This window comes from Berghia stephanieae, chromosome 5, assembly GCF_034508935.2.
Source record: "Berghia stephanieae isolate SIO BIC M18660-M18661 chromosome 5, UCSD_Bste_1.3, whole genome shotgun sequence".
Lineage (NCBI taxonomy): Eukaryota > Metazoa > Mollusca > Gastropoda > Nudibranchia > Aeolidiidae > Berghia > Berghia stephanieae.
In genome coordinates this window covers 61962222-62034187 of record NC_088364.1, presented here as the reverse complement: position 1 = coordinate 62034187, position 71966 = coordinate 61962222, and the positions used below count along the sequence as shown (strand labels likewise).

Genomic DNA, 71966 nt, shown 5'->3' with positions numbered 1-71966 from the left:
CAGAGAGATGTTTTACAAGAATAAAATATCATCTCCCAAAACTATAACTATACATTCGACTATATCCCTCCCAACCAAGGAACTCTGGCAAGGATCAGGACAAAACTAAGTAATCTCATTCCAAGACAATGACAGGAAACAATTGGAAAACGGGTAAGGGGGGATAGAAAACACAGCATGTTCCTCCCTGCCCACTATGGAAGGCCAGGATCCCCACCCAGCTTAATTTTGTAATTTGATATTTTCAACAAAAAAAAAAATAATAAATAAATAAATAAAATGGAGCAACACAAATATCATCGGCCTCGTCCTCTCGTGTTCAATGTACGTGTTGTTTGATGAAAGCGAGGGTTGAGGGCGTAAAACGCGTACCGTTGTAAAGTATATAGATAGAATGCGCTTGGCCAAGGAGTTCACAACATTGCCATCGGGAATTATAACGGACCAACACACAAACTCTGTGTAACCATGAACTTATATAGTCTGGTTAATACAGTTTAGTGAGAACAACTCACAAACGCGGATGGCAAAAACAATAACAAAGGCCTGAGTGACGTCATCTGCATACTATCTATAGGTATTAAAATTGTCCCAACTATCGGTAGCCTCTCTGGTGTAATGGTAGCATGTCTGACTGGTAATCAGAAGGTCTGAGGTTCTATTCCGAGTCGAGTTCGACTGATTTTGGGATGTTTTTTTTTCTTGTATTTTTCTTTCTTGCTTTGTCTGGCACCTTTCATACACACTTGTTCGGATCTTTATCAAACTAAGTACAACGATATTCTGCTCTTGGAATCGATATCTACATATACATCCCTATTTGAACCAATTTCCTTTGTCTTACTGTTCGCGTGTGTCTTCAATAATTTATCTAGAATTATTTCACTGTCCCATCTTCTTGTATGTGGGTCGGGGGGAGGGAGGGGGGAGGGTCAGGGTGGCTCAGCGATACGGACTTGGCTTCGTACCCGGAAGGCGCCGAGTTCGATCACCCGCCGCTGTGCTATGTGGCCTTGAGCAAGTCACCTCGTCCTAGCTCAATTTGCGGCGGTGCACTGCGGCTGACGCCTGGGTTATTCCAGTCTTCCCTTGGAATAGACCCTAGAGACAAATATGGGATGAATGAAGGGAATTTAATTTTTGTTTTATTTTAATTCTTTCTTACCGTCTCTGAAATGACATCAATGAGTCGCAAGCGTCTTGAAACCATTAAAAACATTTTTTAAAAGAAAAACAACCAAAATAAATCAGAACAAAGTGCATTGTCTGTAAATAGTTGATGTCAGACGTTGTAAACACGATTTCAATTCCGTCGATACCTTTAATTATCTTTAAATACAAAATAGGAAGGAAGTCAAATAAAGATAACAGTAACGTTATAATTTATTTACAGAAAAGTCAGTGGAGCAGGCACTGATGGTGATAATAACAGAAAATGAAAAGTTCCAGAAGTTGATAGAGAATAACAATCTCGCAGCGATGGGGGCTCGAATCCATGACCTTACTGGTACGACAACTCCGCCTGGCCGGGGAGAGGGACGCTATGCAGTCGACACTCACCATGGGTGGTTTGCTTATTGTTGTTGTGTTGTTTTTGTAAATTTAATTTTGTTTTTGAGTTTCTATTTTTAGTTTTGTTTTGTTTGTTTTTGATTTGCTTTGTTTTGTTTCGTGCTTTCTTCTTGGATATTTTATAACCTTTTTTGTTGTGCTACAGCCTTTGTTCTTTCGCTAGACAATCAATTAATTACTGTGTAAAAAGTTGATAAGTTCCCCGTGCGTGTGTATTACTGACTGTTTATGTAATTGAACTGTCAATCTTAACGTCGAACATACACGCCAACAAGACGATTAAATAACACGACTAGACCAGACGTGTTTATAAAGAAAATAAGATTACCCCCCCCCCCCCCAAAAAAAAAAAAATAATAATAAATAACTTGAGCTTATAAGGGCAGCGTGGCTCAGCGGTACGGTCTTTGCTTCGTACTCAAAAGGTACAGAGTTCGAAAACCCCCGCTGCACTGTGTGGCCTTGAGCAAGTCACCTCGCCCTAGCTCAATTGCGGGCGCTGCACTGCGGCTCACGCCTGGGCTATTCCAGTCTTCCTTTGGAATAGACCCTAGAAAAAAATTTCCCGTATTCGCTTAATAAAGGGATTTTTTGTTCAATTTGTATAGCGCAATAATATACACTAAACGTGTTCAAAGAGTCCCTGGCCAACAGCAACAGGTAGCATTTAGGACAAGACAGGACACTTGCTAGGTGACATTTCAATATTATTTTTATTCCGACAGAAACAACGCTGTTAACGGCCAGATACTCATTTTACACCTGAGTATGGTGAGAGAAAGCGAGTAAAGAGCCTTTTCCAAGTATTCAACTATGCGCCGCTCGGTACTCGAACCCACGACCTTCCGATCCTAAATCGAGTGTCATAGCACAACACCACATAGCCGCACAACAATTCGGACAGAAAGAATGATGAATGAAAATGCTTGTTACACCTCGTGTGTCATTTTCAAATACCATTTCATATAACGTGTTTAAGACAAAACTTTAGCCTTAAAATTATCTATATAGAGAGCAATATCCAATATACGTTCCCAAAACGCTTTACAAGAGGTCCAAAGCCAACAACAACACTTAACACGTTGAACAAGACATGATGGTTGAACGGATGGTTGGATGTACGCATGCAGTATTATTTCTCTATTTATGCGGCTATGTGGTCTAGTGGTATGACACTCCCTTTCGGATCGGAAGGTCCTCGGTTCAAGCCTCGCTCGGCGCATAATTAAGTCCTTTGAAAAGGCACTTTACTCATATTCTCCCACCATACTCAAGTGTAAAATGACCACCAGGCCGTTAAGAGCGCTTTTTATGTAGTATCCGTTATACACCTATTGTAACTTGTTGTGCACTCAGAGACCTTTGCCCATTGAGCGATTTATGTGCGTATAAAAGTTTATTTATTTAAATAGCAACGCATCACTGTTTCAAAATCCGATTAGAGTTATCGCCCGTTTCTCTTGTCGTGGCTGAAATCGCACCTGGTGTTAATTGCAAGAATGATACATGTCAAAAAAAGTGTTTCATTCCTCACTTTGTGGTAAATAACATTGTGAAATTGAATGTAAGCTTCAATTTGATAAACAAATATATAATGTGGACGTTTCGGTTTCCCCTTTATCAACAAAACAGGATGAATGAAAGAAACACGACAGAGAATGAGATAATAATAATATGTGATAATGGCGTAGTTGAGGTGAATAAAAAAAAATCTTCCCATCAATGTTTTTGTTTATTCGCCTTAACAACACCTCATCTCATTTCCGGTCAACATGGCCGACACCTGTTTGCACTGGGCTTCGGCTGTCTTAAGCTTCCCTTTTTTCGAGTACATATGTGACCCTTGGTCTCCAAACGGTATTAAGGAGATGTTGAAAATTGAATTCATAGACAGAAATATCAAACTTGTGTTGAGTTTGTATGTTTTATTGTGGAGAATTGATACCATACCGCCTGGCCGGTGAGAGCGTGACTCTACCGTATGAGCTATCCACCTCATCTCATTTCCGGTCAAAATGGCTGACACCTGTTGGCACTGAGCTTCGGCTGTCTTAAGCTTCCCTTTTTTCGAGTACATATCTTAAGGAGAGACAGATATTATAATAATATTCTAGCTAATAAGGCAATGGCGTGCATAGCTCATACGGTAGAGTCAGGTGGAGTTGTCGTACCAGTAAGGTCGCGGGTTCAAACCCCCATCAACGCCTAAAAAAAAAAATATTCTCTATTGTCTTCTGGCACTTTGCTACTCACTTCATCTCTTGTCGTCCCAGTTCGAAGATTAGGAGGCGATCGGCAATAAGTCAAGTAAGTCATTATCTCATTCGTCTGTCGCGTTACTATTATCCATCCTGTTTTGTTGATAAAGGGGAACCCCGAAACGTTCACATTATCTGTTTTCGATTATTAAATTGAGGCTTACAGTCAATTTCACATTGTTAATTACTTCTTTGAGTTTCGACCAGCAACATTTACATTTTTCTCTTTGTGCTACTTCATTGGTTTACTATATTTGTTCTATTAAAGGCTTTTTTATTATTTAAAAATCGAGCTTTTATATAGCGCAATATCCACTAACCGTGCTCAACGCGCTTTACAAAGAGTCCCTGACCAACAGCAACACGTAACATGTAGAACAAGACGTGGAAGATTATAATTATTTTTTTCCGACAGAGACAACGCTGTCAACGGCCAGGTACTCATTTTACACCTGAGTACGGTGAGAGAATGTGAGTAAATAACCTGTTCCAAGGACTCAACTATACGCCGGGCGAGGCTCGAACCCATGGCCTTCCGATCCGAAAGCAAGTGTCATACCACAAGACCTCATAGCCGCATGTATACCTTATATCTATTATGTTTGGGATTTTTTTCTCCTATGTAACAAGCTTTTAGCTTTACTTCCATTAGTCTTTACTATTTCTTGATTGACTGTGGACTGCAAGCAAAGGGAGATAATCAATCAGTTTCGCTAATGGATGATCTCCCCTGAAATCTTAACACAGTCTCTGACACTGTCATTTACCTCATTGACTTTGAAACAGATTTATAGCAACACAATTCGCGTCAAAGCTTAATAGAGATATATAATGTATTGTTCATTAGTTGAGGCTATCGTGATATATACGACGACGATGACGACGATGACGACGACGACGACGGAGGAGGAGGAGAAGAAGAAGAAGAAGAAGAAGAAGAAGAAGAAGAAGAAGAAGAAGAAGAAGAAGAAGAAGAAGAAAAAGAAGAAGAAAAAGAAGAAGAAGAAGAAGAAGAAGAAGAAGAGGAGGAAGAGAAGGAGGAGGAAGAAGAGAAGAAGAAGAAGAAGAAGAAGAAGAAGAAGAAGAGGAGGAGGAGGAGGAGGAGGAGGGGGAGGAAGAGGAGGAGGAGGAGGAGGAGGAGAGGAGAAGATGATGATGATGAGGAGGAGGAGGAGGAAGAGGAGGAGGAGGTGGAGGAGGAGGAGGAGAAGAAGAAGATGATGATGATGATGATGAGGAGGAGGAGGAGGAGGAGGAGGTGGAGGAGGAGGAGGAGGAGGAGGAGAAGGAGGAGGAGGAGAGGAGGAGGAGGTGGAAGAAGAAGAAGAAGAAGAAGAAGAAGAAGAAGAAGAAGAAGAAGAAGAAGAAGAAGAAGAAGAAGACTATTACTACTTCTTCTACCACTACCAACATCAACCACAACAACCGCAACAACAACAACAACCACAACAACAATAGCATCAGGCACATACAATTCTGAATATAAAGTAGACGACTGTGTTACGATGGATGGCCATCAAACAGACCCCCTGCCTATTTGGACGACCAAAAAAAATGAATTTTAATTTTTGAATAAGGAAATAAAACAGCTTGAATGAGGAAAGCATTCAACAACAACAATAATAACAACATTGACACAACCCTGTAGATAACCTATACTGTGCTTCATTATTACTATTACTTTCTCCACCTGACCTCTGGAATTAAATATTTTCAAAATTTATTTTGGCCAGAAAACTAGGCCTTCAAATATCGATCGATTTAAAGTATGACAAAAACTCTCAAACCTGGGACTTCGCGACGTCTTTAAGGATTTCCAAGATTAAGAGTTTTTGACGAGACGTGTGTCATTTTATTCGATCGATACTTGAAGGATGAATTTACTGGCCAAAATTATAAATACATGTTTTTATTTTTAGAATAAAACAACATTTAATATATGGCTTTATTATGCGTCTAATATTCACCTATACATATTCATCGCTACAGACTGATAAAACAGCCTTTTTTTTAATTTTGGCAAAAAAACATTTGTCTTAACATTGTCTTGATATAATAATCAATTCTACTGACTCTTTAAATTGGCATAAATTACTTAAACTCAATAACTACTAATAAGAAATCTAAAAATTCTACTTTAAAGACATCTCGACTTATGAATTGTTTGTTACATTCTAATAGTGAAATAAAAGAGATTTGTGGCCAAAAATTAAAAAGGAAATTTGTCAGTATGTACGTAATTGGCATAAGACCCCCGACAGGAACATCATTAAAAATTTATGTTTTCTGCCATACTGAGATCATCTGAAAAATCACGTATTTAAAATTTTGGCATGAAAACTCGTCCTTCAAATATTGATCTATTAAAATGACCCTCGTCTTGGCAAAAACTCGCAAACCTGGGACTTTGGAAAGTCTACCTTAAAGTCCCAGGTTTTAGAGTGTTTGCCAAGATGAGGGTCATTTTAATAGATCGAATCTTGAAGGACGAATTTTCTGACAAAATATTTAAATACGAGTTTTCTTTTCAGAGCCTGTCAGCAAAAACGAGCTTTTTTATAGCGCAAAATCCGTTAAACGTACTCAAAGCGCTTTACAAAGGGTCCCTGGTCAACAGCAACACTTAACATGTAGGACGAGACATGACGCCTTTTAGGAGATATTACATTTTTTTCCAGACAGGAACAATACTGTTAACGGCCAGGTACTCATTTTACACCTGAGTACGGTGAGAGAATGTGAGTAAAGAGCCTTTTCCAAGGACTCAACTATGCACCGAGCGAGGCTCGAACCCAGGACCATTCGATCTGAAAGCGAGTGTCATACCACTAGAACACTTAATCGCATATAGAGGTATTTAGACCGATTAAATCTTTATTTGGCTTACACTTCATCAATTGGATTCAATAGTCTGATGTCACGTCGCCCAGCAACGGCGGCCATCGCGGTTCTAAATAAAGAAAATAGGTACTTTTTATTCTTCATGCTGTCTCGAACTTTTCAAATGACTTGTGATCAGAATGTATAAAAGTCAAAACAAGATCATAATATTTATAATGTTTTTCTCCTCTGGATACACTTTTATGCTCGTCCGAGAAATATTTCATAAGGGCGTCCGCGATCGTTCCGATAGTTTAGAGCCAGTTACTAAGTTACCATGCGTCATTACGAGGGAAGTGAGGTTACAACTGTTGAAGCGTATTACTATTATACAGGGGGGGGGGGGAGTGCAAAAGTTGGTACATATGGTATGCGTTTGGCTTAGAAGCTCACAACATTGCCATCCGGAAGTACAACTCACCAACCCACAAAACTCTGTGTAACCTTGAACATTTATAGTCTGGGTAATACAGTTAAATGAGAATTTTTCATAAATATTGATGGCAAAAAACAATAAAAAAGACCCGAGTGACGTCATCTTCGTTCTATCTATAGATAGTTCGAAATTGACATCACTCGGGCCTTTGTTATTGGTTTTTGCCATCCACGTTTATGAGTAATTCTCAGTTAACAGTATAATCCATATTATAAACGTTCATGGTTACACAAAATTTTGTGTGTTGGTCCGTCATACTTCCGGACCCCCCCCCCCCTTCTGTAGATTAAACGAAGATGACATCACTCAGATCTTCGTTATTGTTTTTTTTGTTTGTTTGTTTGCTTGTGGTTAGTAATGCTCAAGGAAACAAATTAATGATCCCGTTGATTGAACTATTGAATACAACTCACGATTTGTTTTCATTTTTGTGGTTTGGCCTTGTATTCTGACGCCTCGGTTATGGGAGCGATCTCTATTCACGTTTTCGTCCAACCGAGTCATCGATCACATGATTTGTTGCTGTTCGACGATTGGACATTTTTCAATAAATGTAAACACGCTACTTTGTTTATAAAACGTGTATACTATAGATAGTTCGAAGATGACGTCACTCAGGCCTTTGTTATTGTTTTTGCCATCCGCGTTTGTGAGTTGTTCTCACTAAACTGTATTAACCAGACTATAAAAGTTCATGGTTACACAGAGTTTGTGTGTTGGTCCGTTATACTTCCGGATGGCAATGTTGTGAACTCCTTGGCCAAGCGCATTCTATCTATAAAAGTTCCTGGTTACACAGAGTTTGTGTGTTGGTCCGTTATACTTCCGGATGGCAATGTTGTGAACTCCTTGGCCAAGCGCATTCTATCTATATTCATGTTTACGTCCAACCGAGTCATCGATCACATGATATGTTGCTGTTCAACAATTGGACATTTTTCAATAAATGTAAACACGCTACTTTATTTATAAAACGTGTATACTATAGATGGTTCGAAGATGACGTCACTCAGGCCTTTGTTATTGTTTTTGCCATCCGCGTTTATGAGTTGTTCTCACTAAACTGTATTAACCAGACTATAAAAGTTCATGGTTACACAGAGTTTGTGTGTTGGTCCGTTATAATTTACACAACAAGATAAAAAGATTATGGAAATACGATGTATATATAGTCAAGAGCGGCTCCACAACCAGAGCCGCGCTTTATATGAATAATTTCACCACTGTAAAATAGTTAAAACTGTCACTATAATCCGATAATTGAAAAGATTGCAAAACATATTAATTAATAAATTAATATTTACATTATTTGGAAGTAAAAATCGAAATATGAGTAATTCTCACTTAACTGTAATAACCAGACTATAAACATTCAATGTTACACATAATATTGTGTCTTGGTCAGCTATACTCCTCCGGTTCCAAATTCTTGGAAGTGTGTCCTTTGGAGAACTAATGTCGAATCGTTTACATATTGACTCATAAGACGGCATAACTATTTTAGTAGCAGGGTGTGTAGGGTAGATTTTTAAGATTACGGATTACGTAAACAGCATTTAGTATTTAGGCTAGAAAATAAAATGTCATCTCTCTGAATTCGGACAATCAGTTGGACATTGTATTCATCCATTCTTCCGGAGAACTAGTTTCACACTTCCTTGGAGACTGGAACCAGTAGTTTGACGTCACACGACTAGTGTTCCCTATTTCTCACGCTTGTCTCTGGTATTTGTGTTTTTGTTTTGTTTTGTTGTTTTTGTTTCGTTTGATTTTTGTTATTTATTTTGTTGTCATTTTTTTTTTTTGGGGGGGGGGGGGGCTGGGAGGGGGGTTGCTGTTTTGTTTTTTCGGGTTTGTTTGTTTTTCTTCCACAAAACAAGCTTCTAGTGATATTGAACCAAGGAGCCGGAATTTATCCCGGTTTCTTTAGCGTAAAACGGCCATAGCAATTGCTTGCTACCCTTTGGATAGGGGTCCCGATAGCTCAGTTGGTAGAGCAATCGCTTCACAAACAAAGGAAACGAGATGGATCCCGGGTGCTGTTGAAAATTTTTCTGACCCCTCCATCCCCTTCCTGCCCACTCAGCAGTGATTGGATAGCTGGGTATGTTAGATCTGGCGGAAAGTATTTAGCTATGACGAAAACTGAATTTATAACCAGAAATTTGACACTCCTGTCGTCAACTCCATCTTTTTTTGTTTCACTGAGAAGAAAGGATATAAAAAAATTCTTAACAAATAAAAAATACAAATGTTGTATCTTTGATTATTTTTAGATTGAGCTTTTATATAGCGCAATATCCAATAAACGCGCTCAAAGCCCTTTACAAAGGGTTTTCCCACCAACAGCAAGACTTAACACGTAGGACGAGACAATACGCCCTTTTAGGCGATAATACAATTTTTTTCGGACAGAGACACCGCTGTTAACGGCCAGGTACTCATTTTACACCTGACTACGGTGAGAGAATACGAGTAAAAAGCATTTTCCAAGGACACAACTATGCGCCCAGCCCAGAGAGGCTCGAACCCAGGACCCCCCCCCCCCCACCCCGCCGATCCGAAAGTGAGTGTTCGGTAATTTAGACGTTCTAATATGGGCACGTCGGTTAAAAAGCAAACCAGTAAAATTGAAATACTCACTGTGTGTCTGCCTACAAAATCGTGACAACTTCCTACTAGGTCTGGCTTGTCTGTCTGTTGTAACGGCCACAGATTTTGTAACACCCAATATTCACATTTTTGCCATGTGGTTTAGACCGACATAATAACCTGGTTGAGACGATGGGTTACATTTTGAAACACAAAAAAAACTTAACAACTTCCTGTTCTTATTTACTTACTTAACCGAACCAGCGACCACGTGAGCTCTAGCCCTTCGGTCTTGTGCCATGGCGTAGAAGTTAGCCGTCTTTTGTAGTTGTTCCAGGTGACTATACAGTGTAACTTCCTGTTCTAAGTGTGTCTTGTTGTGATGGCTATAGATAGTATGCGCTTGGATAAGACACTCACAACACTGCCATCCGGAAGTATAACGGACCAACACACAAAACTATGTGTAACCATGAACTTTTATAGTCTGGTTCTTGTTCAGAAAGTTTAGTGAGAAGTATTCATAAACGTGGATGGCAAAAAAGTAGAAACAAAGACCTGCGTGACGTCAACTTCATTTTATCTATAATATACAATAGGCTTGGACCATAGCCATTTTTATCTTATAGATTGAATGCGCTTGGCTAAGGAGCTCACAACATTGCCATCCGGAAGTATAATGGACCAACACACAAAGCTGTGTGTATCCATGAACATCTATAGTCAGGTTAATACAGTTCAGTGAGCATTCCTCATAAACGCGGATGGCAAAAAACAATAACAAAGACCTGAGTAACGTCATCCTCGAACTATCTATAGCCTGACACTGAAACCCAGACTGGAAGGACACGTCATCATTATTGAATACAAGGAGAGACAATACTACCAACTACATCTACTCTGAAATGTAAAAAAAAAAAGAAAAAAAAAAAAACTTTTTAAAATTTTGGCCACAAAACTCGTCCTTCAAAAATCCATCTATTCAAATAATTATCATCGTGGCAAAAGAAAAAATATCACACCTGGGACTTCAAGAAAGGCTTTAATAAGCCTCAAGTTTGTGAGTTTTTTGTTGTTTTTTTTTTTTTTTACGAAGAGTTATTTTAATCAATTGACATTGAAATAGAAGGACGAGATATTTTTTTGGCCAAAATGTTAAAATCGTGTTTTTTCCTAGTACGACCCATTTACACACAACGTGATTGGGTGACAAGACCTGAGACAGAAAATAGAAAATCCTACACTTCCTATTACATTTATTTTACATTCATTCATAATGAAGGCAAGTCACGTGATTTATACTTTAAAATGACAAAACAGCTTTTTCTTAAATGTTGCTTTTAAAAAAAAGCACTTTCTTCTTAATACTATTATTTCAATCGATTTGATTGTCTCATACCTTGAATACGAGCCGTCCATTTTAGATTTGTTGACAACTTATAATTCTAATCGATAGATATTTGAAATTAACGTTGTTTTGTTTGTTTTTTTTTTATTTTTTATTTGGGGGGGGTGGGGTGGGGGGGGGGGGGGGGTTAAAATGTTTTTAGAAATGAAAGTTTTTCTGGCAACGATATATAAAAACAGTTTTATCAGTGTCTAGCAGTTACTTAGGTACTTTCTTGGTTTTCACATTATCATCCGGCATTACTCAAATAACGTCACTCTTCCAAAATCGTGTAACTGGGAAACAGAACAGACTTCTTGTTCTTCCCTGATTCCCGAAATGTGTGTTTTATTGACTCTTCTCACAATGACGCTTTTGAGTTTGCCGTGCTCTATAAAGACACGTATTTAGACAAATTGGCCAGAAAACTCTACCTTCACTTATCGATCGATTTAAATGACTCGTATCTGGGAAAGAATAACCTCTCAAACCTGGGACTTAAAGAAAGACCTTGCGAGGTCTCAGGTTTGAGAGTTTCTACCAAGATGAGGGTCATCGATATTTGGAGGTCGAGTTTTCTGGTCAGTTTTTTGTTAAAATATGTGTCTTTCGAGAGTACGGCAGTTAGCTGGTTATAGGTTCTATTACGTGGAGAAGTGATTGTCAAAACCAGCTAAATGACATTCGTATAGAAACTTGAGCTTTTATATAGCGCAATAACCACTAAACGTGATCAAAGCGCTTTACAAAGGGTCCCTGACCAACAGCAACACGTAAAATATAGTACGAGACATGACGCCCGTTAGGCAATATTACAGGGTTGTTTTTTTCCGACACTGTTAACGGCCAAGTACTCATCTTACACCTGAGTACGGTGAGAGAATGTGAGTAAAGAGCTTTTTCTAGGGACTCAAATATGCGCCGAGCGAGGTTCAAACTCGTGACCTTCCTATCCGAAAGCGAGTGTCATACCACAAGACCGCACTAGAAGGTTATGTTGTGATTCAAGTTATTAGTCATATTGTAATTACTAGAGAATAATGTTGTGTAATAATGGAATAATCAACTTGTACACCACCCAGAATTGCTCGGATGTGCTACACATACAAGGACAATAAATAAATAGGTCACACAAAACGCAAATGCGCATTGTCTCTGTTGGAAATATTGTAATACCGCCTAACAGGCGTCAGGTCTTGTTCTTCATATTTCGTGTTGCTGGTGGAAGGGACCCTTTGTAAAGCGCTTTGAGTACGTTTGGTGGATATTGCCCTAAATAAAAGCTTAAAAAATCTCAAATCCAATTACTACTCAAAAGTCTGCCTAAATAGGAATGGTTGAATGTCTGAAAATATAGATCCCGGAGGCGTCTTTGAATTCTTTATTTAATCTATTCCATTCCTTTTTGGGAGTATTTTGAGATTAGCTTGGCCTCAAAAACGGCCACAGTATTGTTCTCTAAGGCATATAGGACAACTATTTTCCTTTTAAACTCATTGAATAATAGGGTGCGAGAAGAATTAACCGGAAAAATTTACGGCGCTATTCCAGCACGAAGTAAAAACAAACAAAAAATTGAAAATTTGCAAGCAACAAGAACAAAACCTGAAGTCAATTCTTGCCAAGATTAATTTTTGTTAAATGCATTATTGGTGTAATATTTGTCTAATAATCAAGTCAAAAGTCAATAAGATAAGATAAAATAACACCAAAATGCCTCATGTGTTCGTTCGTCTTCACTTCTTTTTTTATCAAAAATCAAAAGCCAAAAGTCAACAACATTGCAGTCCAAACAGTTCAGAATAAAGGCAAATTATAATTTCGTAAACAAAGGGAAGTAATACAATAAATTCTTCATTCATCTATATTTTCAGCCGATTATACCAAACTCGTATAAAAATGACGATATCGAAAGTTTCCAAACTTACGTCTTGTTTTTATTAACACTGCTGTGTTACTATTGTAAGTAGTTGTCGCGTCTGCTTGAAAAACAAATGACCGATCGGGACAAAGACTGGAATACGTTTTTTTTTAAATTCTAACAATATTTACATAATTTTCAGTACGAGCAGAAATCATATTCGATTTATTTCCAAAGATGAATTGTCTTCAATAAACCCTGACTTGAATTTGAATCCTGTGGACAACAACATTTGGTCATTGAGCTTTATTTAGCATTTTTTTTTTATACGGCGCAATATCAACTGAACGTGCTCAAAGCGCTTTACAAGGGGTCACTGGTCAACAGCAACACTTAACATGTAGGACGAGACATGACGCCTGTTAGGCGATATTATTAATTTTTTTTCGGACAGAGACAACGCTGTTAACGGCCAGGTACTCATTGATGGTTTATAAGCCTGGTACAACGTTTTACAGGAGTCAATTCAAAATGCATAGGATCGACGACTCACTATCAAGACCTTTAAAAATCAAATGGATCATGGAAAAAAAAGTATACTGATCAATCATAAAGTAAAATGAGGGATCGACAGATCACATCAAAATTTGAGAATTACGTCCAAAATCTTCGATATAAAACAGTGGCGGAATGAAAAAAAAAATTCAGTATCATTTTTTTAAAAAATTGTAGACCTATACACAAATTTAAATAATTGGCTTTCATTTCTGGTAAAATTTCAGACTTTTTTCAGACATGTATAGTCTGGCGGCTGCATGCTTCTAAACGTTTCCGGAATTTTTTCTCGCACCCGATATATGAATGAAACAAACTATTATATTATTCAAAGTAATACAATGTCACGATATTATTCGAGATTGCCACTAAGTACATGATACATTTCGTGTATTTCAACCTTTTATAAAATTAACCAGTTTCCCTATTTCGAGTTTTCTACTCTAAAATATTATGAAATCTTACTAGAAATAACTCAAATGGGAAGATGGAAATGGATTGAGAATCGGCAGATGACAGGACAAGCACGCTATCCTCTCAGTCCACCCCCCCCCCCCCCCCCCCCCCGCAGCCCACCCTCTCCCTTCCATTCCATTCAATCCTCCCACTTACCTTTAACTTAATGTCTTTCCCCCTCCACTGCCTCACCTGTATCTTAATACCCCCCCCCCCTCCCCTCCTCATCTCTCCATCCCCTCCCTGCCCACCACCCCCCCCCCCCCCCCCCCCCCCGAATCCTTTCATGCCACAGTGACAGATGACTGCGATGACCATCGTGTTTCTAAAAATAGCCAACGTACAGGTGACTAAGAACTGGCGTCACTAGTATCTATAGTTACTTACTTTCAAGTTCCGAGCGGCGTCGGTATATTAATAGGAGGGGAAATGTGTCTTCCTGTAGGATACTAAAAAACGTTGACAGCGTCACATTAGACTGAATAAAATGCCTTTTGAGCTTGTAATGAGTTGAACTTTCGAACAGTAGAAAGATACTAGGTCTATAAGTGTGGGATATAATATTATAGTCTAAGGCGACAAAAAATACAACAATTACAGTAGAAAATTCAGTATTTGGTACCCGTTTTAAATTGGAAGATTTAAGTACTTATTTTTATTTTAGTCATAGAAACGAGAGGAGTATTGACAGCTTAAGACGTGATATAGGCTGTTTTGTATTTTATATATTATTTTAAAGTAATATTGAATGTTGGAACAATGAGGATATTACTAAAACAACAAAGATACAAGTTTTTCGCTGTGCTGGGAATCTTTCTACTCACAACTGGTATGTATAGAATCCAATATATTATCTCGAGCAAGATTTGTAGTCTATTATACGATTCTTTTATCTCTTTGTATTCATTAAACGAGTTATTTTTTTATCGTGCCCAATAACACAACGAGCTTGCGAGTATGTGTTAGTGCACGATAAAAAAACGCGTTTGATAAATACAAAGAAATGAAAGAATACTTTTATTAACCCCTTCAAGTAAGATTATTAGATATTTTGTAACCAAATAGTATGGTATTAGTATTTCTATTCACCATAATTTGTATCTTTTTTCAATCTGCTTGAATGACAATTTGACCCAAAATAAAAACGCTGGATTTGTATTCATGCGCTCTCTTTTACATTTAATTTCACACCAATAAAATGTGCGAAAATATTCTACAATCGTTGAATAATGTTTTTATTCAACGCGTTCAAAACATTATTCAACGATTACGTATTTACTAAGACATGATAACATTCCCTTTATTCATTCCCTCTGGGAAATTTGCCGTTTTATCTATTTCAAGGGAAATTGGAATAATATTAAACCCTCCGCCGCAGTGCAGCGCCACAAATTGAGTGATTTGCTCCATGCAGGCCACATGAGCGGCGGGAGTCAACCAAGCTGCTGGGTTGCTGGGGCGGACGTGACATCAGACCATTGAATCCTATTATTGTGTGACGTCAAATCATTGTTTTGACCCACAATAGAGATATTCCAGTGTATTGTGTGTGGTTGTGGTTTTCCGTTTGGCTTCATCTTCTTCACATTTTATTGGCTAATACTAAAGGCGTTGAAAAGACCACAAACATGTTTTATTTTTACGTCTCTCTCTCTCTCTCTCTCTCTCTCTCTCTCTCTCTATCTATCTATCTATCTATCTATCTATCTATCTATCTCTCTCTCTCTCTTCTCTTCTCTCTCTCACTCTCTCTCTCTTCTCTCTCTCTCTCTTCTCTCTTTTCTGTCTTCTCTCTCTCTTTTTTCTTTCCCAGCTCTCTCTTTTCTCTCTCTTCTCTCTCTCTCTCTCTCTCTCTCTCTCTCTCTCTCCTCTCTTTTCTCTCTCTTTTCTTTCTTCTCCTCTCTCTTTTTTCTTTCCACTCCCTCTCTTTCTCTCTCTTCTCTCTCTCTCTCACTCTCTCTCTCTCTCTCTCTCTCTCTCTCTCTCTCTCTCTCTTCTCTCACACGCCGTCCTCGATGTTTTACTGCAACTCGTCTATTACGTGATTGGTTATGATGACCAGTCGTTTGATGACCATAATATTGCGCCTGCTAAGTAAATCATCTTCTGGCTTGCTTTGAGCCCAAGGAAGGTCCACCCACGAGCCCTAATCCCGGTTTAAGCACCCCTGTGCCGTGGGAAAATGTTTGTGACAAGCATTCTCCCCCCGTCTTGAAGGAGTCGCACACTAAATTCGGATTTCCATTTCGTGTGAATTTGAGCTTTTATATAGCGCAATGAGAGAAGATAGATTGAAATGTTTCGGACATGTAAAGAGACGATCGAGGGAGGACGTGGGAAGGACAGTATAATATGACTTACAACTAGCGGGAAAGAGGAAAAGGGGACGCCCAATATAGTGGTATAAGGTAAAGGATGATATGAAAGAACTGGGCCTGGAGGAAGATGATGCGCTGAAACGAGATGTGGCATTCATTATGGCAACCCTGCAAATTGAGGGATAAGCTGAAAGAAGAAGAAGATATAGAGCAATGTCCACTAAACGTGTGTTCCAGCGATGCATAGTTGAGTTGTTGATGATGATGATGTTGTTGATGACGATGATGCTGTCGATGACTACGATAGTACTATTAGTGTGCATATGTGTGAGTGTGTATATATGTCAATATATTATATTATGTATGTTCTTTTGTATTGTTATAAATGTGTAACCAATTGACAAATTGCCACTATCTTGAGGACAATAAAGACATATTATTTTTAAAGCGCTTTACTAACGGCCTTTACAAGAGAGCCAAAAAAAACAAAAACAGCAACACGTAACATATAAGACGAGACATGACTGACGCGTGATTCAATTTATTTCGGACAGAGACAATGTTATTAACGCCCAGGAATTTTTTTACACCTGAGTACCTTGAGAGAATATGAGTAAAGAGTTTTTCCATGGACTCAAATATGCGCCGCTCGTAATTCGAACCCAGGACTTCACAATTAACTTTAATCATAATAAAATACACACACACACACATATATATATATATATATATATATATATATATATATATATATATATACATATATATATATATATATATATACATATATACATATATATATATATATATATATATATATATATATATATATATATATATATATATATATATATTGCGGCTATGTGGTGTAGAAATATGATACTCGCCTTCGGATATGAAAAATTGGATTCGAGTCCCGCTCTAAACGGCGCATATTTGTGTCCTTCGAAAAGGCTCTTTACTCACATTCTCTCAACCTACTCTGGTGTAAAATGAGTACCTAGTCGTTAACAGTATTGTCTCTGTCCGAAAAATATTGTAATATTGCCCAATAGAGGTCATGTCTCGTCCTACATGTTAATTAAATGTTGCTATTGGGCACGTTTAGTAGATATTAGATAGTAGCTCAATATAAATACTCAAGCTTATATATATATATATATATATATATATATATATATATATATATATATATATATATATATATATATCGAAAGTCGTTTGTAAGATTGGATTCCATGCAAAGTAAACAAAACTATCATTATAGTATTACTGTTTGATCCTTCCAAAACCGATCCCACTACACTTGTCATTGATGGCCATTCATACGGGAATCGAATCGACAATACACGTTGTCGTCAAAACACATGACAGACTAAATCATTTCCTTATTCTGTATCCTTCAAGACATTTTGCCATTGACTGGTGTCCTGACCAAAAGGTAGCATGCAATGATGGTCCTTGAGACTCCTCTTTAAATGAAAATTGAAAATTGAGCTTTTATATAGTTCAATATCGACTAAAAGTGCTCAATGCGTTTTACAAGGGGTCCCTGGCCAACAGCAGCACTTAATATGTAGGACAAAGCGCGTTGAGCACGTTTAGTGGATATTGCGCTATATAAAAGCTCAACCTCAATACCACTAAACCACAAAGAAACACGACCTCGACCGATTCATAATAATTTGGCTTGGCATAATAGCTATTTATTTCTCTATTAAAGCCATTCCCTGTAATGCGTGGGTTGTTTACCAGTTGACTGCCGCACTTTGGACAAAAGTCGGATTTTAAAATTTGGCCAGAAAACTCATTTTTCAAATATCAATCCATTTAAATGACCCCCATCTTGGCAAAAACTCTCAAACCTGGGACTTAATGAAGACTTCCCAAAGTCCCAGGTTTGAGAGTTTTTGCCAAGATGAGGGTCATTTAAATTAATCGATATAATTTGAAGGACGAGTTTTCTGGCCAAATTTTTAAATACGTGTTTTTTCCAGAGTACGGGAGTTACAGCTTACTGGTTAATGCGTTTCCTTTGTTGCCAAGATGTAAACATGTTTTACTTACAGACTTACTTCCCTTTGCTTCTTTCGTGGCCATTCAAACTGTTGAATAATGACTGACAAGACACGTTTTAAATATTTTGGCCAGAAAACTCGTCCTTCAAATCAAATATCGATGGATTAAAAATAATCCTCATCTTGTCAAATCTCTCAAACCTAAGACTTCCTTGAAGACGTTTTCAAGCTTGGGTTTGAGTCGTTTGGGTTTTGTTGTTGTTGTTGTTTTTTGTTTGTTTTTGATTTTGTTTTGTTTTGTTTTGTTTTTTGCTGTTTTTTTTTTTTTGTTGTTTTTTTTTATTATTTTTATTTTTTTTTTTTTTTTTTGTTTTTTTTTGTTGTTGACAAGATAAGGGTCATCTTAATCAGTTATTTAAAGGACGTGTTTTCTAACCAAAATTTTTAATGTGCGTTAAAAATTGAGCCTTTGTATAGCGCAATATCAACTAAACATGCTCAAAGCGCTTTACAAGCGGTCCCTGGCCAACAGCAACACTTAACATGTAAGACTTGACATGACGCCTGTTAGAAGATAATATTAAAATAATGTTCTGACAGAGACAACGCCGTAAACGGCCAGGTACTCGTTTTTACACCTGAGTACGGTGAGAGAAAGTGAATAAAGAGCCTTTTCCAAGGACTCAATAACTATGCGCCGAGCGAGCGAGACTCGAACCCAGGACCTTCCGATCTCAAAGCGAGTGTCATACCACATGACAACATAGCCGTATGTGGGAAGGGGAGGGAGGGGGGAGGTTTAGAGTAAGACAGGATTGCCAGTTACGTACTTACATACAGCTGATGTCCCTAAACCGGTCTTGGGATCGTGATGTGCCAATTATAAATCCTTGTAATAATTTATTTCATTGGGTTTTTCTTCCGTGACCATCATTTAATGTGTCTTGTCGGTTTAAGCATAAATTACATATATATATATTATCAATCTGTAGACATCATGCTTTTTTCAACTATCGTGTATTCTGTGGTACTCTAGAACAACACATATTTAAAAATTTGGCCAGAAAACTCGTCCTTCAAATATCGATCGATTTAAATGACTCTCATCTTAGCAAAAACTCTCAAACCCGGGGCTTCCGAAGCCCCGGGTTTGAGAGTTTTTGCTAAGATGAGAGTCATTTAAATCGATCGATATTTGAAGAACGAGTTTTCTGGCCAAATTTTTAAATAGGTGTTTTACCAGAGTACGGCTGTATTGTATTTACAAGCATGATTAATTATTTCGTATGTCGTAAAATACGATGTTTTGTGAATTTCAATTTTAATTTCGTACACATATATACTTTTCATCATCTATAATAAATATAGACTATAGTCATAAACAGAATTATTTTTATTTCGTATGTCGTAAAATACAATGTAGGAGTTATGAGTTTTAATTTTAATTCTGTACGCATTAAACGCGTAGGTGTGCTTGGCGTTATAGTTAGTGCAATAATGTTCTAACTTGTATAAGAGAATACTCTCTCTCTCTCTCTCTCTCTCTCTCTCTCTCTCTCTCTCTCTCTCTATCTATCTATCTATCTATCTATCTATCTCTATCTCTATATATCTATCTATCTCTCTCATCTCTCTTCTCTCTTTCTCTCTCTCTCTCTCTCTCTCTCTCTCTCTCTCTCTCTCTCTCTCTCTCTTGCTGTGTGTGTGTGTGTTTGTGTCCTCTCCCAGACACACACACACACACACGATTTCGCACTTTCTACCCCCCCCCCTGTATGTTTCTCTCTGTCGTTCTCTCTCTCTCTCTCTCTCTCTCGCTCTCTCTCTCTCTCTCTCTCTCTCTCTCTATATATATATATATATATATATATATATATATACATATATATATATATATGTGTGTGTGTGTGTGTGTTATATATATATATATATATATATATATATATATATATATGTATGTGTTTGCTCGCGTGTATGGTATACATAGTATAGCAATATTTAATACTAACATGTCTGGCTATCAAAACTACCAACACGGGCGAGCATAAAAGTGTATCCAGAGGATAAGTCTGATTATGTTTTGACTTTTATACATTGTGATCACATGACATGTGAAAAATTTCTAGCCGGCATGAAGAATAAAAAGTGCCGATTTTCTTTGTTTAGAACCTAGCTGCTGGTTGCTGGGCGGACGTGACATCAGACTATTGAATCCTATTACAATATTATGCTTCAAACCACCACAATATCCATAATTAGTGTCTTTACGACACAAAGAAAACTCCTATTGTAGAAGAAGCCCCCATCCCATTGTTATCTGTAACAACAATGCCAAAACTGTTGATCCCTACTCTGGCCAAACACGTTTATTTTAATTTGGCCAGAAAAGTGTTTAAGACGTCAAATATATGTAAATTGATCCAAAAGAAAACCTCAACTAGCCCCCCCCCCCCCCACCCCCCCCCCAAAAAAAAAACAGGAAAAAAAACAAACAAACAAACAAAAATAAATAAATAAAACAACTGCACTGAAACAAGAATATCTTTTTAAAGCTACATGTTATTAGGTTTGAGCAACGTGCACACATTCTAAGGTCTGAAAGCCGAACGCAGTTATGGGCGTGATCAAACATTGTTGTAATGGACAATAGCGTTGGTTTAAGTTACAACATTACAATAACGAGCCTATAACAATTAAAGTTATCAGACCTTCAATTCAGAATTTCAAGATGTGAATCATTTCAAGGGATTTTAATTTGAAGTAGATAAAATTTTTCTACCCAATTTTTAAATATTGTAATTTTTTTTGGTCATAAAATGGCAATGCTGTATTCTATATAGATAGTGTGCGCTTTGCTAAGAAACTCACAACATTGCCATCCGGAATTATAACGGACCAACACACAAAGCTATGTATAACCTTGAACGTTTATAGTCTGGTTAATACAGTTTAGTGAGAATTACTCAAAATCGCGGATGGCAAAAATCAATAACAAAGACCTGAGTGTGACGTCAACCTCATACTATCTATACACTTCCGTCTAGTCAGCGTTGGTTACGCGAATCTCTATACATTTTTACGTAAATCCTACAAGTAACCAGGTGTTGTGTGTTGCATGGCTGCTCTAGAAGATCAAAGCGCCCGCTATGTTTTGAGGAGACAGCGATAGATAACGTCCAGTCGGTACAATCAGAGATCTGTCCACTTCCTGTTTCATCCGTTGACAATGACCTTGGGTTTCCGGCCCTAGACACAAATTGATTCATTACCTCAAGATTACATCTCTGTCATAAATCAATAGACAGCCTATCTTCTATTGATGCTGTGCGTTTAGGTAAAATGCAACATCTTCCAGCCGGATAGAACGTACCTACACACAAAACTATGTGTAACGTTGAGCGTTTATAGATAGTATGCAGATGACGTCACTCAGGCCTTTGTTATTGTTTTTGCCATCCGTGTTTGTGAGTTGTTCTCACTAAACTGTATTAACCAGACTATAAAAGTTCATGGTTACACACAGTTTGTGTGTTGGTCCGTTATACGTCCGGATGGCAATGTTGTGAACTCCTTGGCCAAGCGCATTCTATCTATAGTTTGAAGGTCGAAGTTAGTGAGAAGTAATCATAAAAATGGGCTACGTGCGACTATGTGGTCTTTCGGATCGGAAGGTCCTGGGTTCGAGCTCATAGTTGAGTCCTTGGAAAAGGAACTTTACTCACATTCTCTCATAGTACTCAGGTGTAAAATGAGTACCTGGCCGTTAACGGCGTTGTCTCTGTCCGAAAAAAAAATGTAATATCGCCTAACAGACGTCATTTCTCGTTCTACTCGTTACGTGTAGCTGTTGATCAGGGACCCTTTGTAAAGCGCTTGGAGCATTTTTAGTGGGTATTGCTCTATATAAAAACTCAAGTTTAAGTTTCAAAATGGTAAATATTCAAGTAAACATGGTCGAAAGCCTTGTGTCCTCTGTTTGTGTCCACAAAAATTGTAATATCGCTTAACAGGCGTCGTGTCTCGTTCAACACGTCGTGTTACTGTTGGCCAGGGACGCTTTGTAAAGCGCTTTGAGCACGTTTAGTGGCTATACACCATCATCATCATCAACATTGCACTTTTTGCCCTGGTTCAGAGTATAGGCCACAAACAGTTGCTTTCCCTCCCCCCTCTCTCTCTCTCTCTCTCTCTCTCTCTCTCTCTCTCTCTCTCTCTCTCTCTCTCTCTTGAGCTAACTTTTTTTTTATCTCGCTCCATGTCTTATCACTTCTCTTCGGTCGCCCAAGCGAAAAGAAAGCGATTTGATTTGTCCGTCTGTGTTTCTGTAGCGCTATTTAAATACTCCAGTTTTTTTGGGTTTTTTTTTGTCTCTGACAAAAACACTAGAAAAGAAACTCAGAGCATTTGAGATGTGGACCTATAGAAGAATTGCAAGCGTATCCTGGAAGGAAAAGAAAACAAATCATCAAGTACTCCAAACTTTAGGAATAACATCAACAACGATCATTTCAACTATTAGAAAGAGGATAACCCGATATTTCGGCCACATCAGAAGGCATGACTCACTGCAGAAGACCATTGCAGAGGGAAAGATAGAAGGCAAGCGTGGTCGAGGACGAAGAAGGACAAGCTGGCTTGGAAATATCGCAGCGTACGTAGGAAGCCCCATAAATCAATGTGCGAAACTCGCAGATGAGAGAGAGAGCTGGCGAACCATGATCTCCAACGTCGTGTCCGACATGGAACATCGATGTGATGTGATGTGATGTTTTAAGCAACTGTAACAACATTAAAAAAAAAAAAAATACCATCATTTCTGCAGCGATTAATTTGAGTCCATCCTTGAACACAATTTCATAATTATGAGACAGGTGAGGCCCCGTTGATGTGGAAAATAGTGTACAAGTTTTTATCGCTGATGAACTCTGCACGAATGAATGGAATAATTTTGCCACTGTGAGATCGATCATCTTCACCAATCAACCCCCAATCTATTCGTCAACGTCAAAACCTGCATGCTTTGGATTTCATGTTTACTATCAACACCTATCCTGCCTAACTTTGAAAGAAAGAAAGAAAGAAAGAAAGAAAGAAAGAAAGAAAGAAAAATAAAACGTTTATTTAAATTTTTGGCCAAAAAACTCGTCCTTCAAATATCGATCGATTGAAATGACCGGAAAAATATATTCAAATTTGGGACTTCGCAAAGTCTTCCTTTAATCCCAGGCTTGAGAGATTTTGCCAAAGTTGATATTTCAAGGACGAATTTCTTGGGCAAAATTTTAAATACGCGATTTTTCAGAGCACAGCAATATAAACGCCAACTACGTTTATTGATGGTATTCAATTATGTAAAATACTCACCATTTATGCCCGTCAAATCAATCCTGTCGTTAATCGTAGACGTAAAAGAAAATATCTATAAATAGAGATACCCCTTAAAAAGTCCATCATGACATCGAGGGTCTTGCAATTTTTGATTTGGTCATACTTTATACACGTTACCCACGAATTGCTCTTCGACGCAGTTATGAATGAATGTTTGGTTATAGGCATTGTCAGATATTGTAAGAACGTTATTGAAAAAGGACAGGGAAGTGGCTATTTTACATCTAGCTCTATTTCTTCTTCTTCTTTTGAGGAATATGCAATGAGCAAAACTTGGCAATTTATCTTGTGCATATCTGACCACAGACATCGTCTTTGCCGTCACTTTGGACTGAAGAGTACATATATTATTACCCATGTACTCTTTGTTTACATCTTGATATTATTTCTGCGTGCGCGCTCGAGCGCGTGCGCGCTAGAGCGCGCGCGCGCGTGTGTGTGTGTGTGTGTGTGTGTGTGTTTGTTGTTTTTTTTAAAATGTTTTTCATTCATAGCATACTACTCGGTGTCATTGCACTTTCCTCTTATGACACTAAACCACAAACTGTTACGCGTACCTAGAAGCTGTGGACTGTAAAAAGTAATGAACAAAAATGAATATAACAGCTCGGAAAAAAAAAACCTAACACTGGACGTTTTGGACTCAAATCCCCTCTTCAGCTAATAACAAATACAATTAAACTTTAATAGATCATTTAAGATCAAGCAAGAAATCTTATTTTATTAAAAATGGTTTTGCCGTGACCAAAGAAGGGTTTTTAGCCCGAAACGTTCCGTGATTGGTGTTTTGTTCTTTCTCTAAGCTATTTTTTTTAATTGTTCACTGGGTACTTTATACTGTTACAGTTTTAAAAAATTACGTGTAGGTAACTCTATCAAAACAGTTTATTGTGGTTTAATGTAATTAAAAACGATCAACAATATATAACGATTATTCACGAAATGATCTCAAAGCGCTTTACAAGGGGGTTAAAGACAGCAGCAACACACTATGTAGAACGAGATATTTACATAGACAATTTATATTTTGGTTGAGAACATGCTGTTGTTACTGGCAAGGTTCTCATTTTACACCTGAGTAAAGTGAGAGAACGTGAATAAAAAGCCTATTTTAAGAAATCAACTTTGTCCCTTTTACAGTCAGACTCGGTCCAGGAACCTAGAAGAACAACTTGAGCAGTTTTATATATAGCTAGTGCAATATCTAACAAACGTGCTCAAAACATTTTACAAGGGCTCCCTGGCCAACAGCAACACCTCAGACGAGACGTGACGAATGTGAGGCGATATTGTCACATATCTCTCGACAAAGACAACGGTTAGGAATTTTACACACGAGTAGGTGAAGAATGTGAATAAAGAGCCTGTTCCAAAGACTCAACTATGCGGCGCTCAGATTGGGACTCGAACCCAGGACCTTCCGGTCTGAAGGCGAGTGTCATACTGCAAAGCCGTATTATAGCAGCACAGACCACATTGCCAGAAGAAAAGTGCCATAATAATAATAGTAGTAATATTAATAGTAGTAGTAATATTAATAATAATAATAATAATAATAATAATAATAGTAGTAGTAGTAGTAGTAGTAGTAGTAGTAGTAGTAGTAGTAGTAGTAGTAGTAGTAGTAGTAGTAATAGTAGTAGTAGTAGTAGTAGTAGTAGTAGTAGTACTAGTAGTAGTAGTAGTAGTAGTAGTAAGGCTAACAGTCTGAATGACGCTTGCTGAGGATAGTGTGATTCAGCTACACAGTTTTTAAACTTCGAGGAGTATAAATGCTCTCTCCATTCATGTTGCTAATTTTTTTCCGTTGGGGTCACGGTCCTGAGCCGAAATTTTTAGGCTGTCAAGATCTTGTTGTGACTTAAGAACGGAGGGTACTGCAGTATTTCTGAGTTCTTCGGTGACTAATTCGGACTCATCTGGATTCAGAAATTCCTGATATGTAGAGAGATTCTGGTTCAGTGTCATAAGTCAAGATTCAAAAGCTGTATATTATGACATTTTGCCAACAATTTTGTTTCATTTCAGGTACCAAGTGCCAACTTCAGAACCAACCTCAGAACTCTGGCTTCCCCGCCCAGCCCTTCAACAATGACATATCATTGCCGGGGTTCCACAAAACAATGGACGACGCCTTTGAAACGGCCAGTGCAATTTTGGACGATCCCTTGAACAGAGATGAGATAGGATTGCAGCTGCCTTTCCCCAATGACGGAAACTTCCAAGGCAACGTTGGAGGAAATGCTGGTGGTGTCTTTAATACAGGAGGAACTGTAGGTGCTGGTGGGGCCTTCAATACTGGAGGAACTGTCGGTGCTGGTGGGGCCTTCAATACTGGAGGAACTCTCGGAACAGGAGGGATGAATGCTGGGAACGGTGAACAAAAGAAGACGGCTGGTTACAATGCGTTGTTCACTCAACAATTGATGGTAAGGAACTAGTTAATGATTTGGTTTCCTGTACACACTATTGTAGCTCCTTCTTCATCATTGTCATAAATTTTAACTAAACATTGTTGAAGTTGGTATAGATGCTGCCATCGTCATAATCATCGTCATCATCAGCAGCATATCATCAACATCATCATCATCATTATCGTCATCATCATCATCATCATCATCATCATCATCCTTATCATCATCATCATCATCAGCATCATCATCATCACCGTCATCATCATCACCATCTTCATCCTCAGCACTCAATTGTCGATTCATACACTTTCTGCACAGTGGAATATCTTACTTGATACAGACATAAATCATATACAACTACTGTAATAATTCCAAACATTGTTCTCTTTTAATAGGACGTTACTCGGCGCTTACAAGCCAAGCCCCGTGTTCAGCACATGAACGTTGCCAAATCGATGGAGCAGATGATGACCCAGTTTTCTGCATACCGCCAAGCTGTGCCTCCCAACTTCCAAATGGCTGCAACATCCACTCCTGACTGTAAGAGAACTATAATCTTATAAAGAGAAAACAGTTTTCATGACCTATTACAAGGGAATGGTAGACTTTTTTAAAACGTCAGTGTTTATATAGCGCAGCATCCACTAAACGTGCTCAAAGCGCTTAACAAGAGGTCCTTAGCCAATAGCAACACTTAACATGTATTATGAGACATGACACCTGTTTCACGATATATCATTTCTTCAGAAAGATACAACGCTGTTTACTGCCAGATACTCATTTACACCTGAGTACGGTTAGATAATATGAGTTAAGAGCTTTTTCCAATGATTATACCATCATGAAGGTCCCGAAGGCGATTATCACAACTCAAGACAACATAGTCGTAGGAATAACACAGTGAATAGCCGCAGTGTGTAAAATGAGTACCTGGTCGTTAACAGCGTTGTCTATGTTCGAAAAAAAATTATAATATCGTCTAGCAGGCATCATGTATCGTCCTATGTGTTAAATGTTGATGTTTTCCGGAAACCCCTTGTAAAGCGCCTTGAGTACCTTGAGTACGTTTAGTGGATATTGCTCTATATTTTTAAAAAATATATTTTTTTGATTTTTTTAAATCGATTAATACTCATAATTTTAGACGATGGGTTCCTAAGACGATATTATTCCACCCGCTCTCCCTAAATATTTATCAAAGGTTAAATTTCACTCAAATTAAATTTTTGAAAAAAGAAGTATCATTTAAATATTTCTGAAAATGTCTTTTACTCAGAGATGACGAAATCAGAATCGATTTAGGGGTATAATAAAAGATTTCTTACACTCTTGCGTTTTGAAATTCGAACTTTGTTCCAAACGCGAACTAGCAAGCTCGTGCAGCGGTTGGGGACACGTCCGGAATTCCAAAAGGCAAGAGTATAAGAATCGTATAATATCCTTCAAAATCAATAATAATGCTGATGAATGGTCCGGAATGCTAAATTGTGTCATTCATCCACAGCTGATGACCACTGCTTCCACACGCCTGGACAACTCAATCGCTTCTTCAGCCGAGTCGGGACCCTATTCGACACAATGAGCTCAGAGATCAACTCAGGGGAAAGCATGGGAGAAAACTCTCAACAAACAGCCAGTTCAGAAAACGTCATAGATGATTTCGGAGACCAAACGAGTTCAGAGAGTATAAATTTTGGAGATGTCGGCCAGGCAAGTTCCAAAAACACAGGCATTGCCACGGGTGTTCCCGTTGTGCCAGTGTCGTCGGATGTTCCCGATCAGAAGTCTGGGGAGGACGAGTTGAATACGACAACAGAAGACGTCGTCGATGACACCAAGAGTGAAGAAACGATTGCCAGAAGAAGAAGAAACACTGGGTTCCATTTTGATCTCGCTAAGGCTATGGATGATATGGAGGTATGTGATAAAAATGCCAATGGTTAACATTTTATTTTACAAAATGTAGTAAATGATGAATGAGATAATTAAATTAACTTCATTTTATTCATTCATAGTAGAATCTATTTTCTGAAATATATATCTTTAAATTTAAAAAAGTTAATGCCCAGGCATGAGCCACCAGAGAAAAGCGACATGATGTCAAGCTGGGGAAAATCTTAAATGCATCCAATAATCACCACAAGACACACAAAACCGCGGGGTTAGTTGGCCAGCATTTAAGCTTAATAGCCAATATTCTCAACATAAACATGTAACATAGAAACGATTGAGACATTGAGTATGCTCCGGTATTTGGGGTGAATTTTAATTCTAATTTTCCGATTTAAAAACTGTCATTGCAGGTTGATGATATCGAATGTCTGAAAAATTTCCTCTCTGACTGGGAACGTGAAGAGTTGTGTTCTTACTTCTCCAAGAGGTTTTCTGGAATATTCTCCAAGCTGTATGCTTCAGGCTTTGACTGTGACGAGATGTTGGAAGTGGACGACAGCAATGAAGATGTAAGTCACGTGATGTGATGGGCATACCTAATTGTGATCACATATCAGACTTGTAAATACAATATTATGTGACGCAAGCCTCAAAACGGTATTATGTCGGGTGGTTTAGATATTAATAATTGAATTGATTTTTCGGGTGGTTTAGATATTAATAATTGAATTGATTTTTTTTAATACAATATTATGTCCACCACCAGTGTGGAAATATTAATTAACCAGGAAATTACCCAGTTGGAAATTCTTTAGATTTAAAAAAAATTAAAACACTAAAATCCAACACATTCAAACTGCTCCGGAAAATTAATTTAAAAATAAGGAAAAGTCCATCAGAGCCATTACGTCCATGGAGCAGGAATTTACCCCGATTTCTATAGCGTGAAACGGACAATAGCAATTGCTTGCTATCCTTCGCACAGACCCTAGTCTATCGCAATGTATTTTCCGATAGATCTATTAGATCCAGCTACACAATCACTGCTGTGTGGAACAGGAGGTCCAAAAAAAATCGACTTCACCAAGTATTGATCTTGGCCCCTTTGCTTGTGAAGCGAGTGCTCTACCAACTGAACTATCGCCCCACCCCTTCCCCTTAAAAAAGAATGAAGATAAAGAAAAATCCACCAGCTATCTATCTCATACATGGGACAGCGTGGCTCAACGGTGCGGTTTTTGCTTCGTACCCGAAAGGTCAGGTACCGTGTTCGATCACCCTCCGCTGCGCTGTGTGGCCTTGAGCAAGTCACCTCGCCCTAGCTCAATTTGCGGCGCTGCACTGCGACTGACGCCTGGATTATTCGTCTTCCCTTGGAATAGACCCTAGAGACAATTTCCCCTATGGGATAAATAAAGGGAATTTAAAATTTATTTTTTATTTATTTATACTCTCAGACGATCTAAGCTGATCATAAAAATTCTAATCGTTTATCAGGGTTTGGACATGCAGCACCAGATCATCATGGAGACACGGTTCCGGTCAACTCCCAAAGGGTCATGGTCAGATGCCCAGATCAAGAGGTTGATGACCTTTGCCCCTGACGCTCTTGGTGAAGACTTTTTAGATGATTTGCCTGATGAACTCTTCCGAACAAAGTATGTAGAGTGCTGCCGATTTTAGCTTTCGCGTGTTTAGGTTGTTAGATATACTTTTTTCATTATAGCTGTAAGATTGTGTGCAAACCTAATATGGTTTTGTGCGGCTATGTGGTCTTGTGGTATAACACTCGCTTTCGGATCGGAAGGTCCTGGGTAGAGCCTCACTCCTTTTCCAAGGATCTTTACTCACATTCTCTCACCGTACTCATGTGTAAAATGAGTAACTGGCCGTCAACGTCGGAAAAATTGTAATATCACATAAGAGGCGTCATGCCGATTTACCTTTATTGATGGGAGCGAATGTTATTAATTACATTCATATTTATATTGCTTTTAAAACAACTGAAATATCTCTTTTCCCTACTCATTTATTTACTTATTTCTTCTTGTTTATTGTGTTGTTTTTATTTTGATTTTGTTTTATTTTTAGCTTTTTTTTGAGGTGAGTTTTGTTTGTAGATGGATATGATCTTTTGGCTCTGGGTTTAGTTTGGGGGAGGAAGGGGGTAGGCCGTTGGGTGGCTTGTTTTAGTTATTTTTCCGGGGTTTTGTTTGTTTTGTTTATTTATTTATTTATTTATTTATTTTTTGCTTGTCATTTGTTTTTGTTTTTGTTTTGTTTTGTTTTGTTTTCGTGTGTTTTTTTTTCTGTTTGAGCATTTTGTTTTTTTTACTTTGATTGTTTTTAAATGTTCAATTAACACGACGTGACTATTGTAAAGATGTTATTTTCCATCTACTCCAGTTTGAAGAATATAGGACGTATTGCAGCTGGACGGAACAGCAACCCCAGTCTGCGTGAGGCGTTCAGAGACAGATTGGATGAACTGGGCCTGGAGAACTTTTCAGAGGAAGGCATCCATCAACTCGGACCTGGCCTTCTGGCCTTGAGTCTTGATCAACTGGAAAATCTGGATGGGAAATTGGTAAGCTAGATTGGGCGGGATCATTTATTGGATGGGTGACGTTAGGCAGAATTAGTGGAGGCATAGTCTTGTGTTACTTGTATAGGTGATATCAAGCATTATCTTGATAGACATCAAGAAAGCAACATTAAGAATTATATTGATGAACTTCTTTTTGTCTCATGAAAATAAAGCATCAAGCATTGTATATTTAACTAACGTAGAATTGTAAAATATGTTTGTGTTGATACCAAAATGAAACATTAGAGAGCAGGCGATGGTGATAGATAAAGGTATAAAACAATTTTGAAATAATAGCATGGAAGAAAAAATGCAAGAAATGTTCTGATTGATTTGACTTTTAGTTCTATTCCTTGCTGTATCTCTGTCACTTGCGAATTATGAAGAAAATTAAAGAAAAGCCCTTTGATTTTACTTTCTGTAAGAAATCTGTAATGCTGCTAGTGTTTCATTGAGTGTAATATTTTTATACCAGAACATTTCAAAATCATCTTTGCAGCTCCTAAACGCAAAAATAGATGATCTTTTCGATGATCACGATGATAGCGGTGAAAGCTTTGAAAGTGTTGATGTCAACGATGATATTTTCGACGATGACGACGACGATGATGGCTACCTGGTGAGATACAGTATCGGACAAAAGATGAAAAAGGCCCTCAATAAAACTGGCTTTGACAACTCTCAGTTGATTGCCAGGTTGGACAATTCAATGTGTTTTGAATAGTTTCGCTGTGCTCAAGACTAAGTCTCTCTTTCTATTGCTCTCTCTCTCTCTATCTATCTATCTATCTATCTCTCTCTCTCTTTCTTTCTTTCTTTCTTTCTCTCTTTCTCTCTTTCTCTCTCTCTATTTCTCTCTCTCTTTCGCTCTCTCTCTCTCTCTCTCTCTCTCTCTCTCTCTCTCTCTCTCTCTCTCTCTCTCTCTCTACCTATCTATCTATCTATCTCTTCTCTCTTCTCGTTCTCTTTCTTCCTCTCTTTTCTCTCTCTCTCTCTCTCTCTCTTTCTCTCTTTATTTCTTTCTTTCTCTATCCCTCCTTCTCTCTCCCTATTTTTCTCTCTCTTTCTCTCTCTCTTTCTTTCTCTCTTTCTTTTTCTCTCTCTCTTTCTCTTTCTCTCTCTCTCCCCATCTCTTTCTTTCTCTCTCTTTCTCTCTCTATCTATCTTACACTCTCTGTCTGTGTGTGTGCAGTGTGTGTGTGTGTGTGTGTGTGTGTGTGTGTGTGGGTGTGTTTGTCATCCATGGACCTAAACTTGATATAAGGTAAAGAGCTGGAAAGGAGTGTATGAAAGAGGTCAGCCAGATAAAGCAAGATAGAAAAATACAAGAAGAAGAAAACATCCCAAAAATTCAATCTGCCTTGACTGAGGATCGAACCTCAGATCTCCTGATTCCCGCTCTGTATTTTAGTATATATTTAGTCTGTTGATTTTCCTCATGAAAAGTGAATTATTTTCTGTCTCCACTCAGAAAATATTAGATAGATATATTTGCAAAATCTGGCGAAAAGTATTTTGTGTATGAAAATCGTTCTACCCAAAGATATTTATACCCTCTGTTTAACTCTACAGAAGGGGAAAAAAGACCTGCTCCGTTGTGTGCTACATTTCGATGTATTGTATTTAATATTTGCCCCTTTCTACGCTCAATTGAAGTCCTGTTGAAAGTTCAATTCAGAACATTTCAAGTAGCTACTCTAATACAATTTAATTGCCGACAAGTTGAAAGTCCAGATAGATAAAAAGAAATATCAAAGCCAAGGTGCACATATTCGCAGGTCTGATAATCGAATAAAATTATGGGCCTGATTTAATATTGTTGTGCGGCTATGTGGTCTTGTGGTATGACACTTGTATTCGGATCTGAAAGTCCTGGGTTAGAGCATCGATCGGCGCATAGCTGAGTATTGGAAAAGGCTCTTTACTCACATTCTCGCACCGTACTCAGGTGTAAAATTAGTACCTGGCCGTTAACAGCTTTTTCTATGTCGGAAACAAATTGTAATATCGCCTAACAGGCCTTTTACATGTTATGTGTAAAGCACTTTGAGCACGTTTAGTGGATATTGTCCTATATAAAAGCTCAATTTTTATTTTTTTTTAAATTTTTTTATGGAGAATATTTTACGTTGGTTTGAGCGGATTTCCATTACAATAATGAGCCCATGATCATGTGGATTATCAGACCTGTAACTAAGAAGACATCAATCTAAGCCATTGCAATACCACTTCCACCCTATTCAGAACGATGCCATTCTTGAACCATGACGTGGATTTCATCAGAAGGTTGAACCCTGAAGCCCTCTTCAATGCCCTGCCCCAAATACAAAAGGTTCATTTTGATACAGAGGAGGTAATTGTGTGGCTATGTGGTCTTGTGGTATGACACTCGCTTTCGGATCAGAAGGTCCTAGGTTCGAGCCTCGCTCGGCGCATAGTTGAGTCCTTGGAAAAGAGTCTTTACTCACATTCTCTCACCGTACTCATGTGTAAAATGGGCACCTGGCCGTTAACAGTGTTGTCTCTGTCGGAAAAAATTGTAATATCGCCTGACTGGCGTCATGTCTCGTTCTATATGTTACGTGTTGCTGTTGGTCAGGGACCCTTTGAAAAGCGCCTTGAGCACAATAAGTGGATAGAGCGCTATATAAAAAAGCTCAAGAAGCTCAGGTAAGTAGGCTGAGACAAAATTAATGGGGAGATCACTTTAGGATAATGATTATTCACTCCATTATAAGTAAATCGGGATAATACTCATACAGTCATATTCATTTAAAAAACATCGATGATATTCCTTAAATATTTATATTACTACAATATTTTTAAGGAGTTGTTTTTATGTTGAGATACACGTCTGGTTTATGATGTAAAGATTTGGTCAACTCATATCTGTCTGCAAATGAAATAACATATTACCGAAGTTTCCTCATTTTTTTCTTTCTTTCTTTCTTTCTTCTTCTTCTTCTTCTTCTTCTTCTTCTTCTTCTTCTTCTTCTTCTTCTTCTTCTTCTTCTTCTTCTTCTTCTTTTTTATTATTATTATTATTATTATTATTATTATTATTATTATTATTATTATTATTATTATTATTATTATTATTATTATTATTATTATTATTTCTGCTCCTCCTCCTCCTCCTCCTCCACCTCCTCTCCTCCTCCCCCTCCTCCTCCTCCTCCTCCTCTTCTTCTTCCTCTTCTTCTTCTTCTTCTTCTTCTTTTTCTTCTCTTTCTTTCTTTCCCATTGAATTTTTTTTTCTGACTTTCTTTCCTTTTTTAAAAAATATTTTTTTTTCTTTCATTCATTACTCACCATAATGTGTCCTCCACCTTGCAACAGGCTGTGGAGATGCTGGAAAAACTCCGGGAAAGATCCGACATTTTCCAACGAGCCCTAAGCGGCAACGTTGTGAGGAGGCTTGGTCATCTGATGAAGGGAATGCATGCCCCAGAGATTGAAGGTCTGGATAGAGATGATCTGGAAGACGCCATGGAAGACATCAAAGACATTGATTTCGATGATGAACAGGTACCTCAAACAAAGATGTTTTATATTCAGACTGCTGCAGATTCCGTGAACCTTTACTTCTTTTATAATTGGATTCTATAGTCTGATGTCACGTCCGCCCAGCAACGAGCAGCTTGGTTCTAAACAAAGAAAATCGGCTCTTTTTATTCTTCATGCTGGCTAGAACTTGTCACATATCATGTGATCAGAATGTATAAAAGTGAAAACATGATCAAATTTATAATGTTTTTTTTTTTCCTCTGGATACACTTTTATTCTCTGGGAGAAGTATTTCATAAGGGCGTCCGCCATTGTTTCGATAGGTTAGAACCAGTTACTAAGTTACTAAGCATCATTACGATGATTCTTAATGACGTAGATTTGAATGAATGCTGTTGTATACACTATTAATTAAGCAATTATTCGTTGTTTAGATAAATATTTTTGTTTCTTATTCATTCACATAAACAATATACAGATGTCATTGCTTTTTTTTTTCTCCATACAATGATATGATCAGAATTTTCAATATCTTTTTTTTTCAGGCCGAAGCTATTGTTGACCAACTTTTGGATGAAAATATGGTGAGTGTGAGATAATAGCACACAATTTCCCACCAGAATTGTATTAAGATTATGATAGCCTTTTAATCGCTCCAACTGAAAGGTGAAAACGATGGACGAACATGGAACGTGTCATCATGAATGGCGCGTGTGGCAGCGTGGTACAGCGGTACGGTCTTTGCTTCGTACCCGAAAGGTACCGAGTTCGATTACCCGCTGCGTTGTTTGGCCCTGAGCAAGTCATCTCGCCCTAGCTCAATTTGCGGCGCCGCACTGCGGCTGATGCCTGGGTTATTCCAGTCTTCCCTTGGAATAGACCCTAGAGACAAATTTCCCACTATGGGATGAATAAAGGGAATTATATTGGTTTTTTTTTTTTATGTACCCACAAGATAGTGAGACATCGGCATAGAATGGTTTTTCTGTACACACAGTTGGTGAGTGAGATATGGAACGAGATGGCCGTCTAGTTATGGCATTTCATTTCTACCACGGAAAACAGGATGAAATCCAGGTGTAGGAATCTTGGGGGTTTTTTCCTTGAACAAGAAATGTAGGGCTTAAAGCCCCTTACCACCCATAGGAAAATCGTCACATTTGTTACGATGCAGCCAACATTTTTTCTCATCCTGATTTCTATTGTACATCATAATATTTGAACAATGTTTGCTATAGTTAAAGTATATTAACACTGTGTTGAAGAGCTCGTTTAGCATTTTAAAAAATTGTATAGCAAGAACTAACAGCTTTTGAGGGAAATTGTATTGAGGGAAATCTTTTTGTATAGGTTGGGTGTGATATTTTGGGAAAACCCGGAAAATGACCGGTAAGGAGAGAGTTAAAGCCCCTTTGTGGCTGCACAACGGCTGACACATGGGTTATATTATCGTCTTTTCTCGAGTTGTACCCATTAAAATATTTTCCCCTTCGCAAGAATCAAAAGAATTTTCATTTGAATGGTCATTCACCATCATTAAAGAATTGGAAGGGCTTTGAATTTTAAGAGAAGTTTCTGAAACTCAAAGAACTGAAAAAGTGTGTATGAAAGGTGCCATACAACGCTTTGTCTGGCACCTTTCATATACACTTGTACAGTTCTTTATCTTACACTGGTGCCGGCTCCTTCATTTCTTAATTTGATATTTTCTTAAACTACTTTGTTTATTTACACTTCTAGATTAGCATTGTAATAATAATAACATTCAACCATAAATAATATAATCATTTTGTATTCCAAACAGCCACCCAATTTTGGTAACGTCATGAGACTAGGAAGACTGGCCAGAGGTCTCTCTGTACGTCACATCCAACAAATGGTTCCACAGGATCTCAGAGGACTCCTTGACCAGAGGGGTGTCCACTTCAATCCCGTTAAACAGAATGTCATTGCAGAAAAGGTTGGTATCTTGTAGTTGAAATGAGCAATCGCATTTTATACCATTGCTTTTTTTTTTTTGTCTTTGATAGTATTAGAATTAACATTATAGTAATATTAACCATCATCATCATCATCATTATCATCATCATCATCATCATCATCATCATCTCATCGTCGTCGTCGTCGTCGTCACCATCACATATTTACAACACGACTTATCATGCTGATATTCAAATCCAATAACCTCGTCATTGTACTTATCTTCTGATAAGTATTCCTTCAGGGCCATTAGGCCTATGGAGTCGAAGTTTATCCCGATTTCTATACCGTGAAATGGCGAATAGCAATTGCTTGCTATCGCTATTCTATCGCATATCTTCTGATAGCAGGTACATCAATTCTAAAATAATATATTACTCTGGGATGGCAGTGATAATAATTATATAGCAACAAAAAAGACATGACAATTGACATGAAATTGTCAAAAACCCAGTAATTTTTTTTAAATGAATTTTTATTTTAACACGTCATTATTTGAGCCCTCTGGGGGGACATTATCATTTTGTTCCATTGTATGTATTCCATCCAGATGCGCCTCGGTGGGTTCCCAGTCAAGATGAGGATGTCTCTGTATGAAACATTTTCTGACGAGGACATTGAGGACCTATTTGAGGAGGATTCCACGGGTTTCTTGCAACTGTCCACAGACATTGATTGGGAACCTTTGCAGGTAATTGAATTTGGTGTTACTGAATTGGAGGAATAAATAACAATGTGAAATTGAATGTAAGCATCGATTTAATATATGAAAACAGATAAAATGGACGGTTCGGTTTTCCTTTTTATCGACAAAACAGGATGAATGACACAATACAGACGAAAGAGATAATGTGGTAGTGGCGATATTGACCTAATATCTTTATGTTTTAAACTGGTCGAGATAACTATAGAATATTGTCGGGTCATTGGTTGCTCTGTCATATTATTCAGGGATGCTGTTCTATGCACGAATAGTCCTCGGGAAGAACGAGATGGTTGTGCGCATTGATTTTGGAATAAGGCAGTGCATATAATATATGCATTTTATTTTCTTCCGTGGTTTGTCAATATGTTAATAGGGATCATTATTATAGTATTGCTCTCCCATGGTCATAATACAATGCCTTTTTATTATTCAATTTGGTCATGGTATCAATATATTAATACATACGAGGACATGTTCAAGAGTGATCTTAACTTTTAAAACTTTCTGCATATGGTTAAAAAGCAGAGAGAAAGAATGACCACCACTTACATTGTAATAGAATTTAAGACATATATTTATTTGCATGTATGTTTGTTTGTCTGGTAGTTTTTCTTCAAGATGGGTGTGGTAGGTTTTCTTCGGGGTTTTTTTTAAAATTATATTTTTCGTTTTGTCTCGTTTTGCTTTTTTTTCTTTTCTTTTTTTTTCTTTTTTCATTTGTGTATGTGACTATCTATTTAGAACTATGTTCACGTAAAGTAGTATGAAAATTTATCATTAATTATCTGTAAATCGTAATTTCTAATCATTTAGGAGACTTACTGCTTCAATTTCATTAAATATTTTCCTGCAATAAGCTGAAATGAAAGTCTCTTTTCCTTCCTCAGGCTGTCACTGTGGCTAGTTTGGTAAAGCGTCATCTGGGCAGCCAACCCCTCCGCCCTACCAACTTGTCCTACATGCGTAACGTGGCTATTGGCCTCCTTCCCAGTGATATTGATGATATTCTAGACTCCGATGATGATGGCGACGATGATGATGATGATGATGTACTCAACCTTATTGAAGTCATGGATGACGCTCATGAAAAACTCAATTCTGTGCAGGTATGATGTTTATTCTCATGGAGTGAATGAATACAGATGATTAGAAATATCTAGATGCATTAATAATATGCTAGTTGGTGATTTGAGAATTGTGAAATTCTATGCATATTCTAATTTTGATGTATCTTACTATACTGAAAATGTCCATGTTATGACGTCATTGATTTTGGGGGAAATTTTTATCTTTTCCTCTTTCTCTTGATTCTTGATGCTATATCTTTAAAGCATAATATGACGTCATTTGGTCCAAGGTTGGAATGTCAGATTCTCGATGTTTTTGGTTTTTTTACTCTTTGATTTTTGTTTTCCGTTCAATTCTGATCTTTTGAAAAATTCAGTTTGTTATAGTAGAGGTTGTTTTTTTTATTGGAGGGGGGGGGGGGGGGAACTTGTGTTGTTTTTTAAATGATTGTTGTTGTTGTTGTTGTTTCTGTTGTTTCAATTTTTTTCAATCATTTTTTCGCATTTTGAATAATGTGGAAACGCGCGAACGCTATTAAAGGCAAACAGTTTCAGCTAGTAAATTAATATTAAAAGTATCCAGATAATAATATAATTTCATAAAACATGAGATTTTTTTTATCTTGTTCTCACAGATCGATACCCTGAAGACAAAATTCATGCAGATTCCGTCTTCCCAAAGTGGATCCACCCTGCCTGTTGGTCAGAAAATAGCATTGCAAGGGGCTACGATCATGGCCTATTTGTAAGTGTCGCTTTTTTAAATATAAATTATAGATATGAAACAGAATAAACTTAACTAGATTGGGGTTTTTAATGATGTAAACGTGCCCAAAGCGCTTTACATAGGGTCCCTGACCAACAGCAACACGTTACATGTAGAACGAGACATGACGCCTGTTAGGCGTTATATTAATTTTTTTTTTCCGACAGAGACAATTCTATTAACGATCAGAAGAAGAAGAAGAAGAAGAAGAAGAAGAAGAAGAAGAAGAAGAAGAAGAAGAAGAAGAAGAAGAAGAAGAAGAAGAAGAAGAAGAAGAAGAAGAAGAAGAAGAAGAAGAAGAAGAAGAGAAGAAGAAGAAGAAGAAAGAAGAAGAAGAAGAAGAGAAGAAGAAGAAGAGAAGAAGAAGAAGAAGAAGAAGAAGAAGAAGAGAAGAAGAAGAAAGAAGAAGAAAGAAGAAGAAGAAGAAGAAGAAGAAGAAGAAGAAGAAGAAGAGAAGAAGAAGAAGAAGAAGAAGAGAAGAAGAAGAAGAAGAAAGAAGAAGAAGAAGAGAAGAAGAAGAAGAAGAAGAAGAAGAAGAAGAAGAAGAAGAAGGAAGAAGAAGAAGAAGAAGAAGAAGAAGAAGAAGAAGAAGAAGAAGAAGAAGAAGAAGAAGAAGAAGAAGAAGAAGAAGAAGAGAAGAAGAGAAGAAGAAGAAGAAGAAGAAGAAGAGAAGAAGAAGAAGAAGAAGAAGAAGAAAAAGAAGAAGAAGAAGAGAAGAAGAGAAGAAGAAGAAGAAGAAGAAGAGAAGAAGAAGAAGAAGAAGAAGAAGAAGAAGAAGAAGAAGAAGAAGAAGAAGAAGAAGAAGAGAAGAAGAAGAAGAAGAAGAAGAAGAAGAAGAAGAAGAAGAAGAAGAGAAGGAGAGAGGAGAAGGAGAAGAAAAAAAGAAGAAGAAGAAGAAGAAGAAGAAGAAGAGACGAGGTAGAAGAAGAAGAAGAAGTGTATTTTGTATTTATATTATGGAATATACCTTATTATCATTTTAACACCAATCCAGGTGAATAGCTGGTTTCCTGAAATACAAAAATCTAACAATAATTTTATTCCAGAGATGAAGACGACTTTGACAAACTGGAATTTGATTCAGAAGGAGAAACTGCTTTCCTGGCCCAGGTTTACAAAATGTCCACAAAGAAAATGTCAAGGTCACATGTCCAACATCTAGCTAGAAATGTGATGAGTATGACCAATGGACAAACGGTGAGAATATTAGCGTTTGCATCACTTTAAAGGGGGGGGGGGGGGGGGGGGGGGGGGGGGGTGTAGGGAGGGGTTCCGATAGCTCAGTTGGTAGAGTACTTGCTTCACACGTAAAGGGGACTAATATCGATCCCGAGTGCAGTCGGGTTTTTTTTTCGGACCCCTCTGTCCACCCAGCAGTATTATATCTGGCGGAAAATACTTTGCCAAACCAATAAGACCCAGCTACCCAATCACTGCTGGGTCGACAGAAAAAAAATCGACCGGTATCGATCTCGCTTCCTTTGCTTGTGAAGCGAGTGCTCTACCAACTGAGCTAACGGGACCCCCGTCCTATCCAAAGGATAGTGAGTAAGTGCTATTGTCCGTTCCACGCTATAGAAACAGGGATAAACTCCGGCTCCATATGGCTCTGAATGACTACTACTATCACTGTAAGACAATTGTGAATATGCTCGTGACACGACAACAGACTGATTACTGTTCGTGTTCTCGTGGAAGGTCCATGATTCTTGTCCAGCTGTGGGTGGCACAAGGTTGAGTTCTTGGAAAAGGTTTTTGGACTCACATTCTCTCACTACACTCGAACGGGTGTAAAATGAATGTTTGACAAACAACAGCACTGTCTTTTTTGGAAAAAACAATCGTCATAACGTTCTTGCATTCGTCATGACTTGACTGACACTTTCATTCCTGATTGGGATCAGTAGTAAAGCGGTTTTAGTACATTTCGTGGATATTGTTCTTTGTTAATGTTATACTCTGTTGTTTTATTTATTTTTGTTTTGTTTTGTTTTTTTGTTTGTTGTTGTTTTTTGTTTTTGTTGTTGTGTTTTGTTTTGTTTTTGTTTTTGTTTTTGTTTTTGTTTTTTGTTTTTGTTTTTTTTTTTTTTTTTTTGGGGGGGGGGGGGGTATGTTTTTTGGTTTTTTTTTTTTTTTTTTTTTTTTTGGCTAGCCGGGAGGGGGGGGGTGGTATTTTGTTTTGTTTTGTTTTTCTGGGTTTAAAATTATTATTTTTTTGTTTTGTATCTTAGTGGATCAATCTAGATACAAAGAGAGATAACTGTTGGATTAACTTCTGTTCTGTTTGAACTACTTCGCTCTGTCTCATTTAAGAGTTTGATTGATACTAAGCTGCTCGAAGCTGTGGACTGTAAACAGGAATAAACAAAGATGAATATTTAACAGCTTCACAAAAGAACAAAATGCCAAACACGGAACGTTTCGGGCTCAAAACCCTTCTTCAGCCAACAACAAGAGAAAAAAAACACAAACAATGAAGACATAAATACATTACTAAATTCCAGATTCACGACAATAATTGTCGTCTCCCAAAACGTTCCGTGTTTGGTATTTTGTAATTTTTTGACGCTGTTATATTCATATTTTTTTCCATTGTTTATTACCTGTAAGACTTTGGTTGTCGGTATTTTGTTCTTTTTTGAAACTGTTATATTCATTAATTCATTGCGTATCACCTTTAAGAGTTTTATTATAGTAATGTCTGTATCCCATCATTTCTAGATGACACCGTACAGCCGTCTCCGTGCATTGGGTAAAACGGCCCTTGGACTGACTCCCAAGCAATTGGAGTCCATCGGAGGCAAGGCCATTTTGGACAATCTGGATGTCATGAGAACTTTGCCATTCACCAAGAAACAAGCAAAAACTATTCTGGAATTGGTGGAGGAAGCAGAACCGTGAGTAGTTAGTTGCTTAATTATTTTTTTTTAACTAGAGCTTTTATGTAGCGCAATATCCACTAAATGTGTTCAAAGCGCTGTACAAAGGGTCCCTGACCAATAGCAATACGTAACATGGCGTACGATACGCGACGCCGTTTAGGTGATATTATTACATTTTTTCCGACAGAGACAACGCCGTTGACGGCTAAGTACTCAATTTGGCCCTATATACGTGTGCATTATTATTATTATTACTACTACTACTACTACTACTACTACTACTACTACTACTACTACTACTATACTACTACTACGACTACTACTACTACTACTACTACTACTACTACTACTACTACTACTACTACTAATATTACATGAAATTCTTGTTACCTAACTTTTGCATAGCTAAGAACAGATTTAGTCTGCGTCGTTTTCGTTCTAAGAAATCATAATTGTAAAACCAATACTCTCTGATGATTTGTGAAATAATATGCGTGATAAACCTGTAAGAATGTGCAATATAAAAACATTCCTATTCATTAAATTAGAAAGATGCAAAAAGTGTCATTAAAGAAAAAAATGTCATAATATAATATTCCTTTCATCAGAGACTGGGAATGCCGTAGTGAAATCTTGGCCAGACTTGGACCTTTGCTTCAATATCTTGATGACGACATGGACGAACCGTGTGAGGTGGGTAGTACTCATGGTGGACGGATGGGTATCTGTTTCCATTTATATACCGTATGGTTTAGAACAAATGTACATGCATAAATTTGTATACATCATACACACACACACATACACACACACACACAACAATAAACAACACATATATATATATATATATATATATATATATATATATATATATATATATATATATATTACGTCTGATAACTGAACATAATGGTGTTCAACAGTCGTGATGTCACTTCCCTTGTAATGACGATAGTATCTGGTTCTAAACTATCGGAACAAAGGCGGACGCCATTATCTCCATCAGCAACCTTATGAAATAATTCTCCGACGAGCCTAAAAGTGTATCCAGAGGAGAAAAACATTATAAATCTGATCATGTTTTGACTTTATACATTCTGATCACATGACATGTGAAAAAGTTATCGTCAGCATGAAGAATAAAAAGTTACGATTTTCTTTGTTTAAAACCAAGCTGCTGGTATAGTATAATGAATTCATTTAGCGCCTAAGAATTGCTCACTGGTGCTTTACATGAACACGTTCATTTATCATACAGAAATATAGAACTTACATGTTAAAAGTCACATAATAAATATGATGATAAAATAATAATTTATAATTAAATACGTAGATACTAAGAGTCCAAATTATATGCCCTACAGAAAAGCTCAGTTTTTAATCGGTTTCTAAAATTAATTGGAATTTCACTATATTTAGTCTCAATACTGATGGAGTTCCACAATCGGGGTCATGTTGGTCAAAGGGTTTCTCATGAAATATTAACGATTTTGGGGTTCCCTTAGGAGATGTAAATCTGCAGACTGGGTTTATTAATCTGACTATAACTATAATGTTACTATTGCTATCATCGAAGAGGAAAAAACAGTTTACACATAAGTTGCAATGAAGGAATCACGATTTATAATCTACGATTTCAGGAGGCTCTGCTTGCTAGCCTGCCAGCCATCATGAGAGGTCTCGACAGACACCGAGAGGCTGTCAAAGAGAGGATTGAGGAAGGATTTGCCAGGGAGGAAGATGACGTCATTGATGAGGAGGGCACCACCAGACTTGTGTCTCGTATGATCGAGGCCTACAACACACCGAGTGTGTTAAGACGGAGGAGGCGATCTATTAGAAGAAGACAAGGTATGTGTGTATGTAGAATACATTGTTGTTTCTTAATAGATGATTCCGTATGATTGTAATGGTAGCACTTCTGACCGATAATCAGAAGGTCTGAGGTTCGATCCCCAGGCGAGGTAGACTGCATGTTATCTCAAATCTTTTTGGTCTGAACAAAAAAAAAGTAGAGCAGTTATATACCGCAATATCCACTAAACGTACTCAAAGCGCTTTACAAGGGGTGCCTAGACAACAGCAACACGTAACATATAGAACGAGACATAACGCCTGCTAGGCGATATTACAGAGACAACGATGTTAACGGCCAGGTACTCATTTTACAACCCAGGACCTTCCTATCCGAAAGCGTGTCATACCACAAGACCACATAGCCGAGAGGCTCCAACTCAAAGTGTTTCCTTCATTATCAAGAATACATGCTTTTTTGGTCATCTCTGGGAACAATTTTAGCCCTATATGTGTTCACTTGCAGTCTTATTTATTCTTCCAGCATCGACAAAGACCCTGTCTTGTAGTTTGGTCCAACAGCTGAGAGGATCGGCGGCCCACATTCCCCAAGATTATCTCCAGACATTTCCAGCAGCCCAAATCACCACCTGCCTGGCAGAGGTTGGAAACATTTCAGACTGGAAACAGCCGGCCATCCAGACTCTACTGCAGGGCTTGAAATCGGTAAATACGATAGTATATTATTTGAACTCAATGAAATGATATTCCGCAATGATATTATACATTATGCAGTGTTAATTAGGGAAAACAAGGATTCTATTCACGATGACTCTCAAAGAGCTTAATTTTTTAAAAATTAGATCTCAAATCTCAGTGGTGGGGGGGGGGAGAGTGTTGGTTAAATTTATCAATTTTATTCTAATGGAAATTAACATAGATCGAGACGAATCTTTTGAGCCCTCGACAATCAAAGTCGGTCTGGTAATAAAGGATGTAGGTGCGCGCAAATGAATCTGGCAGCAGGGCGGTCAAATGGCGATTCCCCAACATCAAATGACCGATCATTATGCCCGAGCAGATTTTATAATTAATCATTTGAGGCAACGGGTGGTGGAATTGCCCTTTATCAAAAAATGATTTTCCAGATACTCGTATACTAATCTGTAAAAAATAGTTTTATAAATTTTGGATTTATCAGTAAGTCTGTGCTCGATGGCAAAGACATTAACATGGGCTGTACGGATCAATTTTGATCCCCTACTCAATGTTTTTTTAAAGAGTAGATATGTATTCTTATTTCTTTTTTTTTTTAAAGGTTGAAGGAGTTGTGAGTGAATGGCGGGAAGACACGGTGAGGAGAGCAGGATCTCTGATTTCCGGTATGACTCCTGTGGACATTCAACAAATGCGCATCACCGGAGTGGACACTCTCTACAGTATTGGAAAACACAAGATGTTGAATGGAGAGCAGGTAAGGATATCGACGGATCAATATTTCAAAGTTGTTTTTTTAACTTGAGCTTTTATATGAGGTAATGTCAACTAAACTTACTCATGGGGCAGCGTGGCTCAGCGGTACGGTCTTTGCTTCGTACCCGAAAAGTACCGAGTTCGATCATCCGCTGCTGCGCTGTTTTGGCCTTGAGCATGTCACCTCGCCTTAGCTTAATTCGCGGCGCTGCACTGCAGCTGACGCCTGGATTATTTCAGTCTTCCCTTGGAATAGACCCAAGAGACAAATTTCTCCTATGAGATGAATAAAGGGAATTATATATATATATATATATTATATATATTATATATATATATATATATATCAAAGCGCTTTACAAGGGGTTCATAGCTAACAACATCACTTAACATATAAGACGAGACACGACGCCTGTTAGGCGATATTACAACTTTTTTTTAAATTTTCGATTGAGATAAATCTGTCAACGTAAGTGTGAATGTGAGTAAAGAGCCTTTTCTAAGGACCCAAATGTGCGCCGCTCGGAACTTGAACCCAAGACCTCCAAAATAAACAAAACAAAACTTAAACTGGATTCATCTCCTTTTATTTTATTTTCTCTTTCTATTTTTGTTAACCAGCTCAAGGCCGGCGTTAAAAGGTGGATGCAATTGGCCCAGAAATCAAATGCAGGGGAGATCACTGAGGGAGAATTGGCTTCATTGTCTGAATTTGTCTGTGGCCTCGAGCCGGCAGACATCCCACAACTGTCAGATGCTGCTTTTAAGTAAGACTCTATCTTTTTTGGTGTGTTTATGACTAAGTTGTAACGGTTAGTGATTTTTTTTAAATCATGAACTTTCATATAACAATATGTACTTAAACATTTATATAGCGCAATATATAAAACAAATTAAAAAAAAAACAATCAACGTATTCAAAATATTCAAATATATTTTCTACCAAGACACGATAGGGTTTTTCAAGATTGGGGTTGGATTCGACGTATACATATATGCAGGGATGTAAATCCTTCAGAATTATTAGGATTTCCTATTTTTCAGACATTTTCTAGCTTCCCCAAACTATTTAAATATTTCTTAATACCTCACTACCAACAACTCTTGTGATAAGAGATACTGCTGTACATAAAGAGAATTTGTAGTGAATATCCATTTTCAATGTACTGAAACACTTAATTAACACTACTGTTGTGTCAGTTATGATTATACGTGTATTTAACCATTCAACTTATTTCCACGACAGCTTCCGAATTTTAATTCGGAAGTACTAAGGATTGATAGCGTTCGAATTTCCGAATTTTCCTAATTTTAATTCGGAACTAGATTCACATCTGTTGTGTAAACAAGGAGCGTTATTTTTAGTTTACCGGAAGCAAAACATGGGCTGCAGAATCGAAAGTAGAAGATGATGGATACATATCGAGTATTCATGACTGAGTTCTGAGTTGTTGTTGCACTTTCTTCCTAAGGCTCAATTGGAATGTATTTCTGTTTCTGTAAGTAATTCCTGTGTGTTGCAATTCATTTCAGTCATAATGAATCTGAAGATACATTTCCCTTAGCCTTGGTCTTTATGAGAAATTTCTATGGGGTCTCATTTCTGATTGAGACTGCCACGAACTTTTGACTGTGGTGGGGGAAAAAATCAAATTTGTTTGTTCTCATTGAAAGCTACACCAATAAAGTAAAGGGCTTTTAACACGATTCTAAACCTAATGTAGTATTTTAATTGTAATGTACTTCTTATTGCCTTTGTTATTAGCAGAAGGGTTTGGGGCCTGAGAAAATGATAAATATCGGGAGGTGACCATCTTTCCAATCTCAAAATTGGCCTTAGTAATGATATGGCTGTTGAAATTTGAGTACGAGTTTTTATTATTGTCAGATTCATTTAGTCATTGGGGGTAATATTTTGACCTGAATATAATTTTGATATAAAAGTTTAGGTGTTGGATTACGTGCAGTGAAAATAAGTTAAGAATTCCAAAATTCTGATTTTTTTCATTATCCGAAACTAATGTAACCCTGTTTAATCCATAAAGATAAGGATACTACTAAATGGGCACTGATTTAAGCATGAACAACACCAAATAATGGTATTTCCTCCTGACAAAAAGGAGACATAAATCATTAAAATCCATCCATAAACAAAATAATTTAGATTTTATTCTGAGACTTATCACTCAAAAGTCCTAAAAATGTTGTCACAATCACAAAGCCATTTATCACCTCATTCCTGGAGTGTCACTTGGAGTTTAGACTATTGAAATGAGCTCGCAGAATTTCAGAATTTTTTTCAACTTTGCATTTACATCCCTGATATATGCAGGTCTGACATCCGATAACAATTATGGGCCTAGTTTAACATCGTTGTAATGGACAGTGTTTTGTGTCGTTTATTTATGTATTTATTTATTTCATTTGAGGTTTCTACCACACCAATGAGCCTATAATACATTGGGTTATCGAACTGGGTTATCAAATAAGTGCACTTCGGATTGGACTAAAGCTAAATGTGCACTATTTGTATAATAATATTCAATCAATTTAATTTCCAGACGATCACTACGAGTTATAGGGGGCAGTTCAAGCTGTTCCCAAGACCAGATCACTGCTTATGTCAACAAACTGATTTCGATATACGGTGATAACGTCAAACTCTGGAAACCAGCGCTTGTGGCGGAGATTGGGCATTTGTTAGGTACGTCCTTCTTTCCTTGATGTCAATGGTGAAAGTGGATTTGGAGAGAGGGTGAGAGAAGAAGAAGAAGAAGAAGAAGAAGAAGAAGAAGAAGAAGAAGAAGAAGAAGAAGAAGAAGAAGAAGTGGGAAGGGAGGAGGGATGAAGGAGAGAGAGAGAGAGAGAGAGAGAGAGAGAGAAGAGGTGGGGGTGGGGGGGGTATAGAAGGAGAGAATAGTGGTACCAGAGGAAATATATTGTGGTGATAGTAGTAGTAGTAGTAGTAGTAGTAGTAGTAGTAGTAGTAGTAGTAGTAGTAGTAGTAGTAGTAGTAGTAGAAGTAGTAGGAAAGATCAGCGAGGGGGTGGCATTGGCGTATTTTATAAAACAAAATTATGTAAACATGTGGAAATCATCGAAATGCGCTGCAAAACAATGGAGGCCATTGATCTTAGATTATCCCTCCAGAATACAAGATACAACTTCAACTGCATCTACCGACCGCCAGCAAACAAGAAAAACAAAATAAAATTACCTGATGTTAGGAAGGAAATCAACGAGATGCTAACTTTGCAACACACGCGTCCTGGCCATTCAATTATACTCGGCGACTTTAATTTTCACTTCGACAACGTCACAGACACCGCCAAATTGCACGAGTCATTATCAGAGAACAACATGTGCCAGATCGTAACAACGCCAACCCACTCTGCTGTTCATATTTTAGATTGGGTAATTGTAGAAAATTCAGAGTTCCAAAAAACCAACGCCACCGTCGATTATCTCCCCTTTTCGGACCACTCCCTCATTTCTTTCAATCTTGATGTTTCAAAACCATGCCAAGAAACCACCACCACATCAACCAGAAACATTAAAGGCATTAATTTGGACAATTTCAGAGGCGATTTAGAAACAAAAACTTACTAAAAATTCAATTATTTCTCCAGACCAGTGGAATAGTTGTCTCATTGAAACGCTTGACAAACATGCGCCATTCCAAACAAGGACCGTCACCAACCGCAAGTATGCTCCGTGGTATACGTCGGACGTTAAAGAAGCTAAAACGAAGTGTCGGAGAGCAGAAAGACTGCTGAAAACATCAGGCCTCATGATTCATCGTGAAATATTCAAGAGCGCATTTCGTGCCTGGAAGACAACAATAAAAAGGCAAAGACCACGTATTTTCTTTCAAAATTGGAAACTTCTAAATCTTGTAAACAATTATTTAACATCTGCAATGATCTACTTGGACGTGAAAGATGCACTTCATTACCATCTACAACCAATCAAAGAGACTTGCCAGACACATTTGTCAACTTTTTTAAAGACAAAATCCATAACATTCGTTCAGAACTAGATCGGCATGAACCATTTATAGATACAAATACATTCTGTGGTACCCCTTTAGACAAGTTCCAACCAGTTTCACCTAGTTTCATAAACGAGTTGATAAAAAAAGCCCCCATTAAATCCTGCGACCTTGATCCCCTACCAGCACAGCTTTTGGCCAGCTCCATCGATACATTATTACCATCCATTACATCAATCATAAATACATCCATACTGACTGGCGAAGTTCCATCGTGCTTTAAAAGTGCCCTCGTCAAACCACTTCTGAAGAAACCATCACTAGACCACAATATATTAAACAATTATCGTCCTGTATCAAATTTACCTTTTTTGTCAAAACTTTTGGAGAAGGTAGTTCTTACACAATTAACATCTCATCTTAAGAACAACAGTTTGGAACAACCCTTTCAGTCAGCCTACAAACATCACCACAGTACTGAAACGGCGCTTCTTAAAATCTTTAATGACTTGTTATGTAATGCTGATGCTAACAATATCAATGTATTATGCCTTTTAGATCTTTCAGCTGCCTTTGACACCATTGACCATGACATTTTGTTAAGAAGACTAGAAAATACGTTCGGCATAAAAGGAATTGCCCTTAAATGGTTTACATCATATTTACAGGATCGATGGCAGACTGTCGTGGTGAATGGTGTTCAGTCAGAACAAGTTTTACTAAATTTTGGAGTGCCACAAGGCTCTGTTCTTGGCCCTGTCCTTTTTACTGTATATATGCAGCCCCTTTCTAGTGTGATATCCAGATTCAATCTGAGTTATCATTTTTATGCAGATGATACGCAAATATATGATTCAGCACCCCTTAGTAATTTACAGTTCTTAATACAACGAATTACGAGCTGTTTTAATGAGATTAAATCTTGGATGTACCACAATAAGTTAAAATTAAATGATAGTAAAACTGAGATTTTAATGTGTGGAAGACCGAGTATCCTTAAACAGGCAAATAAATCACTAATTACTCTCGGAAATAGCACAATAGAATTTTCAAATAAAGCAAAAAACCTTGGCGTCATCATTGATAAAGATCTTTCCATGACAAGCCACGTGAATAACACCATACAATCTATGTACATAGAAATGAAAAAAATAAGCAAAATTCGTAATTTAATACCGAAGCATATAACAGAACTTTTAATTAATTCCTTGGTTTTATCTAAATTGGACTATTGTAACTCCATTTGGGCGAATTTAACTAAAGACAAAATTAGCAAACTTCAGGTTGCTCAAAATAACGCAGCCAGGCTCATTGTACGCAATAACAAAAAATACCCGTTAGCAACTCTTCTTCTCCGTGAGTTACATTGGCTTCCTGTTGAAAAAAGAGTTGCCTATAAGATTTGTACTGTTGTCTACAAATCCCTGAGCACGAACAGTCCCTCCTATATTAAAGACCTTCTAAACATATATGTCCCCAATAGAAACTTGAGGTCAAGCAATGACCAATCAATCCTTGTCAAACCTAAGCCATTGCGTAAAATAGGTGAACAGTCTTTTCAATTTTCGGCCCCCCATTTTTGGAACTCTCTTCCGTCACACGTGAGATGCTCGGATTCGTTGACAACGTTCAAATCTCGCTTAAAGTTTTATCTTTTTACGTCATAATGTTGCAATATTATTTTCATATTTTGTTGTTGTTAAATTGAATTCGTATCACGTTTCCTTCACACTTGTCTCACTGTAATATGTTTTGTTTTATATCACTGTAAAGCGCTTAGAGCCTGTGACAACGGGGTAAAGCGCTATATAAATGCCATTATATTATTATTATTAGTAGTAGTAGTAGTAGTAGTAGTAGTAGTAGTAGTAGTAGTAGTGGTAGTAGTAGTATAGTGGTAGTAGTAGTGTAGTAGTAGTAGTAGCAGTAGTAGTAGTAGTAGTAGTAGTAGTAGTAGTAGTAGTAGTATTAGAGTAGTAATAGTAGTAGTAGTAGTAGTAGTAGTAGTAGTAGTAGTAGTAGTATAGTAGTAGTAGTAGTAGTAGTAGTAGTAGTAGTAGATAGTAGTAGTAGTAGTAGTAGTAGTAGTAGTAGTAGTAGTAGTAGTAGTAGTAGTAGTAGTAGTATGTAGAAGTAGTAGTAGTAGTAGTAGACGTAGTAGTAGTAGTAGTAGTAGTAGTAGTAGTAGTAGTAGTAGTAGTAGTAGTAGTAGTAGTAGTAGTAGTAGTAGTAGTAGTAGTAGTAGTAGTAGTAGTAGTAGTAGTAGTAGTAGTAGTAGTAGTAGTAGCTCTTGACGAGGAATCGAAGTATGAAGATGGTGATGATGATGTTGAGGAGGAAGAGGTGGGGGGGGGGGGGATGAAGGAGCGCGAGCTATGAAAGATAAAAGAGAAAGAGGCAAGAAGAAATATATAGGAGGATAGCGAGGAAGGAGGAAGAGAATCAGCGAAAAGAGGAAGTTGACGAGAACGACAGTGAAAAGAGGGAAGGTAATTTACTAGGAGATTGGAAAATAAGAAAGTTAAAAAAAAAATAGAGAAGAGACACGGGGAAATACAAGTGCTTGACATGTCGGTGTAATAGTGACGTCATTGTGTGACCTTTGATCTCTCCGTCTCTCTCTAATTGACAGGACACCTTGGTAGAGACCGACTCCAATCTTTGACAACAGATCAGCTGTCGCTTATCTCCCCTGTCGTCATTCAGAGCCTGCCAGTGCACGCAATCTCAGTGAGTTCCCTTTGTTACGAGAAGAACACGATTATTATCCATCTATTTGTTGAGTCCCTGTTATAATCATTGACTTCCTTAATACCTAAATGGGGGCCCCGATAGCTCAGTTGATAGGGCACTCGCTTCTCGGTCCCTTTGTGTGCAGTCGAAATATTTTTTCTGACACCCCCCCTCCCGCCCTGTCCACCCAGCAGTGAATGGCGGGTATCTGAGTCTGTTAGATGTGGCGGAAAGTACTTTGCGATATACTAGCGTCCTATTAAAAGGATAGCAAGCAATTGCTATTGTCCGTTTCACGCTATAGAAACCGGGATAAACTCCGTCTCCATGGGCCGAATGGTTCTGAAGGCGAGAGAACAATTAGCCATCTCTTGGAGTCTCTATAGTTATAATAGAACACTAATCCATCTTGTGTTATAACATTATTTATTCTACCCTTCTCCCTAAATAGTAACTCGTAATGATATCAAGTTTACAATAATAATTTGTGACGTCAAATTTTCAAACGTTAAATTTCACTAAAATTAGATTTTTAAAAAAAAACAAAAAAAAAAAAAACAAGTAGCTTAGATAGATAGCATTTAAATATTTTTTTTTTAATTTCTTTTGTAAATCACAAAATGTAAATAAAAATGTTTTTATAGTAGAGTCTAGCCTAAAAAAACGTGACGCTGTGTTGTAGAGCTCATTTTGCTGATCAATGTTATGCATATAATATATTTGTTGCTTTTCTGTTCGAGTAAGAAAAAACATATTTTTGTGTTCGGTGGGTGTGAGATTTTGGGGAAAATTCTGAAAATGGTTGGTGAGGGAATGCCTAATATTATGAAAGTGTAAGCTACAGTTTTCATTGATTTTTCCTTTATTGTTATCCTTAAATACAGTATATTAATGTCTGCCTTTCTCATTCTCAACGTTCTACAGGCTTTGAAAAAACAACAGCTGAAATCCTTGGGCACCAACCAGATTAACGCCATCACCAACGAACAGTTTTATTCCCTGTCAGGGTCACAACAATCCGTGGTGGCGCCCAAAGCAACTGTCGCCTTCCATCACCAAGATAATGGTTAGTTGCATTCAGTTAATAATTCTATGCAGTCTTTGTTCATATCGATAGAATGCGCTTGGCAAAGAAGCTCACCTGAATACGGTGAGAGAATGTGAGTAAAGTCTTTTCCAAGGACTCAACTTCAACAAATATGCGCCGAACGAGGCTCGAACCCAGGAGGTTCCTATCCGAAAGCTAGTGTCATACCACTAGACCACATAGCCGCTCTGAGCGGTGCAAAGTTGAATCTTTGTAAACGAATCTTTACTCATATTCTCTAACCGTACTCGCGTGTGGAGAGTAGCTGGTGTTTAACAGCGTTATCTATTGAAAAAAAAAAAAAGTCCGACAAGCGTCATGTCACGTCCAACATGTTAAGTGTTGCTGTTGGCTAGGGACCCCTTGCAAGACGTTGTGCGTGAACAAGTTTAATGAATATTGCTCTATAAAGATGTTCTATTTTAAAATGTTTATCCTTCATTTGTGAGGCCCCTCCTTGAAAATGACCCAGTTGTATGGCATACCAGAATGGAAATGGTGGCCAATGTGAGGGAGTCAAGATTTTTCAGATCTTTATATTGCGGCTATGTCATGTGGTCTAGTGGTATGACACTCGCTTTCGGATCAGAAGGTCCTGGGTTCGAGCCTCGCTCGGCGCATAGTTGAGTCCTTGGGAAAAGGCTCTTTACTCACATTCTCTCATCGTACTCAGGTGTTTATGAGTGCCACGTCGTTTACAGCGTTATCTCTGTCTGAAAAAAAAAAATTGTAATATCGCCTAACAGGCGTCATGTCCCGTCCTACATGTTAAATGTTGCTGTTGGCCAGGGACCCTTTGTAAAGCGCTTTGAGTACGTTTAGTGGATATTGCGCTATATAAAAGACCAATTCAAAAAAAAATAATTAAAGATTTAAATACAATTTTTTTTCTTTTCATTCTCATCCATATTTATGGACAATAAAGATCTATTACTATTATTATTATCCCCAGGGGCCGTCCTCATGTCATCATCAACCAGTACAGTTCTGGCAGTTCTAACCATCCTCATTGCCAGTCTGCCATCAATGTAATGGCTGGTCCATTGCGTCACCTTCATCACACCGCCATATTCAACAACCATTTGCAGCAAGTCATCTCCTAATTTGGTTGTAAATAATTCTTTTGTTTCAATATCATGTAATTTAACGATAAAAAATCAAGTCTATATATCGTAGTAAAATTATTTTTTTTAATTAACAGAATTTTTGTGGCATTTAAAATAATATGTGTGCAGCTACAAAGAGTACAGATGTTTTTTTTAATTTTTAAAAAATAAAAATGGACTCAGTTTACTATAAATGATGAAGTGCAATATTAACTGTCATCGTTTGTGTCGGATATTAATTTATTTATACACTGGCTACAACAGGTCATTCTATGTAAACAGTTAAACAGTCCGAGCCAGTAATTGCAACGCCATTTTTTCAGAACAGCCGCTTAAATAGAACGATCTGTCTATGACAGAATATTTTCTCTATAAATTTACTGGTTAATTAGAACGCATTCTGGTTCATTTGAGTGATTAGGGGCAGCGTAGCTCAGCGGTACGGTCTTTTGCTTCGTACCCAAAAGGTACCGAGTTCGATCACCTGCCACTGCGTTGTGTGGCCTTGAGCAAGTCACCCCGCCCTAGCTCAATTTGCGTCTGACGTCTGGGTTATTCCAGTCTTCCCTTGGAATAGATCCTAGAGACAAATTTCCCCTATAGTATGAATAAAGGGATTTTTATTTGTATTATTTTTTTTTTCAGACCTTTGGTAATTGTTTAAGAATTTTTATCTTTCCAAGAAATGATAAGTATGGACATAAATCCTTATAGAGATGAACAAGAATGATATCATCTTGTGTATTCACATACATGAAAATAAATAGGTTCATGAATTGACAGTGGCATCGAGCCTATCATCACCCACCATTAGCTTTTGTAATGTAGTAACCATTTAATTTATCCTGTATGGTTGGATAGCTAGTGCGACTGTCCGTATGTCTCTCTCTCTCTCTCTCTCTGCCAGACGAAGGGTGTCATATCAATTAATCACCAAGTTTGGCTCTCTGTCACCGTGGTAGTTTTATTCTCTATTCTCTGGATTAACGCCCACCAACTACAGGAAAAATCGTCACATTCGTTACGATACAACCAACATTTTTCTTATTCAGATTTGCATTACAAATCACAAAATTTAAAGAACAATCTAAGAACACAATGCTGTTTTCGAAGCTTGTCTTGCTGAACGAAATTGTGTATCGCATGTACACTTGTTGCTTTGAAATTTAAATTGAGTTTAAAAATTCAATGTTTATGTTTAGATAGTAAGACATTTCAATAGAAATCTAGAAAATGGTCGGTAAGGAGAGAGTTAATCTGACAATTCTCCATACCCTATATTATTTATCATCAGTATTGATGTAAGTGCCGTCTCCATACTATTTCTGAATCACATTTTAGAACGCTAGTAGGGAAAAAAGAATGAATAGAATAGATAGTAGATCGTCTATTACTTTCTTAATCCTCTTCGGGCCTTGAGGCACATAGGGCATCCACCAGACATCTCCATTTTTTGCGATCGGCTGCTTTTGCGGTGGCTGTATTCCAGGACAGGCCTTCTTCCTTTAATTCTTTCTCCATGGTCCTTCGCCAGGTTTCTTTGGGTCTTCCCCGCTTTCTCTTCCCATCTGCTGTCCAGTACAAGGCTGTCTTGGGAAGTGACCCTTTTTCCATTCTGGCCACATGACCCAGCCAACCCCATCTTCTTTTTATTTGGCTTTCAATGCTAGTGCAGTCAGCTTTCTTTAATAGATCGTCTATTAGTCTTGTAAAAATACAACGAATCAATTAACTTATTATTGTGCCTTTTGTGCATTTATTTTTGACCCTGGAAAAACAATTGCATAGCTTGTTTTTTGTTTTTTGCAAAAAAAGTTTTTTTTTCTTCTGCCATTCCATGATTTGTAGACAGAAAAATGAAGAAATCATGAATAGGTCTATGCAAAATTTTTATAAATTTTATTCGCAATTTATATATTGTTTATATATTTTTTCCCTTGAACTCGCGGTTTTATTAATAATTTATTTTTATTGTTTTGGATTTCATTTTTGTTGTTGTTATTGTTAATTGAACGCCGCCCCATATTTCTGACATTTTCAACCCTCCAGAATTCCATCCTTATAAAACTTGAATTACACGTTAATAAATAAAACTGTAATTCTCATTAACATTATCGTTGTTCATATTGATTTTATATTTCAACCCCGGGTGGGGTCTTTTGTCCTCCCATTCCCATAGTGGGTGTCTACTATCCCCCTAAAGCTGTTTTCCTACTTGCTTTCCATCTCAGCAGATCCCAGTAGCAATATTATATCTCTGAACCCAGACTAAGATTTGAGCTTTAAAATAAAATTTAAAAAAGTGAGCTTTTATTTTGCGCAATATCCACTAAACATGCTCAAAGCGCTATACAAGGGGTCCCTGACCAACAGGAACATTTAACATGTAGGACGGGACATGGCGCCTGGTACTACCAGTGGTAGGCGATATTACCATTTTTTCGTACAGAGACAACGCTGTTAACGGCCAGGTACTCATTTTACACCTGAGTACAGTAAGAGAATGTGAGTAAAGAGCCTTCTCCGAGGACTCAACTATGCGCCGAGAGAGGCTCAAACCCAGGACCTTCTGATCCGAAAGCGAGTGACATACCACTAGACCACATAGCCGCACAAACAAGATCACCCACAGAAGGCTCTTAGAAAGTTCCTAATTATATTATATCATCATGCGGAAAGACATTTTACAAGGGAAAATATCGTTTCTTCCAACAAACAACTAATTCATATCAATTTCCCTTTGCGGTATCAAAGTAGTCCAGAGACTTAAGGCACATGGAGCCGGAGTTTATCCTGTTTCTGTAGTGTTAAATTGACAATAGCAATCAATTGCTTGCTACCTTTTGGATAGAAAGTTGGTCTATCGCAAAGTACTTTCCACCAGTTCTGACCTAGCTACCTAATCACCGTTAGATGGGCAGGGGTATCAAAGACACTATACTATAAATCTTTTTGTTTTTGTTTTTAAGGGTTTTATGGCGCTTGCAACACATTTAAAGTCATATCAGCGCCAGGTGACTATACAATGTGTTACTGATGCTTGGATTTGGTGGACATTCAAGCAAGTGGTGTGTTACTGTTTCATTGGGGTGTTGACATAAGGGACAGGAAGGAGATGTGTCTATTGTAATTTTGCTTTAATGATTGTTGAGCATTGAGCAGCAATATTACATCTCTATCCCCAGCCTATAGATAGTATACGCTTGGCTAATAAGCCCATAACATTGCCATCCGGAAGAAAACTGACCAACACATAAAACTATGTGTAATCTTGAACGTTTATAGTCTGGTTAATACAGTTTGGTGAGAATTACTCATAAATGAGGATGGCAAAAAAGAGCAACAAAGACGAGTGACGTAAACTTCATTCTATCTATATCACCCAAAGAAAGCACTCAGATAGCTTCTTATTCAATCACACAGTCACATGTGGTCTAGTGGTATGACACTCGCTTTTGGATTGGAAGGTCCTGGGTTCGTGCCCTGCTCAGTGCATAGTTAGGTCCTTGGAAAAGGCTCCTTGTTCAAATTCTCTCATCATACTCAAGTGTAAAATGAGTACCTGGCCGTTAACAGAGTTGTCTCTGTCCAAAAAAATAGTAATATCGTCTAACAGACATCATTCCCATCCTAAATGTTAACTGTTGCTGTTGGCCAGTGACCCCTGTAAAGCGCTTTGAGCATGTTTAGTGGATATTGCGCTATATAAAAGCTAAAAAAATAAGAAGTGTTACCAGGAAAACAAATATAATTTTTTTTCAACAAGCTTCACTCATTCAGGTCAATTTCCCTCAGAGGTGTTAAAGAAGTTCTTCAGAACCGGAAGCCCTATGGAGCAGGAGTTTATCCAGGTTTCTGTAGCATTGAATAGACAATAGCAAGTTCTTGCTACCCTTTAGAAGGGATGTTAGTCAATTACAAAATATTTTCCAAAAGATCTATCAGTCCTAGCCAGTTCCAATCCCTGCTGGGTGGACAGAGGTATCAGACACTAAAAATGTCCTAAATATTGTATCAACACAGCAAAGGTATTGTGTTTATATAAAACATAATTTACCACTTCCCTATTTAGGAGCCCCCCGATAGCTTAGTTGGTAGAGCACTCGCTTCACGCGCAAAGGGACCAAGATCGACCCCGAGTGCAGTCGAGATTTGTTTTTCAGATGCCCCTGTCCACCCAGCAGTGAATGGGTAGCTTAGTCTGTTATATTTGGTGGAAAGTACTTTGCAATAGACTAGTGTCCCATCCAAAGGAAAGCAAGCAATTGCTATTGTCCGTTTCACGATATAGAAACCAGGATAAACTCCGGCTCCATGGGCAGAATGGGTTTGAAAGACTATTTTTTTGTTTTGTTGTTTTTAAGGGTTTTACGGCGCTTGCAACACATTTAGGTTATATCAGCGCCAGTAAAAAGGAAGAAAATGGGATAGTAAAAAGTTCTAGAATTATAATTAAAGCACCCAAGAGAAAGTAAGATAAAGGGGAACTGGGAACAAATAAGGATCAGATGTAGATTCCAAGAGCATACCACCAATGTACTTAGTTTGAGATCACCTATAAGAGTCATCCAGACACAAGCACAAAATCCAACAAAGAGGAATACACTCAAATGCTTACATTATACATTTAAAATAACAAATACAAACAATACATAACAGAGAGATGATTTACAAGGAAAAAAATATCATCTCCCAAAACAAAAACTATGCATTTGACTGTTTCCCTCCCAGTCAGGACTCCGGCCAGGGCCAGAACAAAACCAAGTAATCTCATTCCAAGACAAAGACAGAAAGCATGTTGGATAACAGATATAAGGGGATAGAAGACGCAGTATGTACCTCCCTGCCCACTATGGGAGACCAGGATCCCCACCCAGCAGAATGGGTTTGAAAGACTATTTCCCTCTTTAAATGGATACGGATACATAATTAATCAAAATTAAATGTACATAGGCAAATTTGAGATTTTAAAGATTTACAAGAAAAAAATATAGCTTTTAGAGTTGACATACTTAAGCATTGTTACTTGATCATTTAAAAAAAAAAAAAAAAAATGGTGAACGCCGTGAAAATCTAATATAACAAATTTAATCACATTTCAGCAGAGTAAAACATAAATGGAAATAGAATATCACAAATTGTATTCCAATCCAACATAAAGGACAAAGTTTACATAAAACATTCTATTACATAAAACAGCTTCTATCTACCCTTCTCCGGTATGAAAACTTTCTGGGCAGTAAAGTAATTTTTTTTTTTAATGGACTGTAAAAACGCAATGTATAAAAATAAATATAATGGCTTTGAAAAAATATCTAAAATATTAAATGGGGAAAGGTTTTGGGCTCAAATCCCCTCTTCAGCCAAAGACAAAAAAAGTCATAATCAAAATATCCTCATTAGATTAATAAGTAATTTTACAAAATTGAGTATAACAGCCTCAAAAATGAAAAAAAAAATACTAAACGAACATTTCGAAGTCAAAACACCTTTTAGCCAATGAAAAAGCAGTCAATGCATTAATGTTATATGACATGAAATCCAGATAGAGGGTTTACAGAATGCTACAATTCATTTACCTTTCGCCATTGTATTTTCCCCGACCAGACGGGATGAGAACTTTTCCGTTTAATATTTTGTTATTTTTTTAAGCTGGCTGTTATATTCATTATCGTACATTACTTATCAATAGATTGGCCACTACATTTCTGGCTTTTAGGCCAAGCCGTAGCTGAGTCAAACCTTCATGGGGTGAAAACGTTGAGGGCTCACCAAGCTCATCAACACCAAAAAAAAAGACTTATTCAACAAGTAGCCGATTTGTTTTGTTAGACAATGCTCCAGCCATCCCCTAAATAAATACATCACAGCATCTAATAGAAGTGACAGGGTTCTCTCCATCAAAACCAAAAGTCAAAGACATAAACCTTCCTTTCGCGAGACGAGCATCAGATTATTCAATATGCAAGAAGTATGAATCTCTATTGTATTATTTATTTCACTTTTGTTGTTCAGGGATTCATGGAAAATCGTACACAGGAACGGGACTATTTCATCTGCACACTTTAAGTATTCTAGTTGCATTCTATATATAAGTATTCTATTAAAAACACAGTAGTCGCTGAATTCTAGCAGCTCTGCAATACGATACGCTGGAGCTGGCTGACCGAATGTATTGTTTACCTACCATGAGCATTGGATTTCGGCACGCTATTTGGCTTCTCCCAAGAGCGTGCTGGAATCCAACAAGTACTGAATCCATAAAAGAGTATTGGTAAAAGTTGTTTATTTTGGAATAGTTTCAATTCCTGCTCCTAAGAAAAGGTAACATAACGGATTAAAAACAAAACAAAACAAAGCACAACAAAAAAGACCAAAAAAAAACCCCCCCAAAAAAACAAGCTTGAGAATTTATATAGTGCAATTTGCACAAAGCATAGTCAGAGCACTTTTCAAGGAGTCCTTAGCCAACAGCAAAACTTAACGTATAAGACGAACCCTGACACCTGTAAGGTGATATCACAATTTTGTTTTCCAACAGATGCAAAACTGTTAATGGCATGGTACTCATTTAACACCAAGTACAGTGAGAAAATGTGATTAAAGAGCCTTTTCCAAGTCTCCACCAAGCGTCAATGAGAGTGAAGATTGGACCCTTGACCTATCGGTCTGAAGGCAAGTGTCACACCACAAGGCCAATCCTATAAGATGAACCCCGACGCTATAAGGCAATACTATAATATTTTATTTTCCACCAGATGCAAAACTGTTATGGCAAGGTACTCTTTTAACACTAAGTACAGTGAGAGAATGTGAGTAAAGAGCCTTTTCCAAGACCACATAGCCACATGAATTACGAATTCCCTGTTTCCGAATGACAATTGAGTCAATGTCAATATAAATATACTTTATAACTAAAACTACTTCTGTTCTTGTCATAATTCATCCAAGTTAGCTTGATCTCGGTTCCTCTTCAAACTTTTGATTTCCAATCGTTGCAGCTTTTCGGCAAATATCTGTGACAGAGGAGGGATGAAGCTGGATAGGAGAGGCATTGTCTGCTGGGATACCTGTGGGAAGACATTTTCAAATGGTATGAACAATGTATATTCTTGTATTGATGTGGTGTAGTCCTTAAGGGCCATAAAGCCAGTCCTGCCTAGTACTACGAAAAATTCGTTAAAATACGAATTTTTTGCTCCAGCTACAGGGCTGCATAAACATCTTTGACTCAACAAATCTTGTTGAAAGGAAAGTTTAGTTCTTTAAACCTATATTCAGGAGTTTGGAGCATTTTTGGACAATGCTAAAAGTAAATTTTTATTTGTGAAACTATTTAAAGTGAATTTTTGTTTTTTTTCTCTTGGAAACTACGGATTTTTGAAATTTCAAGTCGGTAGCTCTGCATAAGACCCATGGAGCCGGAAGATACTCGTTTCTTTAGCATGAAATGGACAACAGCAACTACTTGTTACCATTTGGATAGGACAGTGTAGTCTATTACACAGTATTTTCCACGAAATCTGCCTGATCCAGCTACCAAATCACTGCTGGTTGGAAAAGGGTGGTTCACAAAAAAATCTTGACTTCGCCCATTATCAGTCCCGATCCCAATGTTGACAACGCATTTTCTCATCTCTCATTCGTCTTTGTTTGTTTGTTTGTTTTTAAGAGTTTTACAGCGCTTGACACACGTTTAGGTCATATCAGCACCAGTAAAAAGGAAGAAAATGGGATAATAAAAAGTTCTAGAATTACAATTAAAGCACCCAAGAAAAAGGGGAATAGCTTCAAATAGGGAGCAGATGTAGATTCCAAAAGCACACTATCATTGTACTTAGTTTGAGATCGCCTAAATGTCTCATCCTGACACAAGCACAGGTCCCCACTATAAGAAACACACTAAAATGTTTACAAATCATATATGTAGAACAAAAAATAATATAGTGTATAACAGAGAGATGATTTACAAGACAACTACACATTTGACTGTTTCCCTCAAATTTCATACTTTTTCAACTTGACTAGCTGTAAAAAAATATTTAGAAGTGAAATTAAGCTTCGATATTTCCCGAAGATGTACAAAAGGGTTGCTTTAATCATTTATGACAAGAACTCATTATTTTTTATTTTTTTTTTGTTTGTTTGTTGCTTTAGGTCTCTTCCAACACAATTGAGGTTATATGAGAGACCGCTGAAACAAAAAAACAAGCAATCTAACAAAAATAGTACAAATGTAAATCAAAATCATAACCTAGAGATATCATAAGCTAAATTATAAATAACCAAGAACAAACAGGCAGAAGATTTACAGAAAAAATAATATCCCCTGTCAAAAATACAATCACAAACCAAAGAAGCAGGATAGGCTAGTAAAGAGAAGAAGAAACGACATCACTATCGGATCGTACACCCATGCGAACATCATAGGTATATGATTCAAGGGTGATGCTCCCATCCAACCACCCGCTTTTTTATTTTTTAAAAATGACCTTCTAACTAAGCTTGGCAATAACTCAGTTCAGACCTTATCACCTTCCGATGGATTGTGTTATTCACCGTTATTATTATTATCATTATTGGTGGTTGTATTACATTTGTTGTATTTTTGTGGTTATTTATGGTATCATTTTATTCTTTGCTTCCATTTACCTTTTTTTTTCTCACTTTCATGTATGTTGTCATCAAATTGTATGAATTATTGGCAAAAGCCTAAGATGAAATAAACTTTGAAAAACTATAACAAATCATACCTGCATATTATCAAAGGCGATGCCAACATTGGAAGGAACTGACATCCCAAGGAAGGGAACCATGTGTGGATAGCGTTGACTGAAATGGGTGAGGACAATATGCTTGGCCTTCATCTGTTTTCCAACATCCATCGCCTCCGAGAAGGTGCTGGGGATAAAATTGTAAAATTGGTCAACAGTCTTCTGTTTAGCAAGGTAATAAAAGAAGCTTCTTAATCCCACATAACATGAAAATGAAATAGATAACAATGTGAAATTGAGTGTAAGTTTCAATTTAATACACGAAAACAGATAAAATGGACGTTTCGGTTTCCCCTTTTTTGTTGACAAAGGGGAAACCTGAAACATCCATTTTATCTGTTATCATTGTTATTTATTTCTTTGAGCTTCGAGCAGCAACATATACATGAAAATGAAATAAAATCAGTCCGAAAACCTAAATATTTGAACACACCTTTCAGTCTGCAGGAGTCCCAATAGTTCAGTTGATAGAGCACTCGCTTCACATGCAATTCTGACCCGCCGATTTAGCCAGCAGGGATTGAGTAGCTAGGTCTGTAAGACATGGTGGAAAGTACTTTGTGATAGACTTATAGTAGTCCTTCAGAGCCAATGGGCCCATGGAGCCGGAGTTTATCCCGGATTCTATAGCGTGAAACGGACAATAGCAATTGCTTGCTAACCTTTGGATAGGACGCTAATCTATCACAAAGTACTTTCCACCAAATCTAACACTCAGCTACCCATTCACTGCTGGGTGGACAGGTGAGGAGGGGGGTCCGATAAAAATCTCGACTGCACCGGGGATCGATCTTGGTCCCTTTGCGTGTGAAGTGAGTTCTCTACCAATTGAGGTATCTGGACCCCCAATTGCGATACTGTCCTATCCAAAGGATAGCAAGCAATGGCTATCCTCCATTTCATGCTATAAAATCAGGATAAACTACGGCTCTCAAGGACTACTTTCAGACAAATCCATAAAAAGAGTTTACAAAATCCCTGAATTATTGTCGATTTAATGCTGGTTTGTTTCTCTCTGCAGATTGCTTTTCTTTTGAGGGGAGAGGAAGCGATAAATGTATTGAGTTTACCTGAAAGTCAAGTTGTATCAAAACGATTATTTATCAGCAGTTGGCAGCAATGTATAGAATTGTATTATTGTGCGGCTATGTGGTCTTGTGGTATGACACTCACTTTCAGATCGGAAGGTCCTGGATTCGAGTCTCGCTTGGCGCATAGTTGAGTCCTTGGAAAAGGCTCTTTACTCACATTCTCTCACCGTACTCAGGTGTAAAATGAGTACCTGGCCGTTAACAGCGTTGTCTCTGTCCGAAAAAAATTACAATATCACCTTACAGGCGTGATGTCGTGTCCTTAATGTTAAATGTTACTGTTGGACAGGGACACCTTGTAAAGCGCTTTGGGCACGTTTAGTGAAAATTGCGCTATATAAAAGCTCAAATTTTTTTTCTTCTTTTTTAGAATTCTATTTAGAATATCTTACCTGTGTCTGCTGGCTTTGGCATGGGGAAGGAGGTCGTCTTCGTGTGTTGCTTCGTGAATCAGGAGATCACAGTCTTGACCTTAAGGAGAAAATGAAAAATCATAGACAAATAATATATGGACCATTGTTTAAGGGGTTTTTTTTTTGGTTTGTTCAACTTTCCAAATTTAAAAAAATATAATTTGTGGGAAAATTTGGGATATTTTTGAAGATCTGACAATGATGATGATGAAGGTGATGATGATGATGATGATGATGATGATGATGATGGGTATGAGGATGAAGATTTTGGAAATTAGCTGGAATATAGAAAAATGATAACAAATATCAGGGATTTCCATGTAAACCTGGGACAGTTGTCAGTTGTGGTTTTGTATTTAGGTATTTCACTGTGAGTCTTGACAATATCAAGAGGTCGCCTTAACATCCATTTATCACAGTTGTCGGTTTCACCAGTCTGTGGAGACTGACGGTATCAATAGTCTGTCAGTACGTCAAGTTGTTTTCTGTATTTTAAAAACTTGAGCTTTTATATAGCGCAATATCCACTAAATGTGCTCAAAGCGTGTTACAAGGGGTCAGTGACCAACAGCAACATGTAACATGTAGAACGAGACATGACGCCTTTTAGGCAATATCCTACATGTTAAGTGTTGCTGTTGGCCAGGGACCCCTTGTAAAGCGCTTTGAGCATGTTTAGTGGATATTGAGCTATATAAAAGCTCAATTTGTTTTTAATTATATTTTTAAGTCGCTTTCCTACTTATAACATGTCTCTGTCAGAAAAAAAAAAAAAAAAAGTGTAATAGTCCCTTATATGTGTCATGTCTCATTCTACATGTCAAATGTTGCTGTTGGCTTGAGGCCATTTGTAAAGTCCTTTCAGCATATTTAGTGTATATTGCAGTTTAATTAAAAGTTCACATAAAATCAAAAAATCTTACCGGCTTGTACGAGTCGATCACAGGGTCGTGTGTCGCCAGAGTAAACGAGTTTGAATCCCGCCTGATGAGTAAAGGTGACACCGTACGAATTCCTGGCATGAATCACTTCAACAGCACTGTACTGTGGGCACGACAGAAATTCAATACCAAATTTAATTCACTACAACATGTCTTTCATGTCAAACAAAAAGCATTTTAAAAATAAATCAATTGTGTCAGTATATGACATAATCAGTCGGAAAGTGAAAATTTTGGATTTGCATTTTCTGAAAGAATATGTTCCCCAGAGCATTTTAATCTCTTTTAAAAACAATATATTCCCTGAGCTTCAAATTGTAAAATCCTTTCGTGAGAATGTAGTTGGGTGGATAATAAAACCGAAGAAATGAAAAAAACGAATATCATGTAATGGTTTTTCACCTTTATTCGCTCATATCTTAAAACTAGCTTGTGCAACATCCAACAGGTTTTGCCAAATCAGCACACATATAGAGTTATGTCCCTTACTATTATACAAAGGTCAATCCCAGAAAAGGTTTTCTGGTCAAAACTTACATTCGTAAAACCCAGCTCATTATGTATATCTTCATCAGAGGCGACATTCATCTTCAAACCGTCGTCAAATTCTTCAAGAGCTCTTTGGTGTTTGTGAAACCTGAAGGTTAAAGGTTAAACCGAACATCGTTTATATACTATTTCATATACTAAAATAATAATGTATTTGTATAGCACCAAAAAATAAGGCAAAAAAACTGTTCCTTTAGAGTCACAAGGCCCATGGGGCCAGTGCTTATCCTAGTTTCTAAAGCAATAAATGGAAAGCGGTGATTGCATGCAACCCTTTGGATTGGATGTTAGTCTTTGTCACGGTTCTTTCTGCCAGATCTGAATGAAAAGGGTGGATATGGGAGGGGGGAAGGGTCGGAAAAAAATTATCTCAACTGCAATTAGGATTGATAACAGTCAGTCCTTGTGCTTGTAAAGCGACTTGCTCTACCAACAGAGCACAAAAATCCATCCTGTCCAATACTGAGCACTCCTTCCAAAGTGGTACTGAAAGCAATCACTAGAGGTAATAAGGGCTAACCCACACTGGAGACTGACTCGACGACCCAGATAAAGATGTCTGGCACGGACAAAATACTAAGAATAAAGAGAAGAGCTATTCTGCCATTGTCTCTAAAATTACGAATTTCAAAAATGATGATAATGGTAAGAATAAAATAAGAGGGAGGGGTGTTAAAAAGTGATTTTTTTAAAATGATTGCCAAAAGGGAGCCAAGTAGGAAAATTAATTGCACTCCTTTCCCCCTTCCCGATTCCATTACCTAATACATGTGATATTACGTAGTTCTGCCAGCTGTGCCAGAATACTGTCTTTATGTTTTTGGTGGCAAAGATGGTGGTAAGTTTTATACAGAATTATCCATTGTTAAGAAATTCCTATTTCCTGGCATTCTGATTCCACTTTTGGAATAAAAAGGGTTGGCAGGTCTGTATTAGTAAACTACCTACTGTACCTTGTTCCCATATATTATGACATGATCAAGCTATTTGTAATCATACAGAGCCATGAGGCCCATGGAGCCGGAGTTTATTCCGGTTTCTATAGCGTGAATCGGACAATAGCAATTGCTTGCTACCCTTTGGATAGAATGCTAGTCCATTGCAAAGTACTTTCCACCAGATCTAACAGACTCAGCTACCCAACCACTGTTGGGTGGACAAGGGAAGCCGGAAAAAAAATCTCGATTGCACCCGGAATCGATCTCAGTCCCTTTGAGTGTGAAGTGAGTGCTCTACCAACTGAGTTATCGGGACCCACGTTAAGCTATTGGACTATTGCTAATTGTTTACCTTATCTAACAAATTAATTACCTGAATAAGTGAAAGATTTGCTCCACTTCACAGTGGTAAAACTTGAGCCATCTTTTCATCTGAATCGGCGCCATCAAGATGACGGGTTCAAAGGTCACACCGTGGCTCACAAATGACTTTCTTCTCTCTTTCAACAGTGTCAATAACCCCTTTGAACAAAAACATTTCATGTCAATAACATGGGCTGTCACTTATTTAATAGATAGAACGAAATTCACGTCACTCAGCTCTTTGTTATTGTTTTTAGACAGCCATTTTAATGATAAGTACTCACTAAATTCTATCAACCAGACTAAAAACGTTTAAGGTTACCCAAAGTTTTGTGTGTTGGTACATTATATCCGGCTGGTAGATGATATGAGTATTTTACCTAAACTCACAGTATTAATAAACAAATGTTGAGTGGTGTAATCCAAAAAATTTCTATCAAAATTGTTGGAGATTTGCACAGATATTTTCATTCTCCAATTTACAATGTGACAAATAATTTAACACAGTTGTAATACTGAATACATCATTCACTTTCCACTAAGGACTTGTGTTTTACTGCTTTGTGTTAGATTACATTAGTTTTGCTGTATTCTCAAAAAAAACATGTATTCAAACTTTTGGCCAGAATACTCGTCCTTTAAATATTGATCGATTAAAAGGACCTTTCTTTATTTTGGTAAGAAACTCTCAAACCTAGGACTTCCGACTTGCAGGTTAGCAAAATATCGTGTATCATTTTTGTGAAAAAAATGGGTGTGCTTTATATATTAGTACCAGCATTTTGTCCAAATTTGTTTTGTTTAATCTAAAAATAAGGGCAGCGTGGCTCAATGCTGCAGTCTTTGCTTCGTACCCGAATGGTACAGAGTTCAATCACCTGCCGCTGCGCTGTGTGGCCTTGAGCAAGTCACCTCACTCAAGATCACTTTGCAGCGCTGCTCTGCGGCTGACGCCTGGGTTATTCCAGTCTTCCCTTGGAATAGGCCCTAAAGACAAATTTCCCCTTGGGGATGAATAAAGGGAATTTAATTTTATTTATTTATTATTTATCTAAAGTAGGGGGTATACGTCTTATATACTGGAGTGTCCTTTATGCGAATACATACAGTACAAACCATACTTTTATGCATTTGTTGTCAAGAAAACGATTTTACTCTTATAAAAAAAACCCAAAAAACAAACAAAAAAAACACACACACATACACACAATCTGAGCCAACTAATGAATAACCACTTACCAAATGATGATCTCCATGCATGTGAGATATGAAAATCGCTTTCAATTTCAAGAGAGCTTGACCGGCTTCATCTTTCCCATAGAAACGAAAGAATTGTCCGTAGGAATCCTCACCACAGTCCAACATGATAGTGGTGTCTTCACTGAAAAGGTTTTTTTAAAAAATAAATATTAATACATAAATAAACATTCACTCTTTCAGTACTGACGCTATATTCGTATTTCCGTCACAAAATGATGGCTGACGCCTGATTGAGGCAGTGTGAGAATGACAAGCTAAGACAAAGCGACATTCGAATTCAGTGCAAAATCTCAAGTAAAATACCCCCCTTGGGCCAGCCAATTGAATATTCTGATGAAAGAAATGATACCGTTGGTTAAATTTATTAGGATTGGATTACATTATTATTTTTGCCTTTCAAGAAGGGCCGCACTGTGCAGCCATTGGCCAGTAGAACAGATTCTGCTCTGGCTGCACAGTGCAGCCAATGGCGCTGAAAGAGTTCCAATATAAAGACAATTACAGCTGTCTGCCTTATAGTCTTAATATAATCTGCATTGCTTTCAACCTAAGAAGACAGCGTGGCTCAGCGGTACAGTCTTTGCTTCATAAACAAAAGGTACTGAGTTTGATCACCTGCCACGCTGTGCAGACTTGAGCAAGTCACAGCACCCTAGCTCACTTTGCAGCACTGCACTGCGACTCACGCCTGAGTTATTCCAATCTTCCCTTGGAATAGACCCTAAAGACAAATTTCCCCATTAGGATGAAAAAAGGTAATTTTTATTTTAAAAAATTTTTTTCTATTCTTCAGAGCTATTAGGCCCATGGAGCCGGAGTTTATACCGGTTTCTACAGCGTGAAACAGACAACAGCAATCGCTTGCTACCCTATAGACAGGACGCTAATCTATTGCAAAGTACTTTCTGCCAGATCTAATAGTCCCAGAAACCCAATCACTTCTGGGTCGACAGAGGGGTCAGAAAAAAAATCTCAACTTCATCGAGGATCGAGCACATTCCCTTTGTGTATGAAGCGCGCATTCTACCAACTGAGCTATTGGGACCCCCTAAATGAGTCAGAACATCTTGAATAAACTTAAACCTTGTAGTTCATCACAATGACAAATAGGACCAAGATTTCAATGCATTACAGGGATAGTAAAAAAAAAATAAATTTTAATTGAATAATTAATAGATTTTATATAGCGTAATATGCACTAAACGCACTTAAGAGCGCTACACAGTAGAGTTTATTGTGCTATGTTTAAAAGACAATTTACGTAACAGAACTGGAGAAGTCAAAACTCAAGACCAAATTCAAACAACTGGATTTCTTTGTCAAGAAAAAAAAAAAAAGATGATAATATCCCCTAACAGACATCATGTCGTACATCCTACATGTTAAGTGTTGCTGTTGCCTTAGGACCCCTTGCAAAGCGCTTTGAGCACATTCAGTGGATACTGCTCTATATAAACGCTCAAATGCTCTCGACGTGTCCATGGTGGTAAGTGGGTGCTTGGTTGTTATTCCTTACCTTAGATGAACAACAATACAACTCTGTGCCCTGATTCTGTTGGGCTCTGAAGAGCCCGTTCCTAAAAACACAACTTTCGGGAGGGGGTGACTTGCCTCTGGGACTACGAAAGAGAAGAACGAAAAAAAAAAAAAAATGAATAGAGATTTTGGAACTCTCATAGCTTGTAATGGAAAGATATGTTCATTAAACATCGGAACAACAATTATTCGTATTTTACAGTTGGGTCGTCAAAGCGAACTCTCTCTAAAACATTTAATGATGATAAAATTGGATGATTATTTTCATCAAAATCAACACATTGGAGCATTTATATAACACAACATCCACTAAATGTGCTCAAAGTGCTTTACAATTCTTTCCCAACCTAAACTCAATTTTCAAAATGTTTATATGTTTGTTTGTTGCTTTAGGTCTCTTCCAACACAATTGAGGTTATATGAGAGACCGCTGAAACAAAAAAACAAGCAATCTAACAAAAATAGTACAAATGTCAATCAAAATCATAACCTAAAGATATCATAAGCTAAATTATAAATAACCAAGAACAAACAGGCAGAGGATTTACAGGAAAAAAAATATCCCCTGTCAAAAATACAATCACAAACCAAAGAAGCAGGATAGGCTAGTAAAGAGAAGAAGAAACGACATCACTATCGGATCGTACACCCATGCGAACATCATAGGTATATGATTCAAGGGTGATGCTCCCATCCAACCACCCGCAAAATGTTTATATGTGATCTTGTGGTATGACACTCGCTTTCGGATAGGAAGGTCCTGGGTTCAAGCCTCACTCGGCGCATAGTTGAGTCCTTGAAAAAGGCTCTTCACTCACATTCTCTAAAAATACTCAGGTGTAAAATTAGTACCAGGCTGGTAACACCGTTGCTCTGCCCCCAAAAAAAAATAATAATATTGCATAACAAGCGACATGTCTCGCTCTAAATGTTAAGTGTTGCTTTGGCCTTGGGACCCCTTGTAAAACGCTTTGAGACTTTGAGTGGATATTGCATTATATAAAAACTCTCATTTTTTTAATATTTGACTTGAGTTGACTTTCCCTGATTGATGTTGCCTATTTGAAATTCAAACAGAAATTTTTGTTGCTGTAAATTCTTTCTGTAGTTTGAATCAGACACTGATAATTCACCAAATCAAACCATGCAGGAGCCATACTCTGTATCACTCAAAGAAAAAAAGAAACAATTTTGCCACGACATAAGATATCGTTCGTTACCTAGGCATTCCATGAAGGAATATTATAGATAATCCATCAAACAAGATGTCAACAGGAATCACCCACCTATGTTGTCCAACTGAGCAAATAGGGGGTTAATAATCTTGCCCAAGGAAAAAACAAAACAAAAGTGCCTAAAGCGGGGCTAGAACCCGGGACCTTCCAGGTCACAGTGCAATGTCATTACCACTCTGCCATTTCGCCCCCCTGTCACACAAAGATCGATAATAATAATAATAATAATAATAATAATAATAATAATAATAATAATAATAATAATAATAATAATAATACTCATAATAATAATAATGCTGATTGAAAACTTATATAGCGCTATAATTCCAAGACATCAGACTCCAAGCGCTTATCGATAATAAAAGAAACTTGGAATAGTATCCGTCTAACACCAGCATGGTTTGAGTCTGATGCCAATTCAATGAGGAATATTGATCATCATGTTCATCACAAGTAAAGCTGTATCTACCATGTTCTGTTCTGCTCTTCAACTTGTCTAGTTCATCTTTAACTTCTGGAATTTCCAACAGCTCTGTCTGCAAGGTCCCTACATCAATGTCATCTGTTTCACTGTTAAGGAAGACAATAATAATAATAATAATAATAATAATAATAATAATAATAATAATAATAATAATAACGATGATGATGATGAAAATAATAATAATAATAATAATAATAATAATAATAATAATAATAATAATAATAATAATAATAATAATAATAATAATAAATATTATAATAATAATAATAATAATAATAATAATAATAATAATAATAATATAATAATAATAATAATAATAATAATAATAATAATAATAATAATAATAATAATAGTAATGATAATAATAAATATAATAATAATACCAATAATAATAATACCAATAATAATAATACAATAATAATAATAATAATAATAATAATAATAATAATAATAATAAATAATAATAATAATAATAATAATAATAATTTATTTTAATTTTCGTTCATTACTACATATAGTGAGATGCTATTCTTTGGTTCGGAAAATCTAGAGATTGGGGGCCATTGACAGAAAACTGACAATAAAGTTGACCGAGCAAATTATTATCAAGGCTGCATCTCACCAGCTACTAATGACGTATTGCCAAAAACATCTTCAAACTGCACAGCACAATCC

General features: G+C 37.4%; 3 protein-coding genes across 4 annotated transcripts in view; 1 reads left to right on the top strand and 2 right to left on the bottom strand.

Annotated features, from left to right (window-relative positions):
- Positions 1-3888, bottom strand: part of LOC144973987 (uncharacterized) — an 11960-nt gene extending 8072 nt beyond the window's left edge. The window contains exon 1 of the mRNA XM_078916875.1: positions 3826-3888. Within this exon, the coding sequence (XP_078773001.1) occupies positions 3826-3888 (63 nt within the window). The remainder of the gene's footprint in view (positions 1-3825) is intronic.
- A 10490-nt stretch (positions 3889-14378) lies between these two features.
- Positions 14379-55816, top strand: LOC144973370 (uncharacterized). Of its 2 annotated transcripts, XR_013645541.1 has the most exons (27): positions 14379-14826; positions 25750-26150; positions 26531-26675; positions 27640-28052; positions 28439-28597; positions 29526-29686; positions 30435-30615; positions 31115-31311; positions 32860-32968; positions 33955-34143; positions 34668-34706; positions 35927-36082; positions 36653-36793; positions 37696-37914; positions 38511-38620; positions 39688-39838; positions 41363-41538; positions 42132-42216; positions 43164-43374; positions 43862-44043; positions 44636-44791; positions 45412-45557; positions 47352-47494; positions 51414-51511; positions 52439-52580; positions 53554-55092; positions 55400-55816. XR_013645541.1 is itself a non-coding variant. In XM_078915709.1 (26 exons), exons 1-26 carry the CDS (start codon positions 14757-14759, stop codon positions 53631-53633), a joined length of 4260 nt encoding a protein of 1419 aa, XP_078771835.1. In that variant the 5' UTR covers positions 14400-14756; the 3' UTR covers positions 53634-55816. The 2 variants fall into 2 exon arrangements, 1 of the variants encoding a protein (XP_078771835.1); XM_078915709.1 differs by having other exon boundaries at positions 14400-14826; positions 53554-55816.
- Positions 55817-58777: 2961 nt separating this feature from the next.
- LOC144973369 (ribonuclease Z, mitochondrial-like) overlaps positions 58778-71966 on the bottom strand; it is a 31414-nt gene continuing 18225 nt past the window's right edge. The window contains exons 13-21 of the mRNA XM_078915708.1: positions 71277-71377; positions 69553-69655; positions 68016-68157; positions 66787-66935; positions 65464-65563; positions 64909-65029; positions 63965-64043; positions 62461-62608; positions 58778-60777 (exon numbers count right to left, since the gene is read on the bottom strand). Of these exons, the coding sequence (XP_078771834.1) occupies positions 60643-60777; positions 62461-62608; positions 63965-64043; positions 64909-65029; positions 65464-65563; positions 66787-66935; positions 68016-68157; positions 69553-69655; positions 71277-71377 (1078 nt within the window). The 3' untranslated portion in view covers positions 58778-60642. The remainder of the gene's footprint in view (positions 60778-62460; positions 62609-63964; positions 64044-64908; positions 65030-65463; positions 65564-66786; positions 66936-68015; positions 68158-69552; positions 69656-71276; positions 71378-71966) is intronic.

Bases quoted from the DNA above. Each gene is read 5' to 3' on its own strand.
- LOC144973370 (XM_078915709.1), top strand. From the start codon at position 14,757: ATGAGGATATTACTAAAACAACAAAGATACAAGTTTTTCGCTGTGCTG. The intron at 31,312-32,859 runs GTTGGACAATTC...CACCCTATTCAG, and splicing joins AACTCTCAGTTGATTGCCAG to AACGATGCCATTCTTGAACC. The intron at 47,495-51,413 runs GTACGTCCTTCT...TCTAATTGACAG, and splicing joins GGAGATTGGGCATTTGTTAG to GACACCTTGGTAGAGACCGA.